The sequence below is a fragment of the Syzygium oleosum genome, unplaced genomic scaffold, assembly GCF_021117445.2.
Source record: "Syzygium oleosum isolate NSW1041296 unplaced genomic scaffold, Sole_v2.1 Sole_v2.05, whole genome shotgun sequence".
NCBI lineage: Eukaryota > Viridiplantae > Streptophyta > Magnoliopsida > Myrtales > Myrtaceae > Syzygium > Syzygium oleosum.
Window position 1 is genome coordinate 1055045 of NW_026607489.1, and position 57497 is coordinate 1112541.

At 42.3% G+C, this 57497-nt stretch overlaps 3 protein-coding genes, 1 long non-coding RNA gene and 1 pseudogene across 4 annotated transcripts; all 5 read left to right on the top strand.

Annotated features, from left to right (window-relative positions):
• Positions 1–3684: 3684 nt before the first annotated feature.
• On the top strand, positions 3685–6748 carry LOC115670662 (zinc finger protein ENHYDROUS-like). Its single transcript, XM_030591982.2, has 4 exons — positions 3685–4209; positions 4313–4715; positions 4807–5027; positions 5699–6748. Exons 1-4 carry the CDS (start codon positions 4110–4112, stop codon positions 6583–6585), a joined length of 1611 nt encoding a protein of 536 aa, XP_030447842.1. The 5' UTR covers positions 3685–4109; the 3' UTR covers positions 6586–6748.
• A 1893-nt stretch (positions 6749–8641) lies between these two features.
• LOC130138311 (uncharacterized) lies at positions 8642–15399 on the top strand. Its single transcript, XR_008816712.1, has 3 exons — positions 8642–8852; positions 14345–14404; positions 15096–15399. It is a non-coding gene; the product is annotated as an uncharacterized LOC130138311 (long non-coding RNA).
• Positions 15400–21499: 6100 nt separating this feature from the next.
• On the top strand, positions 21500–25505 carry LOC115670663 (probable protein phosphatase 2C 55). The gene is made up of 6 exons (XM_030591983.2): positions 21500–21725; positions 22097–23032; positions 23408–23732; positions 24306–24455; positions 24754–25044; positions 25200–25505. Exons 2-6 carry the CDS (start codon positions 22266–22268, stop codon positions 25218–25220), a joined length of 1554 nt encoding a protein of 517 aa, XP_030447843.1. The 5' UTR covers positions 21500–21725; positions 22097–22265; the 3' UTR covers positions 25221–25505.
• A 10149-nt stretch (positions 25506–35654) lies between these two features.
• LOC130138154 (uncharacterized) lies at positions 35655–43984 on the top strand. The gene is made up of 5 exons (XM_056311308.1): positions 35655–35831; positions 35907–36187; positions 36269–36347; positions 36402–36765; positions 43971–43984. Exons 1-5 carry the CDS (start codon positions 35655–35657, stop codon positions 43982–43984), a joined length of 915 nt encoding a protein of 304 aa, XP_056167283.1.
• A 7405-nt stretch (positions 43985–51389) lies between these two features.
• LOC115670817 (metal transporter Nramp6.1-like) lies at positions 51390–56076 on the top strand (annotated as a pseudogene).
• The last annotated feature ends 1421 nt before the right edge of the window (positions 56077–57497 follow it).

The window sequence follows — 57497 nt, forward strand, 5'->3', positions numbered from 1 at the left end:
AGATTTGGTCTCCAAGCTAATCTTCAATCAGGATGTCCGGGACAAAGTCTATGATTCATCCAAATGTCGTCGGAAAACACCGATTGAGCACTAAGAGTTGGAGATTAACACATTGTGCTAACGCGAAACGAGAAAATTGAGAGAAGAAATTACTAAAAGCAGTCTTTATACTATTGTCCGTGTTCAATTTTGCTCTCCATACTTTATTTTGGGATAGATCTACAAAAATGTCGGGGGAAATTATTTAACCAATCCTAAACGTATGTCAGTTCAATAATAAATTTTCCAATTTTGCCAATTTAATCCCAAATCTTTGTATCAAATTTCAATGTAATCATTTCGACCAATACTCGTTGAAAATTGCTGACCGATGATGATTAAACCGTCTTGCCAGCTATCCGGAAGGATTCCATTGGAATTTTGTGCAAAGGTTTAGGACTAAATTGACAAAATTGAAAAGTTTAGAACTAAATTGACATCCGTACAATATGTTTTATGACTAATTGGGTAATTTTTCGAAAATGTGCATAGTTTTTTTATTAAGCACTAGAGATCAATATATAGTGTCACAAGGAATAAAACAATAGGAAAATAGATGAACTAATATTCCGTTTGTTTCGTAAAAAATAAATTATTTAAGAATATTTTCCTTAAAAATAATCGATTGTATCTCTTACAAAAACGAATGAACAAAAATATATCATCGTTCACAAAAATGTTTAGACAAAAGTTGTTGATTATGAAAACATTTTTTACAAGCTAATTATTTTAAGCGTTGCAAAATATTAATTTTAGGAAAATATTTTTTAAATTATTTATTTTTCGTCAAATAAACGAAGCGTATGTCTTGTCTTTAAACAATTCAGCAAGGTGCACATGAACCGGATGCCCCAAAAGCAATCCTCAAGTGTTGCCTATTTAGGGAGAACTACCATTAGATCATCAAATTTTTACATCGACAATGCGGGGCTGTATGTTAATCTTGAGCGCGAAGTCCATATAGATATTTTTTGGAATTGGCCTAGAAAAATTACGAATTTCATTGTAAAATCATGACCGAAGATTACAACTAATAAAAACATGACTAATAGTAATAATTAATCATTTTAATTGAGAAAATTAGATTATATACAATAGATTGTAATTAATTGATAATACGACTAATTGAATAACGAACACATCTACACATTATACTCATTAGCAATTCAATTTCCTTGCACATATTTTAACATACTAAAATTGTGAAAGTACACACAGCCCTCCTCTACCTTCGGCTAGACATGGCCACGTGCCGGTTTCGGGTTGGAATCGGCCCGGGTCAAACCCCGGACCGGCCCGTTGACCAGGCCCGCAGTTCGGAACCGGAACCGGCCCAGTTCCAATTCCAAAAAAAAAAAAACTACAGCAGCGTGTTCTTGTATTTGATAATTCATTATTTTTTTATTTCATAATTTATTCTTTTAATTTTTACCGGCCGGTTCTGAACCGGCCCGGAACCGCCGGTTCCGGTTCATACATGGCCATGAGCCTGAACCGGCCGGTTTCGAACCGTGGCCATATCTACCTTCGGCAGTAGTACATTTTTGTACCCGAACTTTCAACCGTTATGCAATTCTCATGAACTTTCATTTCATTACAGCGGTTGATTCTTAGTATTTTTTTCCTGTTAACATATATAACGAACTTGAGTTTTAAGGGTTAAAGTATATTTTCGTTTAGTTTTTGAAGAAAATTCTTTCTTTTACCCTTAATTGCTATAATAAGTAGAAAAATATACATAAAAGGTAGAAAGTTAATTACCTCAAATTTAAACAATAGAAATTTGATAAATATAGCCACTTTAATAGAACTCAATAAGATATTTTGTGAAAAAAATGAACACAAATTAAATAAAAAGGGAAAAGGCCTCAACCAAAAAAGTTCAGATGACAAGAAATAAATACTTGTTAGGGATATTTAAAGGGTTAATTAACGTCCTCAACTCATAAAAGGATATATAAAATTATAAACAATTATAAAAGGAGATTTTTTCTTCAACTCATAAAAGAAAAGGATTAACCAATAAATCCAAGATGATATTTTTAACAATTTGATTTTTTTCATTTATTAACCATTTAAAAATACATAATCAGTATCCAACTTTTGCAAGAAGCATTTTTATAATTTACTTAATTGTATATCTTTTTTTCTCGAAATACCTTATTAGTTCTATTGATATATTCATCAAATTCTAGCAATTTTCATTTTTCAATAAATATGTTCATCGATCTTTTATTTTTCTATTCTAGAAGAAAAAATTCTCTATTTTTATTTTTTTATAGAAAAAAGGACAAAACAGAGATTTTCTTAAAAATAATGAGATGAAAATAAAATTTTATTTATTAAAAGTTACGTGCACGTACCAATGGAAAATATATCAAATGATTAATGGTTGTAATAAATAATATTCAAGAGTGTAATGAAAGTTTAAAGGTAAACGTGCACCACTCTCAAATTTCGGTAGAGTATATATAAGTAATGAAAGTAGAACGTAAGTCAAATTTAGTAGAAAATTTTCAGTCAATTACATTTCGACAACATTTTCTTTCACAACCAGGGGTGTGCAAAATGGACAGCCCAGACCGGACCGGACCGGACCGGCCGGTTTGGTCCGGTTCTCGGGAATATCGATCTAGTTCCCAGTTCTCGATTTCTAAAAGTGAAACCGGTATCCAGGCTGTCTGGTTCCTAGTTCCAAGGGGGAACTGAACCGGATAGGACCGATTGGATCGGACCGACTATATATATTTTGATTTTTTAGAAAAAAATTAGTAAAATGTGAACTAAACCCTAAGTAAACTTCATTGACATAAATTCATTGACAAAAATTAATAAAATGTGAACTAAACCCAAAGTTAACTTCATTGACAAAAATTTAGTAAAATGTGAACTAAAACCCTAAGTATTTGATCAAAAACAATAAATCTTAAGTGATTGGTTCTATTGGACCAGAACCGGAACCATCAGTCCGATCCATTTCCCGGTCCTAGGACCCGGTCCGATCCCCAGTTCTCAATTTTGGGAACCGGGAACCGATATCCTCTATTCATAACCAAGCACAAGATTCTATTACATTCCCACAAATTACTAAACAAAATTTCAAAAAATATTACCCTATTCATCGTCATTCCACTAATTCTCTCAATTTATCAGAGAAAGTTATTAAAACTCATCACTTCATATCTTTTTTCATTCCATTCTTTGAATTCGTCTCATCCCGTCGAACCGAGAGGATCCCGAAATTTTGTCGGGTCGGTTCGAGATTACACCCCGGAGTCTCCATATACCCAATCTCGGGAATAGTAGTGTCTCAAACAAATCGCAAAAAATAGAATTTCGCGAAAAGATGGCAGGAAAAACAGCGCGCAAAAAGACAAGCACCGCCGAGACCGGCTCGCCCCGACAACTGTAGATCGGGCGCGGCCTCGCCTTCACACGTGGACGGTGGGGATTGCGAGCGCGACCGCCAGCAGCAACAGCAGCAGCAGCAGCAGCCAAAATGAGGAGAGGACTTGGGGATGAGGTTTTCCCGGCTAACCATGGTTAAGCCACCCTGATTCTTTAAAGCTGGGAACCTCTTAACCATGGTTAACTCCCTGGCCGCTTCCCATTTTCCAGTTTTCTTCCTCTTACAAACAAAAAGCAAAAGAGCTTTTTGACAATCCATGAATCGAATCTCTCTCCTCTCCCTTTCTCTTTCTCTCTCTACGGTTTGTCTTCTTCCTCCTCCGCCAGCATCGCCGCCGCCGCCGCCGTCGGAGACCAGCGTTCCTCCGGTCGAGGTTCGGTCATTGGCCCTCCCCTCTGGAGCTCCGCCATTTTCGCTCCCTCTCGGGTGAGCTCGAGCTGAATGCGAGTGCCGGAAGTCGCCTCGGAGCTCTTTCTTTGGATGATCCTTGCGCCGGGAAGTGCTGTTTGTCTTGTTGTTCTTCGGCATTTTTCGATGGTGTTGTCGGAGCTTTAGGACCGAGTCAAGCGTCCAAGACCCATCTTCGGTTCAGCTCAATATAGTCGAAGAACGCGGGGATTGGGTTTGGCGAGCTCGCGAGGAGTAGCCATTGACGGTGGAGATGCCAAATCCGTCTTCGCAGGAGGTTTCTTCCCGCGACCCAGCGGCGCCGCCGGCAGAACAGCCGGCGAAGAAGAAGCGTAATCTTCCGGGGATGCCAGGTATGATTGGTCCAAGCTAAGCTGCGGCATGATTCGCACAAAAACCCTAAATTGCCGCTCTGAAATTTCTCTCTCTCTCTCTCTCTCTCTCTCTCTCTGGCAGATCCTGAGGCGGAGGTGATAGCTCTGTCGCCGAAGACGCTGATGGCGACGAATCGGTTCGTGTGCGAGATCTGCAACAAGGGGTTCCAGCGGGACCAGAACCTGCAGCTCCACCGGCGGGGCCACAACCTGCCTTGGAGGCTTCGCCAGCGGGACGCCAATGCGGAACCGCCGCGGAAGAAGGTGTACGTGTGCCCTGAGCCGGCCTGCGTCCACCACAGCCCCGCCAGGGCCCTCGGCGACCTCACCGGGATCAAGAAGCACTTCTGCCGGAAGCACGGCGAGAAGAAGTGGAAGTGCGAGCGGTGCGCCAAGAAGTACGCCGTCCAGTCCGACTGGAAGGCCCACATGAGGACCTGCGGCACCCGCGAGTACAAGTGCGACTGCGGGATGCTGTTCTCTCGGTATTACCTTGTTGGTTCTCCAGAACGAAGACGGGTCGATGACTCGATACGAGCTTCAAGAGTTTTCATCTTCCTGTTTTCTGGTTTGCAGGAGGGATAGTTTCGTGACGCACAGAGCCTTCTGCGACGCATTGGCGGAGGAGAGCTCGAGAGCCCAGAATAACAACAATCCGGCGCAAGACGAGCAGAATGCGAGGAGCTCCGGGTCTGCCGCCGCCGCCGCCGCCGCCGCCGCCGCCTCGTCGCCTCCGCCCCCGCCGCTTACGCCGTCGACCACGGTGGTGTCTCCGGTCCTCTCCCTTCAAAGTTCAGGTGAAATGCTTTATCTTTTATCCGAAATAGCCAGGCTTGGCGTGCAAGATATGCGTGTAGTTTAGCGGGGGGTCAAAGGGGAAATGTTTAAATAATGTGGCGTATCATGGTTTTACTCAGATGTCGTGGTCTAAGATAGACGCTAATGAGCCCCCATTTGCTTAGCTCGACGATTCGGTCGGAGCGTTTTATTATAAAGATTCATGCTTTGTCCGTTCTTGAGGTCGCGCTCTCTTTGTCCGCTGCGAGGCCGGTAACACAGGCGCGGAGGAGACAGACAGACTGTTGCTAGGGGAGAGAGAGAGAGTGAGATTTTTAATGGGTTTGGATCGGTGGTTCTTGCTCAGTTGACCATGGAGATTGAGAGAATCCATTGGGCAAGCAAAAGGGAAAAGGGGGTGGGTGATTGTTCATTATGGTGGGATGAGAAAGGACGCCATTATTGCTGCTCCTTTAAAGCTTTGAGAATGTGGGAAAAGGCTCCTGTGAAGTTCGTTCCAGCTAGGACTCGGGGAAAGCTTTTGCGATCCCAAAAGGGTCTCTCTTTCTTCACCGTTCTCTTTTCGCACTCTCGTTTTGGGATCGCGCGATTATCTTTGCTGGATCTGCTTTTCGCTTTCCATGTCCCCTTTTTTAAAATTCGTGCTTTTCTCTTCTTTCGTGGGTTGCAGATTTGCCTGAAAATGCAATTGAGCTTGTGCCGTCTGCTCCTGCTCGGGCGTCGTCGTCTTCTCTGGCTGCCGCCACCATCGTCGCAGCTGCCACTGCCACCGCTACTGCTGGCCCGGACAACAGTGCCGTCACCTGCAGCAACACTGCCTTCACCTGCATATTTCCAGCATCGGTTCCGCCACGGCCACAGGCCTTGCCTTCTTCGCTCTCCAATGTGGTCTGCACGGTGGTGCCCCCGTCGCCCTCTGCTACCGAACCGGCCTCGCTTTCTCTCTTCCTCTCCAGCACTGCCTCGTCCCTTTTCTCGAGGCCCGATCAGAACCAGCAGCGCCTCTACGCCCTGCCTTCGCAGCCCTCCCCAGCCATGTCTGCCACGGCCTTGCTTCAAAAGGCCGCTCAAATGGGCGCAGCAGCCACCAACGCGTCGCTACTTCGTGGGCTTGGCTTAGCCATTTCCTCACCTCCTGCATCTTCTAGCCACGAGGCAACTCCGGTGACCGCTGGCGATGGCTCCACCCGGTGGAGCAGCCAGGGGAAGGTGGAGAGCTCCTTGGAAGCGGCCGGGCTGGGGCTGGGCCTTCCGTCTCAGCCAGCGCTGTTCGGCAACAGGCCCATGACAGTGGATTTTCTGGGACTGGGAATGGGTCCTGCCGGGGGCCGCGCAGGCGGGCTATCAGCTCTGCTCACTTCGATTGACAGCGGGCTGTCGTTGGACCGTGGATTCAGCAGCGGTGGAGTGCCTGGTGTTTTGTATGGCGGAGGAGGAGGAGGAGGAGGAGGAGGGAGAGGGCAGGTGGATGAATTCAGTCGAGGTTCTTGGGAGGAGTTTCCGGAGTCGAAGCCCGATAAGCCAAAGGGGCCTAACGGGCCTCCTCACTATCTCTAGTGACTGTCCAAGTGAACTCCCCGGGCACTTTTTGGTCCTGGCCTCTTGGGGGAGTTCACTATCAAAGCTTGGGACTGCTTTTGTGTAATAACAACAGTATAGGTGTGATTTATTGTACGAATGTATATCGTTCAATTTATCCAGGTGTTATGTTTTTTTGCTCTTTTTTAGCCAATCTAATATAGTTCTTGCTTCTTAATAACCCTACATGGGTTCTAGTCCTCTTTCAAATCCCGGCGACTCAAATGCATTTTGTATTTTGAATCCACGCACCCATTTTTGACCAGACAGGAAGCTTCACTTTAGCTTCCCTAGAAATAAATTTACCACATTTCCTGGAGCCAACAGCCACAAACCCAATAATCTAATGCAAGCGCTTCATTTAGTAGTTGCGATAGGAACGAGGGGCTTCTATCTTATCTATGGCAATACATAAGCAAGCAATGAGGGTGCGTGTGGTTGAAGGTTATAGCCACGTTGTTAAGGATGTTGCAATTGGAGTTAAGATTTTTATATAGGAATATAATAGCAAGCAACGAGCGACGTGCTTTGGACAAACTAATTTTAAAAAATTTATTCGCTATTTTGGCGCATGCTTTTCAAAGGATATAATCTAATAGGAAGTTATATGAATTAGCAAAGCAATAAAGCATGGTGCGATCGGTTCTGCTCTCTGGGTAGCACCGCAATATGACATTGTTCGTGATGGTCCTTTTGTCTAAATGGCTTCGATTAAGTTGAAGGGTCCTTGGCTCTATTTAATCAGCAAGAGGCACCAGCGACGACAAACTCTTTTCGAAACAATTATGTGCAGACTAAATGTTCTTTTTGTTGCCGCAAGAACAGAAGGTACGAGACAAAAGCACTCCGTAGTAGAATACAGACAAAAACACACTGCTCTTCTTTGCTTTTTCAGCTTTCTGCTGTTCTTTGCTTTCTCATTTCTAAACCATGTCCGTTTCACCCTTAGTCTCTAAATTGCTCTACAGGTTTGGCTTTCGGATGTCTTAAGTATGTCATGCCATGCGTTCACTTGCTGATGTTAGGAAGTCTAATTATGGATGTAGTAGTAGAAGGCAGGAATGGACTGAATTCACACGCACGTTGATACATTTGAAATGCCTTCCTTCTGTAATAGAGTTTGTTTTTGTGCAAGAACCGCAGTTAACGTAGCTATTAGTGAATTTAAAGCTCAGTAAAGTTGATAGAGACCTAAGACTAACTGGGATCGATACCTATACTACATCTTCTGCAATTCTTTTTCAGCCAGAGATTCACTTCCTGAGCTCACAATTTTCTGTAATGTGCATTCGCTCTTTCAAGTTTGTGTATATCCAGTGTGAACCAATGGTTGTTAATTGTGTAATTGATAATAATCAAACATGGTATTGGTACTATTTCTGCCTCGGCAGTATCAGAAATATCAGGTAAATCGTATGCTGTACTTTGAGAAACTGAGATTTGCATGCATCTCTTTGTGTCTCATTGGTGTTTTAGCACAACTTTCTGTTCTCCCTTGCCATTTTTTATGAATTGTCTGTTTGCATATTTGTTATTATTCTGCAGAATTATCATGGTAACTGTATGGTTTGCAGGTGATACTAGTTCAAGAACAACTGTCGAAGAACAGGATAATTATTGATATTGACAAGAAGGGGAAGTGAGTTTTCTTTACTGTCAGAATTTTGCTATTATATTTACTTAAATAAGGCCTCATAGATTGTTCGTCTTGCTGCTGCCAGGTTATTGGCTTTCCACCCTGCCCCAGAATTTGTACCCCTGACTCTGTGATTAATTTACTTAGTCATTCTTATCTCATTTTGAAGTAGAATTTCACTGTAGGAAAGATTGGTACTCTTTTGCAAACGTCTAGTTTAACACGTATCTGATTCTGTACAACTCCAAGCCATGTTAGACTGTTGTGATATTCTACGTCTGGATAATGATGTTGCTTATGGTCCGGTTTGACCCGTTGCAGCATAAATGCATCTGTTACTGGAAGTAAAGAGGCAACAAAGAGCAAAATGGTGGTTGTGATGAAAAAGAGAAGATGTACTTACAACTCAATCAATTTGCAATGGTGGTTTCATATATTTTAGTTTCTTTCACATGCTTAAAAGGAATGTCTCAGATTTTTGTTCTGCTGTCCGCGGAATATTCCGATTATGATAGTCATGAAAGCAATGGGAATATTAAGCGATCAATAGGTTGTACAGATGATTGGCAGAAATCCTAGATACAGTGCCCTACTTCTTCCATCATTTGAGGTATGTGTCTGGTCAAGGAAAATTTTTTATGCTTCTCAGGATCAATCATCTTTCATCTGACAATTCTGTATGCATTAAATGAATCTTTTAGTGAAAGATTTTCTCTTATGCTTGTGATTAGGCGCTTGTAACATCTTATCATGTTTTATGATCTTCCAGACTATCCTGACGTGTTTAATTGCCAATGATAATCATCTTCCCGGAAAATGGAATTATGGAAACCTCTGTAGTCCAGGATGAATTTAGTGAATTCATCATGGAAGCGGATCAGCTTAATCCAGTTTACTTGTCAGTACCTTATGTGAGAATGAGCTGTAAAATATATTTATGATTGTAATTAGCTAGAATCAAGGATTATAGTTAGCTAGTTTAGAGGATATATTTTTTAAGATTCTTTCTTTTCTTTGTATATATATACGCTTCTAGGTCATTGTAAACTTAAGAAGAAGAAATACAGAAAAGTGAGGAACGTGGTTTTCTTCCTCGAAATATCATTGTATTAACATGGTATCAGAGCCAAGGGTTTGCTCTTTGTGAGTATTGTACGTGAATCCTCGATTACGGCGTTCTCTATTGCGCCGTTCGGCGTGCGTCCTACTCGATCTTCTTCATCTTTGTCACGATTTTTTTTGGATCCATGGAGGATCAGAACCCTACCGGAGCGGTGATTCCCCATCAGAACCAAGGGGGGAATTCGACCACGGAAGCCTTTTTGGAGAATCTGACTGCCAGATTAACTCAGATTCTCACTCAGAACCAGACGCACCCTCCTCCTCCATCACCAACACCGCAGAATGATTCGGCTTCATCTCAAATTGCAATTAAACTGGATGGAGCCAACTATGGATTATGGTCTCAGGTTGTCGAGATGGACATCACTGGTAAAGACAAACTGGGATATATCAATGGAGACCTTCCTCAGCCACTGCCTACAGATCCTGGCTTTCGGAGGTGGAAAACAGAAGACTCGACTGTGAAAGGATGGCTTATCAACTCCATGGATTCGGCGTTGATTGGCAATTTCATTCGCTTCCCAACAGCGAAATCTGTCTGGGATGCAATTGCAACGACTTTCTTTGACAGAACGGATGCCTCTCAGGTTTATGACTTGAAGAGGCGTGTTGCTCGGATGCGACAAGGAGGAGGACCAATTGAGGCGTACTACAACAACCTTCAAGGCTTGTGGAGAGAAATCGACTTTCGCCGTCCGAACCCAATGCGGTATCCTGAAGATATTGAAAGATACAATATGGCTATACAGGAAGATCGGGTATACATATTTCTTGATGGGTTGGACGACCGTCTTGACAAGGTTAGAGCAGATGTTTTGCAGATGCAGCCGTTTCCTACTGTTGAAGAAGCCTACGCGCGTGTCCGTCGAGAAGACATGAGACAAACTGTAATGCTGACCAACAGCGACACGGTCCATGATTCGGCAGCCATGGTATCTCGGGGGAATAGGACGAATGTCAAAACAAATCAAGAACCGCTGTTGCAAATAGCGAAGCCAGGAGTTACGCAGGAAGGGGGAAAGCCTAGCTCGGCACTACGCCAGAAAATTTCTCCTGGGGGGAGGTTGCTCGAATTGTGGTAATTCTAAGCATACCAGGGAGACGTGCTTTAAGCTTCATGGGTATCCAGATTGGTGGAAAGAGTTGAAAGCTCGAAAGCAAGCAGAAGGAAAAAGGAAAGCTTCTTTAGCGACTGCTGAGCCTCAACTGTCACTGATACCTCACGTTGATCCTCAGAATTTGATGTCAGGAGGTAATCATGGAAGTGCTTTGGTTAGTTCTAATCAGATTGATCGCAATCACTGGGTTATTGATTCGGGAGCTACTGATCACATGACATTTACTCCTGATGACTTTGTTCATACTTCAAAACCAAGACGTGACAGTATCTCAAATGCTAATGGATACACCTATCCGGTGACTGGGGCTGGAGTTGTTGCGATTTCTCCTGCTTTTTCTCTTCCTAACACCTTGCTTGTCCCTTCATTATCGACCAAATTGATTTCGGTAGGACAAGTTACTGAAGATTTGAATTGTGCTGTTATAATGTATCCCCACTTTTGTTTGTTTCAGGATATTCTCACGAAGGAGATAATTGGGCGTGGTACTAAGAGAGAGGGGCTGTATTATATGGATGACTTCAGTTTCGGGAGTGCAAATCATGCTAGCAGTACATCCATCAGTAGAGAAAAAGAAATTTGGCTTTGGCATCGACGGTTGGGACATCCGTCATTTGGTTATTTGAAGCGATTATTTCCTGAATTGTTTTTGAATTTGAAGGATTTAAATTTGCAATGTCAGACTTGTATATTGGCTAAGAGTCATAGAGTTCCTTTTCCTATAAGTTTGAATAAAAGTGAAGCTCCTTTCTCTTTGATACGTTCAGATGTTTGGGGTCCATCTCCTATTACTGCTGTTTCGGGTTGTAGGTGGTTTGTGATATTTGTTGACGACTGTACTAGAATGACATGGCTTTTCTTGATGAAAAGTAAGAATGAGGTAGCCAAGATATTTAGAAATTTTCATACTATGTTACAGACCCAATTTAGTGGACAGATCAAAGTTCTAAGAAGTGATAATGGTGGGGAGTACATGAATGAATACCTTAAGGAGTATTTTCAACAACATGGCATGATTCATGAGTCATCTTGCTCTCAAACACCTCAGCAGAATGGTGTGGCAGAGAGAAAGAATAGACATATCCTTGAGACAGCTCGAGCTCTGTTGATTGAAAGTCATGTGCCTCAGAGATTTTGGGACAATAGTGTGACTACAGCTGTCCATCTCCTCAATCGGATGCCGTCTAAAGTCTTAAACTTTCAAACACCACTACAGACTTTGTCCACATATGTGCCTTTACCTTCAGTCCTGACCATCCCTCCTCGGGTGTTTGGGTGTGTTGCATTTGTTCATACCCCAAAGAATCAGCGAACGAAACTTGATCCTTGTGCACTACGATGTCTGTTCTTGGGGTATGGTACACACCAGAAGGGATATCGTTGCTATGACCCTTCTACCCGGCGAACCTATGTGACTATGGATGTCTCGTTTGTGGAAGCTGAATCTTTTTATCCGAGTTCCTATTCTTCCTCTCAGGGGGAGATACAGATAGAAAGGGCGAATTGGTGGGAGTTTCCTGGTAGTATATTATCTGGAGGGGTGGAGAAAGTATCGTCTAAAGGGGCGGAAGAGCATGGTAGTATATTATCTGGAGGGGTGGAGAAAGCATCGTCTGAGGGGACGGAAGAGGCATCGTCTGGGGGTGTGGAGAAGACATCGTCTGAGGCGGTGGTATCGTCTGAGGAAGTAGAAGAGGTATCATATGAGGGTGGCCAACTTCTACAGGAGCAAAATCATGAAGAACAGCTTCCCTCTTCTCCAGTACCCGACTCAACTGCTGAGAATATTCCTGAGGTAACCTCTCCTACTCCTTCTTGTATCTTTGATGAGCTTAATACTTATGTGGGATATAAATTACCTGCTAGACACAATCGAGGTAAGCCTCCAAATAGATATTCGCCGGATGCTGAAGAGAAGAGATGTACATATCCTATTGCAAATTATGTGTCAACCAAAAGGTTGTCAGGCCCAGTAAAGGCATTTATATCGAACGTGTCCGCAGTTCGTATTCCAGAAGGGGTACAGGATGCTCTGAAAGATCCCAAGTGGGTTCAAGCAATGGAGGAGGAGATGGCTGCATTGAAAAAAAATGAGACCTGGAAGCTAGTAGATTTACCCAAGGGAAAGAAGACAGTGGGATGTAAGTGGGTCTTTTCTGTGAAGTACAAAGCAGATGGATCGATTGAGAGGTACAAGGCAAGACTAGTAGCAAAGGGGTATATGCAAGCTTACGGAATTGACTATCAAGAGACATTTTCTCTGGTTGCTAAACTTAATACTGTTCGGGTCTTGTTGTCTCTTGCTGCTAATTTAGACTGGCCACTACACCAGTATGATGTCAAGAATGCATTTCTTCACGGTAATCTCGAAGAAGAGATTTATATGGATGTTCCGCCAGGTTATTCTTCATCCTCACAGCCTGAGGCGGTGTGTAAGTTAGAGAGATCATTGTATGGTCTGAAGCAGTCTCCACGAGCATGGTTTGGCCGGTTCACTTTGGCGATGAAGAGGTATGGATATTCCCAAAGTGACTCAGATCACACATTGTTTCTAAAACGACATCAAGGGAAGGTTACAATGTTGATTATCTATGTTGATGATATGATTATCACTGGAGATGATTTGATAGAAATATCTAAGCTTCAAGAGAAACTTTCTGAGGAGTTTGAGATGAAAAATCTTGGGGGGTTGAAATACTTCCTAGGGATTGAAGTAGCGAGGTCGACAGGGGGAATATTTCTCTCACAAAGAAAGTATGTGCTAGATTTATTGGCAGAGGTGGGAATGTTGGACTGCAAACCTGCAGACACACCAATTGTTCAGAACCATAGACTTGGGGAGTATCCAGATCAAGTGCCAACAAATAAAGAAAGATATCAAAGGTTAGTTGGCAAACTAATTTATCTGTCGCATACTCGTCCTGATATTGCATATGCGGTGAGTATTGTTAGCCAGTTTATGCATGCCCCAAGTGAAGATCATATGAATGCAGTGTTGCGTATACTTCGCTACTTGAAGTCTTCTCCAGGACGCGGTTTGAGGTTCTTAAAAAGGGGTCATCTTGAAATCGAAGGATTTACTGACGCGGACTGAGCCGGGAGTGTTCATGATCGAAGATCAACTTCAGGATACTTCACTTTTGTGGGAGGAAACTTAGTTACTTGGAGAAGCAAGAAACAGAAAGTAGTAGCATTATCAAGTGCAGAGGCTGAATTTAGAGGGATGGCCAAAGGGGTGTGTGAGCTCCTATGGCTTAAGAAGTTAATGTCAGAGATTGGGTTCGCTCCTAAAGCCGAGATGAAGTTGTTCAGTGATAACAAAGCAGCAATTGATATCTCTCATAATCCAGTTCAACATGACCGTACCAAACATGTTGAAGTGGACCGTCATTTTATCAAGCAAAACTTGGACGCCAAAGTGATTCGATTTCCATTTGTACGATCTGAAGATCAGTTGGCAGATATTCTGACGAAGGCTGTATCAAGCAGGATCTTCTACAGCTCACTTGACAAGTTGGGCATTCACGACATTTATGCACCAACTTGAGGGGGAGTGTGAGAATGAGCTGTAAAATATATTTATGATTGTAATTAGCTAGAATCAAGGATTATAGTTAGCTAGTTTAGAGGATATATTTTTTAAGATTCTTTCTTTTCTTTGTATATATATACGCTTCTAGGTCATTGTAAACTTAAGAAGAAGAAATACAGAAAAGTGAGGAACGTGGTTTTCTTCCTCGAAATATCATTGTGTTAACACCTTATAGGAAGGATATGAAATCATATCTGGCTACATGTTTCTGATTTTGTGTATTTTCTCTACGTTTTGGCTTTTCTGTCTCACCAGTTGCCTTAATTTCAGGAATGCGCAAGCCTCGGTATATTTACGCAACAACAAGCTCTTGAGTTCCTCGAGGGAAAGGTTTGAAAAGCTTTGCAACTTCAAGCTCATGACTTCTCCGTTGTGTTTCTGTTCTGCAAGAGTGTAACAAGTTCCTTAAACTTGTAATATGGCCCCTATCAACTCTACACCTTAAACAGAAAAGAGGGACCACTCCATTATCAAATACACCATGCCAATTGTTTGTTTATGCACTGTAGGACCTATTATTTTTGTCCAAGAATCAGCAACTCAGATTGCCAGTGCGTTTGAGCCTTAGCCAGATTTTAGACACGGGATAGAAGGTTCAACACGGCATCTATAGAAAATATCTTAAATCAACATGATCAAGGCACCACTTGTTTAGGATCTATTACCCACTATGCCCTGTGGGCATCTGTTGATAATCTTCTCTACTCTTTCTTGTGCTCAGGCTCATTAGTACTCTAATAGAAATATAAATATCTGGAATATCTTCTCAATCCTTTCTTGCACGATAGTTTTAGTAATTGCAAGTTGTTGGTAACTAATCAATGGTCTTTTATTCCAGCAAGGTACAGTAACTATGTTAGATGACATTGAAAAAGTTAGATACAGCTAATTTCTATTGACTCTTGTATTTTAAGTAAGTGGGAGATTTAGTTGCTTCTTTAACAGTGTGTATATCTGGCTCGTTTCATGGTGATGGCATAGTGTTTCTGCTCATCTTCTCACACATTGATTTCTGCTGCAGTTTAAGAAGTTGCCATATGCAAATACTTCAACTGGAGAGGCTGTGCCAAGCTGAAGGACACGCTATTACAAATTATCGAGTTTGCCCTAGTGTCGAGTACTTACCAGCACTTCCCGAGTGGCTCTTACTTTGTTTGTATGACTTGTTCAGGAAGGCAGAGCTATGTCTATACTTCAAGATGTATTTCTTGCCAACGTGCGGGTAATCTTCGCTTTAATGTCTTTCTCTTAAACATCATTAGCATAAGCCGGCTCTTATTTATTTATGTAATATGTATATATGGATCTTTGCTTTAATGTCTTTCTCTTAAACATCATTAGCATAAGCCGACTCTTATTTATTAATGTAATATGTATATATGTATCTTTGTGTTTGATATGCATAAGGTGATCAAGCAAAACTTCCGCCCAAAATGTATTGGCAAAAGGACACTAGAAGTGCCATAAGTTGTGTACGGAGATCACTTTGGTGCCATAACTTTTTTTCGGATCACTTTGGTGCCAACTTTTTTGAAAAACGTTCACTTTAGTGCCAATGCTGACATGGCCGCCGGAAATCTGACGTGGCTCTTTTTTTTATTAATTTTCGATGCTGACATGGCTCACCGGAAATCTGACGTGGCTTGCCGGAAATCTGACGTGGCTCTTTTTTTGGCCGGAATTTTGGCCGGAACCACTAAAGTGATCTCTTTTCCTCCGACTTGACACCAAAGTGATCCAAAAAAAAGTTATGGCACCAAAGTGATTTCCGTACACAACTTATGGCAGTTATAGTGTCCTTTTGCCAAAATGTATTGCTGTAATGTTACGACGAATGATGGAAGCAATTTTGAACAAGGATGCGATTGATGATAAGGTGGATGAGTCCCAACCCCATCGTGAAGAACTTCTTTCATTTGTGGCAATATTTTGATGTGTGAACAGGAGTAAATTACATTGAGATGAAGTGTTACTTGATTCGTCCTGTATAACCATGCATTGTTTAGGATGGCCGAGAACAAATTTTGGGAGTTCAGGAAAACTCTTCTGCTGCTAGATTGCTTCTCAAAATTTCTTTCCTCCAATAGAAGTTTGACTACATTTTCCCCAACTCTTCAGAGATGGTAACATATCAACTGCGGGATTGGCTGGCTGGCGTTAATTGACTTCTTTTGAAGTAAATAATTAGTGATATGATCATTTAGCATTAAATTAGGCAACTAGGGTTTTGTGGTGTCTCTCAATGCTCTATAAATAGAGCTCTTATCTAGTGTTTCTTTAAGTCTGTCGAGTAAAGACGTCGCCCCTTGAGTAATCTCTCTCCGTCTTTCTCGTGATTCTAAAGTACTTACAACTTCCCTGCGGGTATGATAATATGGTACATAATATATTTAGGTGGAAGAGGAGGATAGTATAGGAGATTCATTATCTTTTGCAACAGATCTCACGGATGTTTTTCTTGAATATGGCAAATCTCATGTTCATAAATGATATCTCCATGGAGCAATAACAGGCTATTAACAAGTGAAACTCGGCAATCCAATTGGCTGATCTGCAATATGGTTGGAAAAGTCTTAACCAGTTTCAGACAGTATGGTATTTATTTTTAAGGAAAAATGATACAAATAGTCTATAAACTTTAACTTAATGTGCAATGTGGTTCATAAACTTTTAATTTATTCAATATAGTCCCCGAATTTTGGCCCAATGTGCAATGTAATCCCTGAACTTTTAATTTATTCAATATAATCCCTAGACTTTTGATACATGTTCAATTTAATTCCTAAATTATATGAAAAAGTTTAATGTTGTTCCTGATTTTGAATAAATGGAAGGACTACATTGAGCATGTCCATATAGTTCGAGGATTACATTGAATATGTACCAAAAGTTTATGGACCACATTGAATAAATTAAAAGTTCAGGGGCCACATTAAACATTAGGCTAAAGTTCATGGACTATAATGAACAAATTAAAAGTTTAAAGACCACATTGCATGTTGGGCTAAAGTTCAGGAATCATTTGTATCGTATCCTTATGTTTAACAGTTGAAGGTTGTCCTAGCAAAAGATTTTAGGGAAAATATCACCAAAAACCCCAGACTATGCCACTTGTGACAAATTTACACTGAACTTTTTTTTGCAACACGAAAAACCCCAAACTATACTACTTGTGACACATTTACCCCACAATATTTTTCCCAAGGGCATTTTCATCTTTTCCTTTTTATGTTTTTTTTTTCCTTTTTTTTTTCTTTCTTTTCTCTTCCCTCCGCCGGCCATGGTGGAGGGAAGCCGGCGAGGGCGACCCTCGCCCAACTCAGGCGACCCTCGCCTGAGTCGGGCGAGGGTCGCCCTCGCTAGATCCGACGACGGTAGCCCTCGCCAGATCCGGCGACGGCAGCCCTCGCCAGATTCGGCGACGGCAGCCCTCACCGGCTTCCCTCCGCCATGCCCGGCAGAGGGAAAAGAGAAGAAAGAAAAAAAAAAAGGAAAAAAATAGAAAAAGGAAAAAGACGAAAATGCCCTTGGGCAAAAGTATTGTGGGGTAAATGTGTCACAAATGGCATAGTTTGACGTTTTTCGCGTGGAATTACGAATTGATAACCTTAAAGTTTCCGGGACTTCTTTGTGTCCATAGATACATCATCCTTCCCATTTTGCAGAACCAATACACGCATATGAGACCTGGACCGCTTTGGAAATCATCTCGATTTGGTAATTGGATAAAATCCTTCGATCCGAGGGACTTCTTGTACGCTTGTAATGGCAACCTTTTCAAGGATATAATTAGTATCCGCCAACTCGGACAAGTATGTATTTCACTCATCAAGCTTTGACGAGTTCTTATCATGCGCTTGTATGTTATCAAGTTTTTTTGTCCTATGATAGGAGTGTTGTAGAGACTCGGCTACTTGGAGGCTCATGTATTACTCCCTAAATACTATGAAACGATTAAGTCTAGGTCGTGGCATATGCAGGTAATTCCGACTTGGAGCGGTCCATGTATGTGGTTGGTGGGATTTGATTAAGCAACCTCCAGTTCCTTACGTGAGAATCCCCTGATGCCCGCTCTCACTACACCTAACCCTAGAAGATTTTATGAAGCCTTTTGTTTAGTTAGTTTGCACTCACGTATATTACGCGTGATGGTTGAGCTTTTGGGCCTTTTATTTGCAACGGTGTGCCTCTGAGAAGGGAGAACAAATGATACTTTTTTTTGTTTCCTCCTTGATTGTCGATAAAGAGCATAGACAATCCACTATAATAGCTACGGAAAAGGTGAATGCTGTTATGAAATTCCTCCTTCACGTAGTCTATTGACAAAGAATTCAATAAGCGCGTAGCGCATGCATGAGTTCAACATTCTTAAGCCCTCTGTATGGATGCATTCGCCGTGGCACTTCCCTGTAGCGTTGAGCTTGGTAACACAATGATGCAAAGTTTTGCTTTGATAATGCCCAAAGCTCATCTCCAGCTTTGGATTTTGGCATTTTCTAATTGTTACTTTAAAGGTTTTAATGGGATTTTTTTTTTCTTTCAATCTTGCCTTTATTAGTAGATAATAGTCCTGTTTTACCCCAGAGACAGAGAAGAGGGAAAGAGGGTCATGCGCGTGATGGGACGGCAGCCGTGGACGAGAGGAGGTCAGGATGGTGGCGCACTCGTTGGTGGGATGTGGGGGTGGTGGTATCGAATTTTGGGGGTTGGGGTTTGGAAGACAAGGTGAGTCGAAACTGGTGGGGCTCGTGATATCAAAGTTGATTTTTAAAGCGTAGTGTATACTTATTACCGAATAATTTTTGCATGCAAAAAATCTTTAGAGTCAAAGTCCCTTATTTAGAAATCATTCTTCCAAAATTCTTCCAAATGCACTCTGATATTGGATAAAGTGAATTGAAGAGATATGAAGTCGCCATAACGACACCTAGCAGTGAATTTTAAAAAGAAAAAGAAAGACTTTACAAGAGCACAACTTTCTTTAGTTGGTGTTCGTAGAGGCACAACAAGGAGCATCTATTCGATATTTGCACCTCCCACGTTTGAATTTCCTTTCCCTCATCCTCCATTTCGTGAAAAATCATTTGCAATGTTCGAGTGTCTCAAAAGCAACGGGAGTTTCAGAATTTCAAAATAAGTCAATGCGCGCGAGCTGTGGAATCTAAATTAAGTAAAAAAATAAAAATCAATCCCGACAGGTCCTCAATGTTTTCGGTTTAATACCGAAACTCTTCCCTTTTTTGGGCCACGCCTTATCGTCTTGTCCCTCTGTTTACACCAAAATCGGCATGGATGTCAAGTCGGTTTAATGTCAAAATCCGACGGACAATGGAGCTCAGTCATCTGCCGAAGTACGTTTGGATAAAATTCGGGAATGTAGTAAGCGTGAATGGCACCATGTTCCGAATTCTGTGATTGGAGAGAATCGGTAATTTTACCGAAACATGAAAAGTTTACATTTCGGGAAATGCTGAAGCTACCGAAAATCGGCAAGATCACAACCCAGCCACGTGAATCGTGACAACAGGAAGTTATGAGCAAAAAGCGGAGATAGTGAGCACGAGCAGATCGTGGGAGATTATTTATCCAAATTGGAAGTCATCCCAGCGGTTGAGATCAAGTTTTGGTGGACAATGAAATTGGAAAACGTGGGTAGATAATGCAATTATTGCAAGCGCCAAGATTCAAAGTTCGAAAACAAAGAAGTAACCGACAAGCATAGGAGGAGATATAAATACTCAGAAGAAAGAAGAAGAGAAAAAATCAACAACAATGCAAAAACACTCAAGCTTATATGCACTTTAGTTTCCTCTGCACTTTTACTTCCTGCGTTTACAGCTTCCTGTAGCTTTAGTTAACCTTCAAGTCCTTTACAGCTTTCATAGGAGTATTGTAACGTAGTTAGAAATTTTGTTGATCTCAGATCCATTTTCAATCCACTCAATTTCTACCCGCTTCCATATAACCCTGCACTACACTCTGTTTTTTGCCACGATTTTCCTAGAAATCAAGCCACAGAACCTACTTTAATAAAAATCGAAAATCAAAGTTTCGGTGAAGGATATTCCTCGTTGTAAAGCGAGCGAACATCTTTTTGGCACGCCCAGTGAGACTCGCGTGGTAAGATTTGGAGAAATGGTGAGAACTAGACAATCTGAAGGAATACCGGTCGGCAACGTCAACAATCCAGTTGATGAAGCACATTCTGAACACTCTGCGGCTAATCAAGTAGAGGAGAATGCCGACATTCCTCGGCAATTAACTGAAGAATAAGCCCGTGCGTTGGCACCAGATAACACCTTGATAGCCACGATAAAAAAGATATTTAAGGAACAGCAGAACGATCTTACCAATCATATGGTGCGACATGTAACTGATGTGATAAAGCCCATGGTGATCAATGCTATAAATGAGGTAATATCGCGTCCCAGTTCATCTTCTCAAGTTCCACCCTTGTATGCAAATTCTCCTGGGACAACATCATTCCCACCAACATCGGGACCTCCTCATGTTGGATATAATGGTAATGGGGGATCAAATTCTCAACCTGCTGTTAGAATTATATCAAGGCTAGAGAATCCTACCCCTATAAACCTTGTGAATGGTGTGAGTGCTTATAATTTCCCTCAAAATGCCTCAAATGAAGTTAATTCGATTAATTTCATGGCCACACCCTCTTAACCGTCCCATAAAATGATTATTTCCATATCGGGATTGCTATCGCTAATGCCCGAGCAATTTGGACTTTCCTCCTTTTTCTTTGATTGGGATGTTGGGCATTTGGATCTTTCAAAACAAAGCCAACGCCACCTAAAGAGAAAAGTTCAAGTAGAAATTCCCACACGAAGCACGTTTTTAGGAAATTTCACGCAAAGCATATATCACCTTCCAACTAAATCGGGACCCTAGCGACCAAAAAAAAACAAGAAAAACTAAATTGGGACCCCAACACCGACACCAACACCAAGACCGACCACCGCAGAAAAAGGAAAATATTTATTTAAGGAATGTTAGCCCGGCAGGCCGACAAATGACCAAACTAGCCCCCCTAATCCCCCGCTCCGGCGGCCCTTCGCGAGGCTAACGTCGCTGTGAAATCGGTCAAAGCACAAATTAGAGCCGTCGTGAAAATTTCGATTAATCGTTGGTTGCTCTTTAGTTCGAGCGGGCGAGGCGGCATTAATCTCCTCCTCATCGCTTTGCTTTTCTAGGGTTTCGTCATCTCCATCTCCATCTCGTCTGAGCTCCTTCCTTCTGCGCTTCGAGCGGGAGCTTTCTCGATTCTCTCTCTCTCTCTCTCTCTCTCTATCTCTACTCCTCGTCGGCTGCTTCCTGCCGGTCAGCGGTTGCCCGGTTGCGTTCGTTTGAAGGGCACAGAGAGAGAGAGAGAGAGAGAGAGAGAGAGAGAGAGAGCGAGAGCGGGGGAGGGAAGGGGAGGGGGGGGAGGGTGACCTCGTGTCTCCCACCGGACACCGCTCGCCCTTTTGTCCGCTTGCTGGAGCTTCGCTTTCCGAGCCCCTCTCGGTCGTCCCGCCTATTGCTGGAGCTGATTCGCCGCGGCTCCGGAGGGTTCTCGCCTTCTCCTCGCGGGCTCGACTTTGATCCTGTCGCGATTGTCTCGGGGGGCTGCCCGGTGATCCGACGAGGGCAGGTGCGGTTTTTTTTTTTTTTTTGGGCTCCCGCTGATAATTTCCTTTGCTAGTTGCGGCGGGTCTGATTTCTCGTGAATTGCTTCTTCTGGTTATCAAATTTTCTCTTTTTTGGGGGTTGGGGGGGATTTTGTTTGTTGGCGATTGGTGTCGTATTGCTCGATTGCTTTTCTTTTGCTCGAAGAAAGCTATGGTGGTAAGGGTTGAGAGGAGATGAGTTTTTACCATGATGATGAAGAAGGAGGATTTGTTGTTATTGAGGTTGTTGCTCGTCTTTTTTTTTTTTTTGTAAAATTTTTTGGCGATTGTTTGTTTGGGACCTGGTTGTTGGAGGTGGTTTGCTCATCATTCTAGCCATTCGCTCTGTTACCAGGTGGTTGGGACCCTTGTTGGGCACTGAAGAGGAGGCTGCTTACGAGTACCGGTATCCGGCGAAATAGATGTTGTTGAGATATGATAATACTTGTCGAGTCAGCTGTTAATCGTCGTGCTCTTTGCGATAAAGGGGTTCGAGAGAGGCTGTTTCATTTTGAGAGTACAAGATGCCATCCTCTTATATTTTGAAACTGAGAAATGCTGTTCAGAGTGGCGTCCCGAAGTCGAGTGTTGGGAAGGATGGTAAGGTGCAAGGGCCAGTGGAAGCTCTAGTCGAGCAAGGGAAGTCTTGGTTTGGAAATTCTAGGTTGTTTCATTCTGTGCCTTTTTGTCGAGTTCCGGACCTGCAATTGCTTTTGCCTCCTGGCACTGTTGTTGCGGCAAGATCAGATTCGCAGTTAGCTAATCAAAGAAGAAACATCTCTGTTGTTGGTGCTCTGTCTCGCACATTTTCTACTCCTTCAGTGTCCGGCCCTTCGTTTCAGGTTTGTGCATATCACGTTGATCGGGCCTTCTCTGAGTCGGGCCAATCTGTGGACAGCTGCAAGTTTCAAGATAAACCGATGGCTGCCTGTGGTTCAAGAGCTGTGTTGAGTGATTGCCGTCTGGATAATTTGATTTCATGGCGTCCACATCATTCAGTGTCTACAAATCATGCCACTGCTCATTATAGCAACAAAAGCTTCGACAGTTGCCAAAGATTTAGCATGAGTTTGAAAAATAAGGAGCAACCCAATAAGCATCAGATATATGGATACTTTGTGTTCAGTGCCTTAAAGGGGAAATACAACTCTGGTCAATACTTTGAGTCGGGCCTCAGAGATCTTTATGCTTCATCTTGCAGAAGTTTATCTACAGGCACTGCTCCAGATGTCTCCTTTGACAATTTTTCAAGGGACGAACAGCTCGGAAGTCAAGCAGTGTCTTCTGAGGGGTATATTTCTATCTTGAAATCCAGTCATTTTGTTATTTATTATGGTTCTTAATCTGTGATTCCTCCTAGCTATGGCATTTCTTCTTTTTCTTGGTGTCATTTTAAATTTCTCCTTACAGACAAAATGAGGCAAATGACAGAAGGCTCGTTCAATATTTATGCTTGGTATCTAATTTGGTTTGTAAAGGTCTTGGTAGGTTTATGGGTTTGGAATTCGAGTAGGTTCTTTTGGACATAGGTCGTGTACTTTATCATTTTAAATGGTCAGCCGTGCTAGAGCAGAGTGTACTACAGAACTATTTGCTCCTTCCTCATTATTGGTGGAAGGAATTATTTTGTCCCATGTTAGTTATGTTTGTCTTTCTATGACATCAGAACAAATCTACCTGGCAAAACGCTGAAGCTACTTTCAGGGTCGTGTTACCTACCCCATCCTGATAAAGAAGAAACTGGTGGAGAGGATGCTCATTTTATCTGTTCTGATGAGCAAGCAGTAGGCGTGGCAGATGGTGTTGGTGGCTGGGCGGATTATGGAATAGATGCAGGGCTATATTCTCGAGAGCTTATGTCTAATTCAATTACTGCTATTCAGGACGAGCCCAAGGGCTCTATCGACCCCTTCAGAGTTTTAGAAAAGGCATACTCAAGCACCAAAGCAAAGGGTTCATCCACAGCTTGCATCATTGCTCTCACAGAGCAGGTATTGTTCTCTTAGAACACAGGTCTTACCATATGATGCATCTGTTCTTGAAAATGATTAGTTTTTGTACTATTACATTGGTTTGATATTTCCCTTTTTGGATGGCAATACAAATCACAATTGCTTCTGCTTTGGTGCATCTACAAGTAGATGGTTGAATCATATCACATGATTCGTTTCAGTGGGCTGCAATGAATCTGAAATTTTCTGGGTAGAGTGATTCCACTTGTCTGATTGGACACTAGGTCGCAGAGCTCATAGATTCGAATGCGCTCAGAGCGCTTTTTCCGACTGATCTGGCTCAGTTGCATAAGATTTTCTTATGTCCTGGGTGTTTGATGTAAATTGTGTGCATAAGGTTGCTTGGTGGAGCTGATTTGTCTGACTTGCTGACAAATTGCTTGTGCTGGTTACATATTGATCTGCAACTCGAAAACATGGGTGATTTAAGATGAATCTTCCTTTGACTTTGGACTCTTCCACAGAAGAATGATGCTGTCTTTTGAGTTCAGTTTGTTAGGATGATGTTATGCTCTTTTCAACAATGGTATGTTGCTTCTATTTATATGGCAGGGTCTCCATGCTATTAATTTGGGCGACAGTGGGTTCATGGTAGTCCGGGATGGATGCACAATCTTTAGGTCTCCTGTTCAACAGCATGATTTTAATCTGACCTATCAACTTGAGTGTGGAAATAGTGGTGATTTGCCCAGTTCTGGTCAGGTCAGTAAAGGTGTTAGTTCTGTTGTGTCATATTTTCCTAGATACTTCTTTGCTCAGCAATTTACTTACTTGCCTGGAGTTAATTCTGCTTTTCGCTGTTCCGTTTGCTGTCTTTTGCCCTGCGATTATCTGGTTTGAGATGGTATTGAAAGTAGCTATTAATTTGGAATTTGATGTACAAGTTGACGTGTCGGGAATTATGAAATAACTAAGCAAGGATTATGCATGCTTATGATTCGCCATAACACAGCTGTTGTTTCAATATTCCAGCTATCTTAATGGCCTCTACTTGACGCAGGTATTCACAATTCCTGTTGCACCGGGGGATGTTGTGATTGCTGGTACTGATGGACTATTTGATAACCTCTACAACAATGAGATTACTGCTGTAGTTGTTCATGCGACAAGGGCTGGTCTAGGGCCACAAGTCACGGCTCAGAAGATAGCAGCATTGGCACGCCAAAGAGCGCAGGATAGGGATCGACAGACTCCATTCTCTACTGCTGCGCAAGATGCTGGTTTTCGCTATTATGGTGGCAAGCTTGATGACATCACTGTTGTTGTCTCCTACATAACCGGTTCACGAGATGTATGTTTTGTTCCTTTCCATACTTAATGCATTTTCTATTTCGTTATATTTGTTCATTATGTTTCAACTTTAAAAATGAACTCCGTGCATTTTCTTTCTCAAATTTGGAGATTAGAACTTCTAATAATCGATTGCTCTTCTGCTTGCGTCTGCAGGAAAAACAATCGTCAGCTTAAGATGGCACTCCTTATACAAAATATGGGGTCATCACACGAGACAGGTCAATTTTGGCACTCGTACTTCTAGGTTATTATTTTCAGGGCTCGAGCTGAAATGGAATATCATGTGCTAGAAAGCGTTTTTACACCCCACATAGCCATTTATTGGTTGATGATGTCTGAGCAGCTCCTGTAAATATCGTTTGGTCAGCTATGTCCGTGCTGTATTCATGTGATCAGGAAACACCTGTGACTTTGCAATAGTTGCGTGAATGTCTAATGGATGAGATGAGATTACGGTGAGATACTTTGTCACCCTGTTGTGCCCCTTCTCTTTCTTTCCTTTTTTCTTCCTTGGCCAAACTGACCTTAAATCTTTGTGTACCAACCCCTAATCGAGTGGGAGAAATTACTGCTGTCTTGCTCGTCAACATGTTTGTTCCTTCTGTTCTCCTCTTTCTTGATTTACGAAACTCAGTAAAATTGTCCATATGCTTCGTATGTTGAGTTATTCATGCTAGGAAACTTTTTTTGTGTTTAATTCCCTTACCAGTTCTTAGATTGATGATTTATTCGTTTAGGATTATGGGTTAAATGAGAGCTTTGGCTACTTTATGACATTGATTCTTGTAATATCTTTGTGTTGCTGTCATACCTTAACTGTAATATTTTGTTTAAACATATTTCAAGATACAAAGCCAACCCATCAAGGGTGTGGTCGACTTCCCTCACTCCTTCAGTACGTTTCACCTGGAGTCACTCGGAATCACTCCAGAGTTGAAACCTTCCTTAACAGGATTGCAGAGAGAATCGCCAACACAATCCGATTGTAATTGAAACAATTCCTTGATTATTGTGGCTAGACATCAACATTATTGTATGTTTTAACTGTCAATTGTGACATCACGCAACGTCTTGTGTGAAAAGACTTGGTTGCTCTTGCGCGATAAAATAAAAGGGGGAAGAATGCTTATCCGAACAATGTTTTGCATGCAAGCTAGTATTATCGTTTTATCGTGAGAGATGATGAATGGGTCTATTACTAGAACTGGAATATGCTTATGTCGAAAAGATTTTTCTACTTGTTACAGATTTATCCTGGGGACTTGCTATACGTAAGGATTGAGCAGAGGGGAAGATCTCCCACCCTCAAACCTCCAGGGTTAAATAACTTAGTACTTTGAAAATTGACCGACTGTGTTTTGTATTTCTTAATCAGTGTTATGGACGCAAACAATGTTTATTCTTTTCGAATGTAGGGATCAGGCACATCTTGACGATTGAAATATTATCTGTAGAATGGGATGGTATTTCGTTGAAAAAGTACGAATCCGCGCTTATGGAGTTGTGTCTAGAGGATGCATATCTTTTATAATCTAGGTTAGAATCAAATGCGGCCCCCTCCTCCGACAACTATAGGGGTTCAATGAGCGTGGCGAACGCACATGAAATAGAATCCTTTGACGTACAAAGATGGGGCTTTATTTCTTTTGTTAAATTACATAAAATGGCACAAACTTTAGTTTTTATAATTTTACAAAATGGTGGCACGATATCTCAATGTTTGTCCAATATTGACATTCATTTATAATGTTTCTAATTTTCCCTCTTTGAAAATACCGTGCATTGTAGAAGACCTGGTGTCAACGGTTCAATTTCCATGATACTCAAGCCGAAATGAAAGGTCGCTTGACCCAACCCAACCCGATACCCGAACTGCATATAACCCAAGTAATCGGGTCGGGTTTTGGGGTTTTTTTTTTTGGAACCGCAAATAACAGAGTGAAGTCAAACATGTTATTGATAACCATTGGTGTTCTTCCACTGGTTTTGACACTGATGTATAGCTGAATTAAATTTGCTTTGAAGAGCCGTATGAACCATTGGTGCTCTTCCTCTAATTTTGATACAGTCACATAAGCCTACGTATCATCACCATCAACCTCTGGTTTCACAAAGAACTCAACATAAGCAATTCGATTGGGTTGTTGATAACCGTAAGTGTTGTGTTGGTGCGTAGCAGCAGATCTTGCAACTGAAACGCTGAACGTTGAACATTCCACCTCACCCAATGGTCATCTTGCTTCCTCTGTTGGGCAATTGATCTTTTGGTGGGCGTGGCTCTGGCTCATCTGATTTTGTTGCTCCTCCACGTCCAGCCATTTTCTCCTCACTATTCGCTGCTTCTTGGAAAAGCTTTATCCTTCTTGATCAATACAAAGAAACTCGATCAATCAAAGAGATAAAGCAACTAGCCCAGCACAAATCTAAGCAGAAGCTACATCCGAGCATACCCAAACAACCCAAAATAGGATGTGCCAGACCCAAAAACACAAAACACAAGTTTGACAAAATGCATGGTCCTTACACTGGTTGAGCTATATCCCTCTAGATATTGAAGTAGAGTCGAGAAAATAAACACAATGAAGAAGAATCTTATTCCTTTAGACCAAAAAATACTCCCCTCATTTCTAAAAAATGGCAACAAAAATTCAAATCCACATACCACATAATCAATCATACCACATAGTTCAATGCACATGTACTTCATTGAGCTGTTGATGTGCAAACCAATAGACAAATCCGCCACCCAGAAAACCAAAAAACTAATCCCAATGTCCAAAGCTCAACAGCCTCAATCCTCCAAAATCCACTTCAGACTCATCAATCACCTTGTAAGGAAACAACCCAGAATTTATTGAGCAGAAAAAAAGTCAAAATATTCTTCCCATCTCTTTCCTGGCCCATCACATTGCTCCTATCTCCACCATGTTTTCTTTTGGCTTCTTCTTCCTCTCTCTGCAACTGAATGTACTCCAATCGGAATGGCTACTCTAGGTGACATTGGTGTATAGGCGTTCATGAACTAAGTCAGTTCGCAGGTCTCAATAGTCCACCCACAGAAAGTCGATTGATAACATCGTGGATGAAATACGTACTCGTCCGCGATAGGTCAGTGGAAGCACCATTCTCCGGAAAGCCAAGTGAATTGCTCATCAGATAGTTACGTGTCTCACCGGTACCGTTGTACCACTGTTGAACTTGGGACAGAGGGGAAAAGTATTATCCTTATGGATGGAGAAATACCCATAAAGAAAGCGTTGAGGAAAATCCCTAATTAGTTTTGAAGAAAGAAAAAATAATTCTTTTCTGACCACAATTACACTTAAGTTATTTGATGTAGGTAAATACTGAGTCATCAGACTTAGTCAATGAAAGGACTTTGTTATCAGACTCATAATTCCTCGTCAGATTCAATAAGTGTTATTTTTGGCAAGTTTATGCAGGACAATCAAATTGATATCTCAAGATATCCTAATTGGCAATCACAAGATCGTTCCTTAAACACGAAGAACTACACTTATGGAAACCTTGATTTGATTGTATGGGAGATCAAATCACCGGGAGAAAATGGTTCTTCTTCTAACGCCTATGCATCTTCTTTTGGGAAGATTCTCTGATGGGTTGATTTGGAGATTAATCCTCTGAAAACTGTCCAACGGATAGATTGGAAATAGAGGAGTATAAAAGGAGTGCAAACGTCGTACAAGAAGAATAACCAGAATCGAGAATTTCAAAGTCTGAATAGAGTTTCGATTTTACACACTTGTGATTACTGTATTCCACGTTATTATTTTAGAAAGAAAATTACTTGAGTGAAGAATGTACGTGATAGTACAATCTATCATCTGAAAAGCGCTGCTCTTGCAATCTCTTGGTGATTCAATACTGAAACACAGCCAACGGGCTGTCAGCGTGGAAAGTGGACGTAGGCTTGATAAAGTCGAACTACTATAAATATCTGTGTGCAGTATTCTCTATCCCTAAACTTTCATTTATTATTGTTGACATTATACTGCATACATATCTGTCAAACGAGTTCGTTAAAACATCATCATAGTCATTAGACGCAATCATCTAATGACAACTTATATGCAGGTTTATCATATGCATCCATCTGATATTGATCATATGAGTTGTTGACCTCGACTATATTCATTCCGCATGTTTAAATCATTTAATTTGGTAAAATCACCTATTCACCCCCTCTAGGTGATAGTACTAGCCGTAACAATTGGTATCAGAGCCTAGTGCTCATTTTTTCTTTGAAGTGTTATTTTACTTCTGAGCTAACGATTCTTGATGGTTAGTAATGCTGAATCAAGTCATAACAACAGACCGCCTTATTTCAATGGAACTGAGTACAGTGTCTAGGAAAAAAGACATTCATCTTGGGAATAGATCAGGATATCTGGGACATCGTTGAACATGGAATCATTCCAAACGTCTCAACCGAAACAAAACCTCCAGAAACTTCAACAGGGCAAAATGAGACACCTTCTGACGACGGAATTAGAGAGCAAATCAAACCTCAAGCTCTACCTCTCTCGGCCAAGGAAGTTTCCAAAAGGATCTATCTGGATGCAAAGATCAGAACGGCCATATACAATAGTCTAGCACGTACTAAATATAAACGAATTGCAAATCTCAAAACCGCAAAAGAAATTTGGGATCGTCTTAAGCTTGTTCATGAAGGAATAGAGAGAGTCAAGGAGACAAATCTCAACATTTTCCTTGGGTAGTATGAGTCCTTCACTCAGAAATCAAATGAAACAATTTCCGAGATGCAGAGCAGATTCACTGAGATCGTAAATGGGCTTGAATTCCAAAACAATCCCATCTCAGAACCTATGAAGGTGAACAAGTTGCTGAGAGCTCTCTCAAAAGAGTGGAACAACATCAAAGTTTCTATTCGAGAAACTCAGGGGATCAGACCACTCACAGTGGACGAACTTATCGGAACTCTTCAATCCTATGAAACTTAAAAGTTCTTAGAAACTGAAGAACCCAAAAGTAAAAAATCCATAGCTTTAAAAATTAACATTGATTCTGATGACACAGATTCAAATGAAGATGAGGATGAAGATGAAGAGTTGGCTCTAATGGTCAAGAAACTGAGAAAGATGGCAAAGAAGGTGAAGATGAATAAGTCAAAGAAGCAATTCAAAAATTCTGAGCCATCAAAAGCCAAAAAGCTAAACCTTCAGAAGAAATCGAGTGTCGAAGATGAAGAAAACAAGGATGTGATATGTTTTCACTGCAAAAAGAACGGACACATAAAGCCCAAATGTCCTCTTCTAAAAAAGAACAAAGGAATGTATGAACGATATAAGAAGGCTTTTAAAGTTGAAACGTGGAGTGACTCAGATGATGATGAATGCGAACAAGAGTATGCCAATATCTGCTTGATGGCAAATTCAGACTTAGAATCAAGTTTTGATGAAGAAGACGAAGTAAGTAATTCCAAAATTCCTGAAGCAGTTGCAAATTATATTAATGAGTTAGTCTCTGTTAATAAAACTGCTTTCAAAAAGATTTCTGTATTAAAGAAGGAATTTTGACTTTAAAAAGTGCGACTCAAAACAAGGAAATTGATGAGTCAATTGCATATGAAAATGAATGTTTAAAAAGGGAAAACAATCTTTTAAAATAGCAAGATATTTCGTAAAAGGATAAGATTGATTTTTGCAAAAAGAATTTAATCTTATCAAGGAGAATAAAGAATTCCTTGAAAAGAAAAGTGATTTATTGAAAAAGGAAATTTCTGATCTGAAAAATATTTCTAAAGAAAGTTTTGATCGTATCTCTAAAGAAAAAGAACTTCTGAAAAATGAAATTTCAAATATAACAAATAAATTCTCAATGGGTTCGAAAAATCTTCAACATATTTTGTCAATTCAAGTTTCCTATTATAATAAATCAGGTTTGGGTTTGAGAAAAATATTGAATTGAAAAATGCTTTTCCCAATGTCAAAGAAAGACTGAAGAAAAGACGCTCCAGATTTGTGTATCAAAATCACTTTCAAAAGCAGTTTGTGAAATTCAATGGTTAAACTTCCCTTAAGTGCTCAAATTGCGGTGATACAAATCACTTTAAGAATGACTGTCCTAAAGTTTGGAGACCTATTAGAGAGAGATTCTGAGAATGATTGATCCTAACCAAAATGGACCCAAGAAAATATGGGTACCAAAGAAACAGTGAGTTACTTATCTTTTGCAGGTACCAAAGAAAAGAAAGAACAAGTGGTACCTTGACAGTGGTTGCTCAAGACACATGACCGGAGATCCTCTGAAATTCATCCAAGTAGAAAGCATTAAAGGAGGAAGCGTATCCTTTGGAGGCAACAACAAAGGAAAAATAATTGGCAAGGGAACTGTCAGAATCGAAAATCTCATCATCAACGAAGTCTCACTAGTTGAAGGTTTGAACTTCAATCTAATTAGCATTAGTCAATTATGTGATATTGATTACAGAATTACTTTCCAAGAAAATAAATGTTCCAGGATAAGTAAAGACAACAAGCAATCATTTACGGGTCGAAGACATGGGAACATTTACCTACTAGACACGAAGTCTAACGACTTGCAATATCTCGTTTCCATAGAAGAAGAATCTGATTAGTGGCATAGGAAGCTCGGACACATATGTAACATCCTGAATTCGACCCACTTTTGTGATCAATGAAATAGATGTGTATTTCTCATTTCATTTTAGTAAGTCTCGCCCGGAACGGATCCTTCTCGGGATACTGACCATTAGGGAATGGCTAACTAGGAAAACGGTACGTGGACCTAAGAACTCGACCGTGAATCGAGTCCGATTCCGAGGAACGACGAGAGAATATTTTGGGCTAATGTGGGCCGATCCAAGGAAGGTGACGGATTTGGTTTGGCCAACGACGTACGATCGGAACGCGGGTGATTCCGCACCATCGAGAGTACGTGTAGCAAACAATCCCGAACTTATTCCGAACGATCGTGACCCCCGGACCTAATGATAAATTCTCGTGTTCTCTTGGAAATCGAGACCGTCACGACTCGAGTAATCCTAAGTCGATAAGCGTAACCCCTAAACAGCCGCCCGTTAGTGAGAGACGCTAAAATCGCATTTGAGCGAAATTGATCGTGGAATTGAGTCCGGACTTGAGTGTCGAATTTCATGGACGTATGCGACTATTTTGCAAGGACAACATCGTATTAGTGTAGCCAATTATATTGGGCATCGGTATAGTCGAAAAATGGAATTTCGGGCCGGAAATGGAAAATTACCGATTTGCCCCTAAGCCTATGCATGGGTTCCGAATTTTAGAGGTTTTAATTGGTTTTATTTAGTTCTTTAGTGGCAAAAAATATTGGACATTGATGCCCCCATCACTCTTGCTCAATTCCCTAAGTGCCCCTAGATATTTTGTGTAATAATGAATCATGGCCATTGATCTTGATTGGATGTGATTGGTCTTTGAATGTTGGCCATTAGATCAAGTCATGAGTGGAGAGGGTAAGATGGTAAATTTTAGTGAAGTTGGCCACCAACCCCCACCTACTCCCACCTACCCATTTTGGATAAAATCTTGCAATCTCTCTCTCTCCCCTCACTTCTCACTTCAGCCGGCCACTTCGCCCTCTCATCCTCTCCATTTTCTCTCCTTCTCCTCCTCCTTGCCGCGTGAGGAACCGCCGGAGCAACCCCCAAGCCGCCGCCGTCCACGCCCCACCTTGCACCACCCCTCACCGTCTCACCCCCTCCTTTCTCTCTCCCATTTTCGCTGTCACCACCACCGTCACCATCACCCCCTTGCCGCCGTGACCAGCCGAGAGCTCCAACCGTCGCTGCCGCCGTTCACCGCTGAGCGCCGCCGTGAGGACGCTGGAGTGTCGCCGCTGAACCGGGTTGATCCAGCTGCTATTCAGCCCGTTTCTCTTCTTGTTCAGCCCACAAGCCTTAAACCTAGTGAGTGGAAACCCTAACCCTTATTTAGGCTTTTGTGCACTTTAGACAAGTTTTAGGGGTTATTAGGGTATTTTAGGGGTTATTTAGTGTGGGCTGATTTTGTGGCTGTTTTGATGGATTATGGTGATGATTTAAATGTGGTTTGGTGGCCTAGAAAGGGCTGGTTGATGGCTATCCAATGTGGACTTGATTTGGGTTAATATGTGGATTATTGTGAGTGCAATTTGTGGGCTGAGTGTTGGCTTTTTTGTGGTGATTTTAATAGCCTAATGTGATGATTTGGAAGTGGATTAAAGGCCTAGGGTGGACTAATTGATGGCTGCCCATTGATGGTTTAATTGGGCCTTGTACGACTAATATGTGATTTGTTCGTGAATTGCCATGTATGATTGGTTGGACCATGTGGTGGCTGAATTGGGGATTGAATTGTGCTTGATTATGCAATGCCATGTTGAGTGCTAGTGTGACCGAGAATTGAGGGGCATGGCGGGCCTTGAGTGTACTCGATTATATTGATTAATCGCATGAATTCGGGTGCCCAGTGTGTGTTAGGGCTGTTTTGAATTCATTAATTCATTGGGTGCGCTAAGAGGTGAATTAAGCATGTCGTGGCATAAATTGAGCTTGTGGCTAATTTAAATTGAGTGCCCGAGTGTGCATATTGAGCATTGGCATAACATGTGCATTATGTGAGTATGCACGATTGGCATGAGCATGTGATCGCCTAAATCGCCCTGAGGCATCGTTTACGCGGGGTTCGGATAATAATTGGTGGATTGCGCTCGTGTGATCACATAAACCTTGAGGCGTCGCTTACGCGGGGTAATGAACCCGTCCTTAGGCGTTTACGCGGGACGATGCCCGGATTACCGGAAGATGGCCAACCTGAGGCGTCCCACACGCGGGTTGTGTCATGAGCCTGATGCGTTTAACGTGGGCCGGAGATCGATCGAAAAGTGATAGACCTGATGCATTTTACGCGGGTCGGACCTGAGGCGTCGTTTACGCGAGTCGGTGAATAAATGGAAAGTTGGCACGTATGCAAGTGTGCAAGTGTGCATTGAATTATGCAAGCATAAGCATGACATTGGCAAGTGTGCGAAGAGTGCATAAACAAGTGCAAACATGTGTGTAGCATGTGACAGTGGCCAATTGACATGTGTATGTGCATTGCTGGGCATAGTATTATTATTATTATGTGCCTAACCTGCAGGGTCAATTAGATGTTGGATTTGGGCCGAGGGCCTAAGTCATGTGATTACTCAATTGTGTGTTTAGTTGATACTTGTTCGAGAGGTGCATGTTAGCCTAGTTTCAGATTAGGGGGCCTACTCGCTGATATTTATTCTCATTGTTGTTTAAACCCCACTTTTCAGACCCCCGACCTTGAGATGGTGGATGCGCCACTCCGTTTTAGGATCCCATATCGCATAGAGCGATCGGTGACGATACCCCCCGTAGGGAACGGGGAGTCGTATATTAGGTATTTCAATGTAGTTTTGGTCGATGAGGGCGGGCCGCATTTCCGGGCCCATCCTTACCTTGTGTGGTGTTTTCGGGACGAGTTTGGCACCCATGGACCTCTTAGGACCTTCGACATCCCGTTCGACATATTGGGCTAGCCGGATCCGCAGGCCGCCGATGGAGAGGTCGTGAGCCCTGCTGCCACGCCTGAGGAGGATTCCGGCGACCAGCCCGTCATCGTGGAGATGGATGCCGAGTCCGAGGGAGAGGAGCCGATGGACTGGGAGTCCGACATCGAGCCGGAGCCGGAGCCCATGGAGCAGGAGCTAGAGCCGGAGGATGATTCTGGGGAGGAGTCAGTGGACGCCGAGTCTGAGCCGGATTCGATGGATTCCGAGCCTGAGTCGTCTGATAACTCGACTGAGTCCTCAGGATCCGACTCGGACTGGTTGCCCTAGGATTTATCCTCGACTAGAGTAGGGTAGGGCCGACACTTTTTGGATAGGTGCCCTTCTTAGGTTTAGTACCCTGACCCCGAGCCACATACCCCTTTTTGATGTTAGTGGCTATTGACCCATTTTGGTTTATATGTGTAGTTCTTTTGCAATGGATATTGTAAGTCCCTGTTGTTAATGCAAGTATGTATTTATGATGATTGTTGTTCGATGGTTATCCTTGGTCATGTGTTTTATTGTTTGGGTGATATGTTGCTTCCGCTTGTGCATTGTTCTCTGTTTGGGTTTTGGGTCGACGACGCGTCCTGGGACGTCGCACTGAATAGACCTCTGAGGGATGATCGCGAGCCCGTAAGGTTCGGGGCGTAACATCCCCCGTTAATTTGGTATCAGAGCAAGGTCAGCTCGATCCAATTCGATCGAAGTCTGGAGTGATAAGGAGCGATGACCATGGGTAGCCAAATAGGGTGACTTGTGTGCTACATGTACCTCCGGACTGTTTGGTTTCTTGCGTGATTGAGTGATTGTTGAAATGACCCGTAAAGTGCAGGTGCGGCAGGACCCGAGGTAAGTGCACATATCTCTTGGTTGAGGCTTCGTGCTGTTGTGATTGACTGCCTGCTAGGTGATTGCTGTTGTGATTATGTTTCTAGGGCTTTAAACTGGTGTAGTTTGGCCTAGGTCTCTAATTCCTGAGTGGAATTATAGCAGGTAGTTGAGTAGTGAGGAAAACCCATAAGGATGAGCAGAGGAAAGGGAAGTCGAGGACAATCGAGCACTAGGGGCCGAGGAACAGGAGACCCGAGGATTGATGGGGTCATTCAGGCTATGCAGGAGATAGGAAATGTGGTGGAAAGGCAGGCCCAAGAAAGGACTGCCGCCATTGCCCAAGCTGTCGAGGCCGCAGCTGCTGCCGCTGTTAATGGAAACCAGGCCAATCAAGGGCAAGCCCCAGTGGTTGCAAATAGGCTAATGCACCAACTGGTGGAGTAGTTTCTAAAGTTAAAGACGCCGAAGTTTGACGGAAAATGTGACCCCGAGGCCGCGCCACGTTGGGTGGAAGAGCTGGAGAAGGCCTTTGAAGTACTGGGGTACACCGAGGCTGAGAAGGTGACCTTAGCTGTGTATCAGTTGCAAGATAATGCTAGTGATTGGTGGAAGGCCACTAGGGGAAGAGTGTTCCTTGAGGGTGTCGCTCAGACTTGGGCCGTGTTTTCTGAGAACTTTTATGGAAAATTCTTCTCTGAGAGTGCTAGGGAAAGGAAACTAGCAGAGTTTATGAGACTCCGCCAAGGCCAGATGACTGTGGATCAGTATGAGGCAGAGTTTGCTAGACTGTTTAAGTTTGCATCAAGGATGGTAGAACATCCTGAGGACAAGGCGCGAAGGTTTCGGGATAGACTAAAAGCCGACATTCGCACTCAGTTAATTCCGGTGAATTTGAGAACTTATGAGGACTTATATGAGAGGGCTTAGGCTATTGAGCAGGATCAGGTGGACAGGGCAGCCGCTTCTGGATCGCGGTTTGCCCCGGTTAAGGACAATCGCCGCTTCGGGAAGAAGCCGATGGCGGGAAATAGACGATTTGTCCCCCCCGTAAGGAAGAACATCGGGAAGCCGAACTACCAGCAGAATAGGTTTGGGGCTTGTTTTAAGTGCGGGAGCACGGACCATCAGATCATATATTGCCCTCAGCTGGGTCCAGCAGGACCACCAATGCGAGCTCAGCCGCCTCGGATCGGGAATCAGGCAAGGAATCCCCCGCCGGCTATTCAGGGCAGGCCGCCAGCGCAAGGAAGAGTGTATGCGATGGCGCGAAGGGAGGCTGAGGACATGCCAGGCGTGGTCACAGGTACGGTCTCTCTATGTGATCATGCTGCGTATGCCTTGTTTGATCCGGGGGCTACCCACTCGTTTATATCAGAGCAATTTGTTAGACTGATTGGAATTGAACCGGTTATGCTTGAGGTTATGTTATGCGTGGCGACCCCATTGAATGATAAAGTGTTAGTCTCGTTAGGGTGTCCTAACTGTAAGATAGTTATCGGGGGTAGGAAGGAAATGATAGACTTGGCTGTGCTGACCATGTTCGACTTTGATGTGATTATTGGCATGGATTGGCTAGTTAAGCAAAAGGCTATAATGGACTGCAGTAGCAGGGTGATCCAATTCAATCCGATTGGACATCCTAAATTTGAGTTTCAGGGAAACCGAGGAGGAACCTCGATCCCTTGGATTTCTTCGCTCGAGATAACCAAGTTGTTAGACGAGAGTTGTGAAGGGTACTTGGTGAATGTGGTTGATCCGACAGTTGCGGAACCAAAGTTGGAAGAGATACCAGTGGTGTGCAATTTTCCCGAAGTCTTTCCTCAGGAATTGCCGGGTTTACCACTAGAAAGAGAAGTGGAATTTGTAATCGAGTTGGCCCCAGGGACTGAGCCAATCTCGAAGGCACCGTACCGAATGTCCCTGTCGGAACTAAAGGAATTAAAGGTCCAGATGCAGGAATTGTTGGACAAGGGATTTATTCACCTAAGTGCATCTCCATGGGGAGCGCCGGTGCTGTTTGTAAGGAAGAAGGATGGAACGTTGAGATTGTGTATCGACTACCGGCAGTTGAATCAGGTGACCATCAAGAATAAGTACCCACTGCCGAGGATTGACGACTTGTTCGATCAATTGCAAGGAGCCTCAGTGTTTTCTAAGATCGATCTACAGACGGTGTATCATCAGTTGAGAATTCGGAAGGAGGATATTCCTAAGACGGCCTTGAGGACGAGATATGGGCATTATGAGTTCACAGTAATGCCTTTCGGATTAACCAATGCCCTAGCTGCCTTCATGGATTTGATGAATCGGGTATTTAAGAAGTTTTTGGACCGGTTTGTGATAGTTTTTCTCGATGATATTTTGGTATACTCGAAGAGCCCGGAAGAACATGAGGAACATCTGGCAGAAGTACTACGGACCTTAAGAGAATACGCACTCTACGCCAAGTTCAGTAAGTGCGAGTTCTGGCTCAACCGAGTGGCGTTCCTAGGACACATAATTTCTGGAGATGGAATCTCCGTAGACCCGACTAAAATTGAGGCAGTGATCCGGAGTTTCTTAGGCCAAGGTCGACATCAGTAACAGAGATCCGGAGTTTCTTAGGCCTGGCAGGATATTACTGGCGTTTTGTAGAAGGATTCTCATCAATAGCCACGCCGATGACTCGATTGCTTAAGAAAGAGACGAAGTTTGAATGGAACAATAAGTGTGAAAGAAGTTTTCAGGAGTTGAAGCATAGGCTGACGTTTGCGCCAGTGCTAACAATCCCGTCAGAATCGGGAGGATATGAGATTTATAGCGATGCTTCGCTTAAGGGACTTGGATGTGTATTGATGCAACATGGAAGGGTGGTTGCTTATGCGTCACGTCAGTTGAGGCCTCATGAGATGAACTATCCGACGCATGATTTGGAATTGGCTGCGATCATTTTCACCCTCAAGATTTGGAGGCACTATTTGTGCGGGGAAAAGTTTCAGATTTATACGGACTATCAGAGCTTCAAGTATTTATTTTCGCAGAAGGAATTGAATATGAGGCAGCGTCGTTGGATGGAACTCCTCAAGGATTACGACTGCGACATTCTGGATCACCCTGGAAAGGCGAATAAAGTAGCGGATACACTAAGTCGGAAGTCGAGTATGGCGCACATGATGGTCAAAGAGTGGAATTTATTGGAAAGGTTAAGAGATTCAGAGTTTAAATTCGAGGTAAGCCATGTGTCGAATCTACTTGCCGTGTTGAGAATTGAACCAGAAATTCAAGTCAAGATTAAGGTATTGCAGTCTACGGACCAAGAAATCCAAAAGATTGTGGAAATGGACGCCGCTAAGAGAAAATCGGACTTCCAAGTATCCGAGGACGGGATCTTGAAGTTCCGTGGACGTTTGTGCGTGCCCGACGATTTGGAACTGAAGGAAGAGATTTTATTGGAGGCTCATAGGAGCAATTATAGCATTCATCCGGGCAGTACAAAGATGTACCAGAACTTTCGGCAGCATTATTGGTGGAATGGAATGAAGGTAGATGTGGCCAAGCATGTGGCCAAGTGTTTGACGTGCCAGCAAGTAAAGGCGCAGCATTGTAAGCCTAGAGGACTTCTGAGACCTTTGGAAATCCCAGAATGGAAATGGGAACATATCACGATGGATTTTGTAACGGGATTGCCAAGAAGCCAGAGAGGACACGATTCGATTTGGTTGATAGTGGACAGACTGACTAAGTTAGCGCACTTCCTGGCGGTGCGAAAGGATTTTGAGTTAGAAAAGTATGCAGATTTATATGTTCGACAGATTGTCCGACTGCATGGAGTACCGGTGGCGATCACTTCGGACCGTGATCCCAGATTTACGGCCAATTTTTGGAAAAGTCTACAAGTGGCCTTAGGAACGAAGCTTCAGCTCAGAACGGCATATCATCCGCAGACGGATGGCCAGTCAGAAAGGACGATCCAGACCTTGGAGGACATGTTGCGTGCATGTGTGTTGGACTTCCAAGGTAAATGGGAAGAACAGTTGCACCTGGTCGAGTTTGCCTACAACAACAGCTATCAGCAGAGCATTCAGATGGCACCGTTTGAGGCATTGTATGGCAGGGCGTGCAGAACACCAATATGTTGGGATGGAGTGGGTGAACGGAGTATAACGGGTCCAGAGTTGGTACAACAGACAGTTGAGTCAGTCGAAATCATTCGGGATAGATTAAGGACAGCTCAAAGCCATCAGAAAAGTTATGCCGATCGGAGACGGAGACCCTTGGAGTTTCAGGTTGGTGATCATGTTTTTCTCAAGGTGTCGCCAATGAAAGGATTGTCCCGATTTGGCAAAAAAGGAAAATTAAGCCCGAGGTATGTAGGTCCATTTGAGATTTTGGAAAAGATTGGAGACTGGCCTATAGACTCGCTTTGCCTCTTAATTTGTCCCAAGTACATAACGTATTCTACGTGTCGATGCTGAGAAAGTACGAATCGGATCCGACCCACGTGCTGAGATATGAAGAAATAGACGTGGACGACATGGTGTCGTACGTGAAGAGGCCAGTGAGGATTGAAGATAGAAAGGACTGAGTGCTGCGAAACAAGGTGATCCCGATGGTCAAAGTAGTTTGGGAGCATCATGGAACAGAAGGTGCCACCTGGGAAAGTGAGGAAGCGATGCGACGTCAGCACCCCCATTTGTTTGAGTAGTCGGGTTTGGGTTGTAAATTTCGAGGGCGAAATTTTTGTAAGGGGGGAAGAGTTGTAACATCCTGAATTCGACCCACTTTCGTGATCAATGAAATAGAAGTGTATTTCTCATTTCATTTTAGTAAGTCTCGCCCGGAACGGATCCTTCTCGGGATACTGACCATTAGGGAATGGCTAACTAGAAAAACGGTACGTGGACCTAAGAACTCGACCGTGAATCGAGTCCAATTCCGAGGAACGACGAGAGAATATTTTGGGCCAATGTGGGCCGATCCAAGGAAGGTGACGGATTTGGTTTGGCCAACGACGTACGATTAGAACACGGGTGATTCCGCACGACCGAGAGTACGTGTAGCAAACAATCTCGAACTTATTCCGAATGATCGTGACCCCTGGACCTAATGATAAATTCTCGTGTTCTCTTGGAAATCGAGACCGTCACGACTCGAGTAATCCTAAGTCGATAAGCGTAACCCCTAAACAGCCGCCCGTTAGTGAGAGACGCTAAAATCGCATTTGAGCGAAATTGATCGTGGAATTGAGTCCGGACTTGAGTGTCGAATTTCATGGACGTATGCGACTATTTTGCAAGGACAACATCGTATTAGTGTGGCCAATTATATTGGGCATCGGTATAGTCGAAAAATGGAATTTCGGGCCGGAAATGGAAAATTACCGATTTGCCCTTAAGCCTATGCATGGGTTCCGAATTTTAGAGGTTTTAATTGGTTTTATTTAGTTCTTTAGTGGCCAAAAATATTGGACATTGATGCCCCCATCACTCTTGCTCAATTCCCTAAGTGCCCCTAGATATTTTGCGTAATAATGAATCATGGCCATTGATCTTGATTGGATGTGATTGGTCTTTGAATGTTGGCCATTAGATCAAGTCATGAGTGGAGAGGGTAAAATGGTAAATTTTAGTGAAGTTGGCCACCAACCCCCACCTACTCCCACCTACCCATTTTGGATAAAATCTTGCAATCTCTCTCTCTCCCCTCACTTCTCACTTCAGCCGGCCACTTCGCCCTCTCATCCTCTCCATTTTCTCTCCTTCTCCTCCTCCTTGCCGCGTGAGGAACCGCCGGAGCAACCCCCAAGCCGCCGCCGTCCGATGGTGCCGAGCACCACCCGCCGCCGTCCACGCCCCACCTTGCACCACCCCTCACCATCTCACCCCCTCCTTTCTCTCTCCCATTTTCGCTGTCACCACCACCGTCACCATCATCCCCTTACCGCCGTGACCAGCCGAGAGCCCCAACCGTCGCCGCCGCCGTTCACTGCCGAGCGCCGCCGTGAAGACGCCGGAGCGCCGCCGTGGGGACGCCGGAGCGCCGCCGCTGAACCTGGTTGATCCAGCTGCTATTCGGCCTGTAACAGCCCGAATTTCGACGTAATTCCGTGATCAATAAAATTTACATTATTTCGCATTTCATTTTAGTAAGTCTCGCGCAGAGCTGATCACTCTCGGGATACTAACCAAAGGGGTATGGCTAACTAGAAAAAAACGGTACGTGAACCAGGGATCCGATCGCGAATCGGACCCCGATCTCGAGAAACGAAGAGGGAATATTTTGGGTCGACACGGGCCGATCTTAGGAAAAGTAAGGGATTTGGTTTGGCCAAGGCCGACGATGTACAATCGGATCGCAGGTGATTCTGCACGACCAAAAGTACACGTAGCCAACTATTCCCGAACTTAACTTTAACGATCGTGACCTCTGGAACTAATGATAATTTCTCTCCCTCTCTATGATCAGAACCGTCATGACTCGGATAACTCTAGGTCGATACACGTAAACCCTAATCAGCCGCCCGTTAGCGAGAGACCCTGAAATTGGAAATTGAGCGAGTTTTAGTCACGAAATTGAACCCGGACTTCGGCATCAATTTTCGAGGGCTTAAGAGACGATTTTTGAGAATCCGACGTCTATTATGTTGGCCACACACATTTGGGATTGGTACAGTCGAAAAATGAAATTTTGACCTGGGGCTGGAAAAATGACCGTTTTGCCCTTGGCCTAATTTTGGGTTCCGAATTTTGGGATATTATTGGATTAATTAAAATTGAATTTCAGCTCAATTATTGGGGCTAAAGACCATCTTGCCCCTCAATTATTGGATAAGATCAAAGTGGGCCATTGGATCAAGGGCATTTTGGTCAAGTTTCTTGGATCGGCGACAAGTGTCCCCCACTAACCCCCCATATTTGACCATGTTTGACCCTTCTCTCTCTCCTCACTCCCTCCATTCGGCCGACTCCCTCCTCCTCTCTCTCGAATTTCCTCTCCTCCACCGCCGGTCTTCCTCTCGACCGTGAAGACACCGCCGGAGCTGCTCGCCGCCGGGACGCCGCCGTGCCGCTCCTCCGCTGGTGTCACACCTCACCACCACCTCATCATCATCACCATCCCGTCCGTTCTCCCCCTATCTCGTTTTCTCTCCTTCCCGGCCAAGGAACGCCGGAGCCGCCCACCGCCGGATCGCCGCCGCCGTCGATTTCGCCGTTCATCGGCAATTGGCTGCCCGTTCTTCGTCGCCTTAGTTGGTTTAAGAGTGAATATATTTCCCTAAACCCGGACTAGATTGATGTGCGTCTTTAGACGGGCCTGGTTTAGTTAATAATGCACGACTTAAGGAGATTTTGGTACCGTTGGCTCGAGGTTGTTGTCGCGATAAATTTGGTGGATCATTGGGCTGATTTGAATGAGAAATTAATGGCTGTCCATATAGTGGGTTGTTGGGTTAGAATGGACCAATTGAGTATTATGTGCCTGAATTGCCGGGTATGCCCGGATTGACTGATTTATTGATTGTTGTGCTCAATTATGGTAAATCGAGTAATGCCATGTCATGTGTTCGTGTGGCCAAATGGTGCGGAGTGTGATTGGTCCTTTGATGGCCTAAATTGAGTGCCGATTGGTGAATTGTGTTAGGCCGCACGGTATTAATTGGCCAAGTGAACACGTTGGGTGTGAATTGGGCACAGTGTGGTGATGTTGATTTGATTGGATGCCTATGTTACAGTGATGCTCATGATGCATTGTACTGCATTGCATGGCCACGCATTACGTATGCCAAGAATGAGGCGTGTGATGAAATTGTACGAGAATGCGTGCCTGCCATGAGCATGTGATCACCTAATCGCCCTGATGCGTGTTACGCGGGGTTCAGATAATAACTGGCTGTGTGTATGTGTGATCACATTTTGCCCTGATGCGTGTTACGCGGGGTGTGCCGTCCTCATGCACTTTGAAGCAGGACAATGCCTGGTACGTCCAAATGACGACCAACCTGATGCATTTTACGCGGGCTCTGGTTCGTGAGGAGATCAGTGTTGCGCCTCATGCACTTTGTAGCAGGCTAGAGACACTGGGCCAGATCAGTGTTGCACCTCATGCACTTTGAAGTAGACTAGACACACTGGGCCGGAGATAGATCGGTGTTGCGCCTCATGCACTTTGAAGCAGGCTATAGACATTGGACCTGATGCATTTTACGCGGGTTGTAATAAATTAATAATTGAGCATTGAGCCAGTGTGCAGTGTGAGCGAGAATGAAACATGGCATGATGATGACATTTGCATGCAGAAGAATGCATGGGCCAGTGTGCGAGCGTGTGAGACTCGGTGAATGGCATGCGAAATGAACACTACTGAGCATGAGCATGCGTATGGCGTACGTATGGATAGTGTGTTCGTGTACGTGACTTGATTATTATATTGAAATGCCTAACCTGCAGGGTCAGTGAGGTGAGTGATCTGGGCCTAAGGGTCTAGGTCGATTGTTGTGATTTGACTTTTGAGTGTTATACTGCTTGTCAGGAGATGCATGTTAGCCTAGCCTAGGTTTAGGGGGTTTTACTCACTGAGATGCGTTCTCATTGTTGTATAATCCAAACTTTTCAGACCCTCGTCCCTGATCATGCCGGAACTACCTCCACTTTTTGGGATTCCGACATAAATTCAGCAATCGACCAGCGTATTTCCCTCTGGCAATGAGGCGTCGTTTACGCGGGGTTTGGATAATAATTGGTGGATTGCGCTCGTGTGATCACATAAACCCTGAGGCGTCGTTTACGCGGGGTAATGAACCCGTCCTGAGGCGTTTACGCGGGACGATACCTGGATTACCGGAAGATGGCCAACCTGAGGCGTCCCACATGCGGGTTGTGTCATGAGCCTGATACGTTTAACGCGGGTCGGAGATCGATCGAAAAGTGATAGACCTGATGCGTTTTACGCGGGTCGAACCTGAGGCATCGTTTACGCGGGTCGGTGAATAAATGGAAAGTTGGCACGTGTGCCAGTGTGCAAGTGTGCATTGAATTGTGCAAGCATAAGCATGACATTGGCAAGTGTGCGAAGAGTGCATAAACGAGTGCAAATATGTGTGCGGCATGTGACAGTGGCCAATTGACATGTGTATGTGCATTGTTAGGCATAGTATTATTATTATTATTATGTGCCTAACCTGCAGGGTCAATTAGATGTTGGATTTGGGCCGAGGGCCTAAGTCATGTGATTACTCAATTGTGTGTTTAGTTGATACTTGTCCGGGAGGTGCATGTTAGCCTAGTTTCGGATTAGAGGGCCTACTCGCTGAGATTTAGTCTCATTATTGTTTAAACCCCACTTTTCAGACCCCCGACCTTGAGATGGTGGATGCGCCACTCCGTTTTGGGATCCCGTATCGCATAGAGCGATCGATGACGGTACACCCCATAGGGAACGGGGAGTTGTATATTAGGTATTTCAATGTAGTTTGGGTCGACGAGGGCGGGTCGCATTTCCGGGCCCATCTTTACCTTGCGTGGTGTTTTCGGGACGAGTTCGGCACCCATGGACCTCTTAGGACCTTCGACATCCCGTTCGACATATTGGGCCAGTCGGATCCGCAGGCCGCCGATGGAGAGGTCGTGAGCCCTGCTGCCACGCCTGAGGACGATTCCGGCGACCAGCCCGTCATCGTGGAGATGGATGCCGAGTCCGAGGGAGAGGAGCCGATGGACTGGGAGTCCGACATCGAGCCGGAGCCGGAGCCCATGGAGCAGGAGCTAGAGCCGGAGGATGATTCCGGGGAGGAGTCAGTGGACGCCGAGTCTGAGCCGGATTCGATGGATTCCGAGCCTGAGTCGTCTGATGACTCGACTGAGTCCTCAGGATCCGACTCGGACTGGTTGCCCTAGGATTTATCCTCGACTAGAGTAGGGTAGGGCCGACACTTTTTGGATAGGTGCCCTTCTTAGGTTTAGTACCCTGACCCCGAGCCACATACCCATTTTTGATGTTAGTGGCTGTTGACCCATTTTGGTTTATATGTGTAGTTTTTTTGCAATGGATATTGTAAATCCCTGTTGTTAATGCATGTATGTATTTATGATGGTTGTTGTTCGATGGCTATCCTTGGTCATGTGTTTTATTGTTCGGGTGATATGTTGCTTCCGCTTGTGCATTGTTCTCTATTTGGATTTTGGGTCGGCGACCCGTCCTGGGACGTCACACTGAATAGACCTCGGAGGGATGATCGTGAGCCCGTAAGGTTCGGGGCGTGACACATAAGTGTCAAGTTGATTTCCGGAGTAGCTTCAAAGAAACTCATTAAGGACTGCTAGAACGAAAATTCAAGAGCACTGAGTTATGTTCAGCTTGTTCTAAAGGTAAACAGGTAAGAAGTTCATTTAAATCAATAAATTATGTCAACACTAACTGAGCTTTGCAGTTACTTCATATGGATATTTTTGGACCTACTCAAACTTTAAGTCTTAAAGGTAAGAAATACTGTTTAGTTATTGTAGACGATTATTCAAGATTTACTTGGGTATTCTTTTTGGCTCATAAAAGTGAAATATTTGAACATTTTTCAAAATTTGCCAAAAAGGTACAAAATGAAAAGGGTTATACTATTTCGAGCATTAAATCCGATCACGGAAGAGAATTTGAAAATCAAATTTTTTTAATTTTTGTGATGAAAATGGTATTCAACATATTTTTTCCTCTCTCTATACTCCTGAATAAAATGGAGTAGTTGAAAGAAAGAATAAAACTTTGCAAGAAATGGCTAGAACTCTTCTATTTGAAAACAAAACTCCAACACATTTTTGGGCTGAAGCTGTTTCAACAGCTTGTTATATTTCAAATCGAATTTTTTCAAGATAAATTCTTGAAAGGACTCCTTATGAATTGTTCAAATGTAAAATTCCTAATATCTCTTACTTTCGAATATTTGGATGTAAATGTTTTATTCTCAAAAATCCTAATGATCGTGTTGGTAAGTTGGATGAAAAGTCAGCTGAAGGAATTTTTCTTAGATACTCAACTACAAGCAAAGTTTACAGAGTATACAACAAAAATACTCAAACAGTGAAAGAATCATTGAATGTCAAGTTTGAAGATTCAATTCAGACTCAACAAGATGACTCTAACACTGAAAATCCAGTATTTGAAGAATCTAACAAAGCATCTGATGAATTAACGGTAAGTGGAAGTGATCAGAATCAAAGATCTAATGAAGCTTAGGAATTATCAAACCAACAAAATAATGAAGAATCATCAAACTCCGATGATGAAAACGATGAAAGATTCAACAAAAACTGGAAGCATAAATCCAGTCATCCCAAAGACCTCATCATTGGAAATTTAGATGAAGAAATCAAAACCAGAGCAAAGGCAAAAGAAGTTATAAATACGTTGGCTTTTATCTATGAAGTCGAACCAAAAAATGTTGAAGAAGCCTTGAAAGATGAAAGCTGGATTGAAGCCATGCAAGAGGAACTATTACAATTTAAGATCAATCAAGTATGGGAACTTGTTCCTAGACCCAAGAATCGCTCAGTTATTGGAACAAAATGGGTATTTTGAAATAAACTGGATGATCAAGAAAAAGTCGTCAGGAATAAAGCGAAACTTGTGGCCAAAGGATATTCACAAAAGGAAGGCATAGATTACGATGAAACGTATGCTTCGGTGGCCAGGTTAGAAGCAATAAGAATTTTACTAGCTTAAGCTTGTTTCTATGATTTTAAATTATTTCAGATGGACGTCAAAAGCGCATTCTTAAATGGCTACATCAAAGAGGAAGTATATGTAGAACAACCTCCAGGTTTTGAAGATCCTCACGAGCCTGATCAGGTATATACTCTCAAGAAAGCATTATACGGTCTCAAACAAGCACCACGTGCTTGGTACGAAAGGCTGAGTAGCTTTCTGGAACAAAATGAATTCACAAAAGGTAACGTAGACACTACTCTATTCACCAAAAGAAAAGGTAAAGATATTTTAATTGTCCAAATTTATGTAGATGATATTATTTTTGGCTTTACAGATGAAAAATTGTGTAAGAATTTTTTCAAAATGATGCAAAGTGAATTTGAAATGAGCATGATGGGTGAGTTAACTTTCTTCCTTGACTTACAGGTTAAACAAACCAAAAATGGCACATTTCTTTGTCAAGTAAAGTATGCTAGGGAAATTACGAAAAAGTTTGGTATGGTAAATTGCAAAAAGACAAAAACTCCAATGTCATATTCCATTCAACTAGACAAGGATGAAAAAGGAAAACCAGTAGACAAAAAATTATATAGAAGCATGATTGGCTCACTTTTATATTTAACTGCTTCAAGATCAGATATTCTGTTCAGTGTTTGTTTATGTGCAAGATTTCAGTCAGAACCAAATGAATCTCATCTTACTGCAGTCAAACGAATTATCAAATATGTTAGCACTAATCCTACACTTGGGTTGTGGTATTCAAAGGGATCAAATTTTACTCTAATTGGATATTCTGATGCTGATTATGCTGGTTGTAAGATAAACAGGAAGAGTACTTCAGGAACGTGTCAATTGTTAGGACACATGCTCGTTTCATGATATTCAAAGAAGCAACAAACCGTAGCTCTTTCTACAGTAGAAACAAATACGTCTCACTTGGAAGTTGCTGTGCTCAAATCCTTTGGATGAAGCAACAATTGAGAGACTTTAACATCAAAGACTCAATTGTGGAGATCAAGTGTGACAATACCAGCGCCATTAATCTGACCAAGAATCCTATTCTGCATTCAAGAGCTAAGCATATCGATATTAAGCATAATTTTATCCATGATCATGTTCTAAAAGGAGATATTAATGTTCAATTCATAGAAACTAAACAGCAATTAGCTGACATTTTTACAAAACCTCTAGAAAAGAAAAGTTTCGAGCTTATTAGAGATAAACTAAACATTATTAACCCGCTTTATTGAGCTATGCAGTATAAACTCGCATTGCATTTGATGACTTATTTGATCAAGCACATATTTGAAGCGTTTGGTTTTGGCGCGTAACTCATCTCATAAAAGGTATGTATCTCTCATATATTTGAATGATATGATTGTTTGAAATAAGTTGTATTGAATGATATCGTTTGGGAATTAAAATCCCAAAATTTTCGGAATACAATTTCCGAAATTTCCAATAAGTGTCAATTGACAGTTTCCAAAAAGGGTTTTATAAGAGCCGATATGTTGCATTTCTCGGTTTAAACCATTCTTCTTCTTTCTCGGTTTCACTCTTTCACGAACACACGATTTCCTCACTGAAACCCTAAAAATCCCATCTTTCTCTTCCGAAACCTAAACTTTCTTCAATGGCACCTAAGTCGACCTCTGAATCGAAGAAAGGAACCAAGGGCTCTAGAAGATCAAATCGTCTCGCCGGAATGTTCCCTAGGGCAAAACACGATGGAGAACTAGAGAAGATCGACATCTCCGACACGGGCTCTGACAAGGAGTCGTCTGAAGGTAAGAAATCTTCGAGAATCCCTGTCCATGAGCGTGATCATTTTGGTAGAGCAAGGCAACTGATAAAGGCCATGAAAATACTTCGAGAAAATAGAAATGATCAGAGCACTATCAATGCAGTATGTAAGACACTAGGTTTTCTGTCTGAAAGAGAGGTTGTAGAAGAATATAAAAGAGGCATGAGGATTGAAAAAACACCTATTGCTGAAAAGGGTATTGTACTTAAAGAGACATCTATTGTTAAGAAAACTCCTACGACAGAGAAGAAAGGGATCTCTAGAAAAGGAAAAGTCGAATGTTGGTGCAGATGAATTTGTTGGTGAGGAGGAACTCCAAACTTGAGAGAAAAGCAAGAACATTGACTCTAGAAAGGAGGACAATGATGAAAAATTATACACTGAGTTCGTGCCTATTTCTGGTATTCCCCCTGATGACAAGAAAAAAGACAGTTTGTTCAGAAACAAAACACATCAGATTGCCTACAACTCTCTCTTAGCCAGATGAGTCATGAATAACAAGGTAGTAGACTGTAGACTTCAATTTCTTTGAAAACTTCAATATCAAGATTCAGAAGCTGATTGAGAATCTTGATTTTCAGAGAATGTGTTCTCTCTCACACAAGGAGTAACACATACTGAATTTTTTTACATTCCTACTACTTTTGATTCGGCATACCGATCTTTGTCTGGTAACTCATCTTTTATCAGAGGTTCAACATCTCACGTATCTCACATTCTTTTTCCTCTAAACTCCATTGTGTTGCACAAAATAATCATAAACTGTCTCAGACTCAAAGGATCCTCTAAAACTGATGTCTCTAGATATAAGGCAAAGCTGATCTGGGCAATTCAAAACATCTTTCCTATTTCTTTATCCCATTTGATCCTTCTACAAATGTACAGATCTATCAAGAAGAGCAAAGGTCAACTTCCTTATGAAGCTCTGATCACTGTTATTTTTTAGTACTTCAAAATTTCCATTCCTGCGAAACTCAAAGGCAAACCTCTTCAAACCATGACTGTAGAGGAACTTATGATGACTAAAATGGGATATAGGTTTGATGGAGAAAGTTGGAAGGATAAGAAGGGTGAAATTGTTCCAGTAGAGCTGATGAATGAACAGAACAAGGGCTCTGTTAATATATTTCTTGAACCTGATGAGGAGGAGTCGATCGAACCTCTAATGAGAAAGAGGAAAGTGAAGAAGAATGCCTCAAGATTAGATAGACCAGCAAAAAGAAGACAAGTTATGGCTAGTAATTCTGATGAAATAGAGATATCAGATGAAAAATCTAATGAGCAATCTCAAGCTGATGACAGAAGCCTTGAGAAAATAAGGTTTATGTAATGGCTACTTAATGAAGAAGCCAAGCATAAAGCTCATGCAGACAGGCATGCTGCAACTCAGCTAGAAATTCAAAGGCTGAGAAGTGAGGATGAAAGCTTGATGCAATCACTTAGTGACCTCATCAACAAAATTGTGATGGAGAATCAGCAAGAGTAAATGGTTACTGCACAAAAAGAAACTGAAGATATTTAGTTCTTCGAAGAAGGATCCTCCAGGAGACAGGAGGAGCTTGAGCATGAAAATGTTATAGAAGCTGAAAGGCAGGAGGAGTATGAGCAAGATAATGCTCAAAATGTTGAGGAAACTAGCTTTGAACTGGCTGACATTCAGGAGGAGCAAATTCAGAACGCACAAGAGGCAGACCCTTTAGAAGCAACATCTGCAGATTTCCCTCTTGAAGGAGATGAATATGAAAATGTTCCATCTAAAGCTCAACAGAAAGGAAAGGAGAAGCAAGTAGAATCTGCTGACATTCAGACTACCAACACTCTCTCTGGATATAATGTCTCATCATCTATATCAGATCATGCAGCTATTACAGATCTGAGGTTGAGGCAAGCAGCCATTCAGAATGAAATCAGGGAACTCAGAAATGAACTTAAAGAAGGAATTCAGGAGTTGAAGGACATGATGGAAGCAAGAATCAACAATTTGAAGATACAAATCAGAACTGATGTGCAACTTGCAGCAATCCACACTGCAAACATTGAAGGAAAGATTAATCAGCTCTCATAAAGTATTGAGCAACGATTGAACCAACTTTCCTGCTTCAGTCTAGTACAAGTGGCTTTCCCACCTTCACCTTTTGGACCTTCATCATCTGAGCCCTCTGGACCATCAGCCCATCCAGTAAATCAGCCAAAATGACTACATATCTTCCCATCGACTAGTCTCTGAGATAATATGAGAAAAGTTTCCGCGTTTGCTCTTTGTTTTTTATGTGTTGTGATTTGGTGTGTATTTTGACATTTGGATGTTGAACTGTGATTCGAAATTGGTTGTTGAACTCTTATATTGAACTCTAGAGATAGCTTGGCTAAGTTGAAGTGAATCAGTGGCGATAGAATAAGGAAATGTGAAAATCGACAAATTTGAAGGGAAGGACTTTGGTTTCTGGAAGATGCAGATTGAAGATTATCTATATAAGAGAAATTTGCACTTGCCCTTATCTAAGGAGAAACCTGAGTCAATGAAGCGAGTTGAAGGGGAAATGGTGGATAGACAAGCATTGGGTGTTATTCACCTAATGTTGTCTCGTAACGTCTCATTTCACATCGTGAAAGAGAATACCACTATGGCTTTGATGAAAGCCCTGTCGGATATGTACGATAAGCCTTCTGTGATCAACAAAGTTTATTTGATGTGATGTCTGTTGAACTTGAAGATGAGCAAATGTGTGTCGGTTGTCGATCAAATCAAAGAATTCAATGTGATCGTTAGTCAATTGAATTCAGTTAAGATTGACTTTAAAGATGAGGTACGTGCTTTGAAACTATTATCCTCATTGCTTGATAGTTGAAATACTACTATTACTACCGTTAGTAATTCCTCTGGGTCAACAAGTTTGACAATTGATTGGGTTCGTGATTTGATTCTAAGTGAGGACATCGTAGAAGAGAATCTGGTGAATCTGTGTCTACTACTTTAGTAGGTGAAAATAGAGGAAGAACTAGTACACATGTTAGCAAAAGTAGTATAAACCTGAATAGACGTAGTCAGTCTAAGACTGGCGGTGCTAACTGTTGGAGTTGTGGCAAGATGGGGCATCTTAGAATGGATTGCCATAAGCTAAAAAACGACAAGGGTAAGGGAATTAGAATTTAGTCTACTGATGATGTTGCAGCTGTAACTGACAGTAATTTGAATAGTGCTGATTTTGTCTTGCCTATCACTCATTATTCATCATTTGGTGGATGGATTATAGATTTTGGTTGTTTGTTTCGCGCTACTCCAAATAGGAATCGGTTTACTGCTTGTCAATGCATGGATAGTAGTAAAGTACAGTTGTGGAACAACGTTGAATGTGATATTGTAGGTGTTGGCGATATTAAAATCAGAATGCATGATGGTATTATGAGAACATTGACTAGAGTAAGGCATGTTCCGGAGTTGAAAAAGAACCTGATTTTCTTGAGTGCCCTGGATTCAACTAGGTGTCGGTATACTTTAGAAGATGGAATTCTAAAAATCATTCGAAATACCTTTGTGATAATTAAAGGAATCGAGCATAGTAGTCTATATGAGCTTCAAGGTGAGACAGTGACGAATTTTGCCGCAGAGACGTCAAATGTATCTATTGTGTGGTTATGTTGCTGACGAACTGAATGTATGTAGGTGCTGTGAGTTAGGAAAATCGCGAAAAATGTAATTTTGTATGATTGCTAACGAACTGAATTGTGGCATATGCATTTATGGCACATTAGCGAGAGAAGCATGAAGATTATGAGTGAAAGGAATCTGCTGTGTACTTATGTTGCTGACGAACTGAATGTATGCAGGTGTTGTGACTTAGGTAAACGGCGGAAAATGCAATTTAGTATGATTGCTAACGAACTGAATTGTGGCATATGCATTTATGGCCCATTAGCAAGAGAAGCATGAAGATTCTAAGTGAAAGGAATCTGCTATGTGATTATGTTGCTAACAAACTGAATGTATGCAGGTGCTGCGACTTAGGTAAACGGCGGAAAATGCAATTCAATACGATTGTTAAAGAAACCACAGAGATTGCAAAGTTAATTCATTTGGATGTTCGCAAGTTGTCGTGGTTTCTTTCAAGGAAGAGTGCTAGGTTTATACTACAGTTGTTGATGACTACTCGAGAAAGACCTGAGTGTTTGTATTGAGGCACAAGTTTAATACTGTTATTAGGATTAGGCAGTTGAGGGCTTTGATCGAAAAAGACATCGATAAAACGATCAAACATGTATGCACTAATAGTAGCATGGAGTTTTTCTTGAAGCCACTAAACGAATTCTACATAAAGGAAAGTATGGTGAAACATCGCACTAGTGCTAGTGAACAGATTTGATGGGCAAAACATTACTAGAGACGGCTCATAAAATGCTCTCAAGAGCTGGTATAGCTAAAAGATTTCTAGTGGACGCGCTTAATACGACAAGTTGCCCGATAAATAGATCCCTATTGACTGCGATTAGATGTTGGACTCACAAAGAAGTGTGGTCAAGTAACGCTTCTGATTATTTTGTTCTTAAAATATTTGATTGCCCATGTTATGTTTGAGTGAGTGATGGTAAGCTCAATGGAAGGGCAAGAAAGTGCATGTTCCTAGATTATGCACAAGGTGAGCGGGGTTATCGGTTATGATATCTGGAATTAAATTCACCTATTTCAGCAGAGAAGTTACAATTGATGAGTCTCCAATACTTCTAGCGATGAGTGATTATAGTAGTGTTTATATGGATGGACGGTGTTCAGCTTGAGGTGGAGTTGCAACAAAAAACTCCTAAGGTAGCAGATACTAGTGAAATAATTGACACAGCTTAAGGTGGAGTTGTAACTGCTGATATTGACAATGAACGTGCTCAATCTCTTGGCAGATATAGATGCAACGATAGTTTTGCTTTATGTGTGGTAGAAGAGGTTATGTCAGAAAATCTTTGTGGAGTAGTGAAAAGTGCAAGTGGAGTTGGTGTTCTGATGAGGTTCACGGTTATGGCGAAGCTTGGACTTGGAAGACGTCTATGGCGGTTGAGCCCATATGGAGCTGTGGGAGAGTAGCAGTGACTTGGTTCAAATGTCGAGCCAAGGTAAAGATTATTAAAATATGTCTCGAGTTTGAATTCGAAAAAGAAAATTTCCTAATTTAAGTTGGTTTCCTATTTTAAATAAGTTTCATAATTGGAGAAGGTTTCCTAAAAAGAGGTTTCCTATTTTGAATTCAATTCTTGTCTAAAAAGGGGATGTTCTTTGTGAAGAGTATCAAAAAGGCTTCTTCGTGAATTACGTCCCGAGAGTTTTTAATGTTGAAGCCAATAAAATCTTGTGGTAAGATTTGTTGATTCCTTCGTGAAATTGAGAGATAATTCGTGAGGATTTATGAAGTTAAAGACTACGTGAGTTATTGAATGTAATTATGGGCTATAAAACATTAAGAATGTTTGAATGATTTGAGTGTGGTTGTAATTTTTGTTGTATTGCTCGATTTATAGTGAAATTTTTTGCCGCTTGTGGACTTAGGTCACTACGACCAAATCACGTAAATCTGGTGTTCGATTTACTTTTTTGTTCTTTCTATTTTATTGTTCGATTGCTTGCTCCCGCAACGTATACAATATGGCAATTTGGTGCGTTCAATTTCTCCGGACATGCTTTTGGTTAATGAAGAAACAAGCAAATTTCCCTCTTTTACGTTATTAAGAAAAATGTCTAGTCAATGCTTTAAAACATGCAATTATTTTTTCAATTATTCAAAAGAAAATCCTTGCACTTTTTATTTTACTCATTGATCTATGTAGGACGCGTGCTGATTTTTCCTCATAGAAATTGAGTTCGCACTATTCATGGCATTCTTGATCAACGTCGCCGTTGTGTCCGTGTCTAGCCCTTCTGCTCGGGCCACAATCTTTCGAGCAAGAATGCAGATCAATGCGGCGACTTAACTCTCAATTCTGCTTCATTCTTCCATAAGGTTCCAATTCCTAAGGTTGACTATAAAACAGTAGGACCAAAAGATAACACCACTAACTAGGAATAAGATTCTCATTATTGTCCTATATACATGTGCTTTCAGAATGTGTTGGGAAGATCTAGCTCGACGATTTATGCCATTGCTTTGCTAGCTTCAGGGCAAAGCTCCGCAATCACAGGGACCTATGCAGGCCAATACATCATGCAGGTTGGTAATTAAAAAGCATCATGTAATTGGCTGTTCAAAGTGAACACTCGAACAAATCTGATTTTTCTGGTGTGTTGGTTAATGCCTAGGGATTCTTGGAACTCAAAATGAAGAAGTGGAAACGGAACCTAGTGACTTGATGCATTGCCATTACACCGAGTCTCATCATCTCTACCATCAGCAGATCTTCAGGAGCCGGTAGGCTTACTATCATCGCGTCGGTATGCAAATTCCTACAACATCCCCTGCCACTCCTAAACTTGAACTCTTTCTATCATCATCGGGTGAAGTTATGTGGGCATTTTATGCTCATTCCGTTTGTTGTTATATGATGAAATTGATGCTGTTTTTCAGATGATTGTATCGTTTGAGCTTCCATTTGCTCTTATCCCACTCCTCAGTTCAATAGCAGTGCAACAAAGATGGGACCTTACAAAAACTAAATCTACGTAAGTTTGTCTTTTGATCTTCACACGGTTGAACTTTAAACTTGGTTCTTTATTTCGGAAGTCCTAAAGAGATATCAATTGGAAAAACATGCAAGAACCGGAAGTAATGCAGAAAACATGTGAATTATGAGCCAAATGACAATCCCATTTTTTTGCATCTGTCGATGCAGATTATTTTGATCTCCTGGATACTAGGAATGGGACTCATTGCTATCAACATCTATTACCTAAGTATGGGCTTTGTCGACTGGCCAATCCACAACAGCCTTCCGAAAGTCGCCAACGTTTTCATTGGAATCCTAGTGTTCCCGCTCATGGCCATCTACATCATTGCAGTGATCTACTTAACTTTCCGAAAAGACACTGTCGTGACATTTACTGATGACCCTATTAAGCATGCAACATCAATGGCTGTTGAACATGGAAATGCCGATTCTGGCAACTCAGGGGACCGACTTCCTTATCGAGAGGACCTAGCAGACAATCCTTTTCCGGAATAGTTTGCATCACATCGCTTAACCCTCAAGAAGCAACCCCAGTGTATATACAAAAAGATGCTAGAGTTGACCTATTTACTAGATTTGCGGTCGAAAAAACTATCAGTAGAATCATAGCTAGAGCCAAGATAAGAAAAAAGTAATCCTGGAAAAGAATCATAGCTAGAGCCAAGATCATTCAAAGGTAATCTCTTGCTGCGGCTATTTTTAGCGGAGCCACTGGGCAAAACATCGAGCAAAAATGCCTTTGCAACTTCAAATTGTTAATCTGACTCATCTTAAATTTTTCCTTCAGTACATATTAGCCTACTCAAGATCATTGCTTTGTCTCCAACCTCAATGCATAACAGTTCCAGTAACCTATGAGAGAGGACGTGAACTCTAATATGAGGCAGAGGCAACATACAAAGTAGTAAACGAGAGAGAAAAGACTCCCAGTGCTTCCACCTTTCACCCATTATATCACCCACAATGACAGCACAGATTCTGCATCGGAAAAAAGCAGTAGTCTGATTATCTCATCCCCAATGAAGTTGCAGCTACTTCCTAAGATTTGTTTGCTGATAAAACAAAGATGCGAAGCTCTAAAGAGAACGATGGTAATGTCCATTTGCTGGTGCATTTTGATACCAAAATGGCAAAGTCGAAACCCCAAAACCCCACGCCACTTCCCTTGCGCAACAGCCTCAACGGGATTTGGTATGTTGAATCAATGAACCGAGTCCCTTACCAAGACTTCCATACCAAGTGGACTAGGCAAGGATTCCTTTTCTCCTGCGCCGCACATCTCATGCCCCCAGGACTCAGAATCTATCCCGTGAATGTGGAAGAGTTGATAGAGTTGAGCTGAATAAACCCATAAGTAGTGTCAAACTTATTCAAACATATCAGGAGCGTGAACTATAAATTTTTAGGCAAAATGCAATTTGGTAAAACATGGAGCAAAAGGAGCAGTGTAAGGAAGCATCATTACTCCATTCTCTTGCCTTTCTTCGTAATGATGATAGGCCTATCTTGTTATATCCTTCCGGATAAGCAAATGTGATTCAGGATCATCTTCTACTAACCCAATCATTATGAATAATAGACAATGGGGTGCGTTGTAATAAGTACCAATTAAATAAGACTTGAAAGCTCACAGTAGAAGGTTCAGCAAAAAAAAGAAGCTTCACTTGAGATACCAGTTACCTCATCCCAACCTAATTATTTATGAAACAAAACACAAGGCCTTGCGTTCAGTGATCAGAACACCCGAATTTTTTCAGTCCCTGGTGTATTTCTGTAAGAGATGGTAAACTCATATTATGGAAGATCCACGCTCCTTATTTTACCTTGTGCTGCACATTCTCAATGGTTCGAGAACCTTATGGCCGAAAATGAAAAAGCTATGAAGAACTAGGTCGAAACAGCTACATTTTGCTGAT

Excerpts from the sequence above, each read along its gene's own strand:
- LOC115670663 (XM_030591983.2), top strand. The coding sequence starts at position 22,266 with ATGCCATCCTCTTATATTTTGAAACTGAGAAATGCTGTTCAGAGTGGC. Across the intron at positions 23,733-24,305 it reads TCATTGCTCTCACAGAGCAG|GGTCTCCATGCTATTAATTT; the intron begins GTATTGTTCTCT and ends TTTATATGGCAG. Across the intron at positions 25,045-25,199 it reads ACATAACCGGTTCACGAGAT|GAAAAACAATCGTCAGCTTA; the intron begins GTATGTTTTGTT and ends TTGCGTCTGCAG.
- LOC115670662 (XM_030591982.2), top strand. The coding sequence starts at position 4,110 with ATGCCAAATCCGTCTTCGCAGGAGGTTTCTTCCCGCGACCCAGCGGCG. Across the intron at positions 4,210-4,312 it reads TAATCTTCCGGGGATGCCAG|ATCCTGAGGCGGAGGTGATA; the intron begins GTATGATTGGTC and ends TCTCTCTGGCAG. Across the intron at positions 4,716-4,806 it reads TGCGGGATGCTGTTCTCTCG|GAGGGATAGTTTCGTGACGC; the intron begins GTATTACCTTGT and ends TCTGGTTTGCAG.
- LOC130138154 (XM_056311308.1), top strand. The coding sequence starts at position 35,655 with ATGAGCAGAGGAAAGGGAAGTCGAGGACAATCGAGCACTAGGGGCCGA. Across the intron at positions 35,832-35,906 it reads AGGCCGCAGCTGCTGCCGCT|TTTCTAAAGTTAAAGACGCC; the intron begins GTTAATGGAAAC and ends CTGGTGGAGTAG. Across the intron at positions 36,348-36,401 it reads TTCGCACTCAGTTAATTCCG|GATCAGGTGGACAGGGCAGC; the intron begins GTGAATTTGAGA and ends GCTATTGAGCAG.